At 38.0% G+C, this 60,948-nt stretch overlaps 2 protein-coding genes across 4 annotated transcripts; both read right to left on the bottom strand.

Annotated features, from left to right (window-relative positions):
* Positions 1-2,950: 2,950 nt before the first annotated feature.
* Positions 2,951-8,155, bottom strand: PDE194 (formyltransferase). Of its 2 annotated transcripts, XM_078583478.1 has the most exons (13): positions 7,956-8,155; positions 7,829-7,891; positions 7,577-7,642; positions 7,175-7,302; positions 6,769-6,871; positions 6,477-6,547; positions 6,268-6,372; positions 6,024-6,057; positions 5,417-5,517; positions 4,876-4,935; positions 4,620-4,817; positions 3,648-3,778; positions 2,951-3,548 (listed from the first exon to the last, which is right to left on the bottom strand). In XM_078583478.1, exons 3-12 carry the CDS (start codon positions 7,584-7,586, stop codon positions 3,683-3,685), a joined length of 906 nt encoding a protein of 301 aa, XP_078439604.1. In that variant the 5' UTR covers positions 7,587-7,642; positions 7,829-7,891; positions 7,956-8,155; the 3' UTR covers positions 2,951-3,548; positions 3,648-3,682. The 2 variants fall into 2 exon arrangements, with proteins under 2 accessions (XP_078439604.1, XP_078439603.1); XM_078583477.1 differs by lacking the exon at positions 7,577-7,642 and having other exon boundaries at positions 7,175-7,309.
* A 31,625-nt stretch (positions 8,156-39,780) lies between these two features.
* LOC144709793 (5'-3' exonuclease family protein) lies at positions 39,781-44,719 on the bottom strand. Of its 2 annotated transcripts, none has more exons than XM_078583440.1 (12): positions 44,432-44,719; positions 44,275-44,311; positions 44,016-44,190; positions 43,347-43,425; positions 42,866-42,910; positions 42,632-42,781; positions 42,435-42,549; positions 42,074-42,174; positions 41,785-41,882; positions 41,605-41,697; positions 40,417-40,619; positions 39,781-40,330 (listed from the first exon to the last, which is right to left on the bottom strand). In XM_078583440.1, exons 1-12 carry the CDS (start codon positions 44,507-44,509, stop codon positions 39,966-39,968), a joined length of 1,539 nt encoding a protein of 512 aa, XP_078439566.1. In that variant the 5' UTR covers positions 44,510-44,719; the 3' UTR covers positions 39,781-39,965. The 2 variants fall into 2 exon arrangements, with proteins under 2 accessions (XP_078439566.1, XP_078439565.1); XM_078583439.1 differs by having other exon boundaries at positions 39,781-40,339; positions 44,432-44,713.
* Positions 44,720-60,948: the final 16,229 nt, after the last annotated feature.

Here is a 60,948-nt window from a genome sequence, read left to right as displayed (position 1 = left end):
TTCGACTGAGGCTGGCTAGGGAGATCCTCCCTTCCTTCAAGAAGCCCATCAATCGATCCGGTGTGGTCGTACTATTTTCCTTTCATCTTTTCCTTTACAAATACTCTTGCAACTCCTAGATCGTTGTTACACTTGAGCTACATTTAGGGTTCTTGAATAAAGTTTATTCCAGAACTTACTCCGCTTTCTCTGGGAGTGTAACAGGTGCACAGTGGGTGCGACACATATGGGGTAAGGCATACAGGGAGGATGGTGATAAGTCCAAAATGATTCATGTAATTATACATATTTTAAAGGCATTTTGGGACCAATTCATATGTATTTCACCCTATTTTATAAAATATTGCATGTCATGCATTAAATAAAACAAATAGTAAAAATGATGCATTTTAATGTCATTTTATGCATGTTATACAATTTAAATATTTTTAGTTGAAATAGACATTTAATACCTATTTAATTTTCTCATGTTCTATTTAGTATCTTGTCTACGAAATTGCAGGGGTAAAAATTCTGTATTAAATTCGAAGAAAGAAAGAGGGAAGTATTAAGGAGAAAATAAAATAAAATAAATAAAGATAAAATGGATTTTTATGGGCCGGCTTATGAGCAACCCAAGGACAAGGCCTCAAGCCGGCAGCCAGGGCCAGCGAGCGCGGAGCACTTAGGCCGGCTCTGGCACACCGGTGAGACCATTTTGCAAAAGGAGCACAAGCGCAGCAGGCCCGAGTCGAACCCCATCATAGCCCCGAGGAAGTTGCATTGAGAGGCAGGGGTATTATGTAATTTCAGAAGTTAGAATCGGTAGACAACTATATAACGTTCCATTTTTTAGAAGTTTTCAATATGGGATATAAATCCCATGTTATTTTGTTCGCATCGGGCCGGCCCGCAGAGTAAAAACATGATCGTGGCCCGTTGGGCCACGATCATAAGGAAATAAGAAGAAAATTGAACTGGGCTTCAAGCCAAGCTGGCCTGAAGCCCGTGTCTTTTTGGGCTTATTTAAAGAGGCGGATATGATCTTAGGCGTCTAATTTTCTTGAAGAAGGTCAGACGGTGGAGATCTATCTTGCCCTTTTGACTATCTTATTTTTTGTTTAGGCTGACGCAGCAGCGGGACCTGTCGACGGACAAATCAGATGAAGACAAGGAGGGTGACAGGGCGTTGACGAGGCAGGTCCACGGCTGCGATTTAATCGCAGCCGTTGGACCTAGATGGAGACTATCCAACGGCCAGGGGCAATCGCGTCCACTCACGCCCCTGGCCGTCGACTTCGCCGGCCGGAGGCGATTCTCGGCTGGCGAGGGGGGACCAGCCGTGATCCGACGGCCCGAGAGGGCTACCAGGGCAGCTCCCCATCATCGGATGGCCTCGGGGTTCCTTCCTAGGCCGTTAAAAAGGGGCCGAGAGCCCCCAATTTTGGCATCTCCGGCTGCAAGAAAAGAGGGACGGCGGAGGGCTCTCGCAGGTGACCCAGTAGCCAGCGAGGTGCCGTGACACACCTCTTAAAGCTCAAAGGACTCTCAAGAAGATCTCGGAGGAGGAGGAGAGTCAGAAAATTGAGCTCGGCGGCGGCGACCGGCGCAACCACGACTGCTCTCTGAATCAAGGCGTTCAGTGAGGTTTGAGCTTCGTAGATTATCCCCATATATCCGTTTTGAGCTTAACGGGAAATTTTATTCAACATTTCATCATATAATGGCGTTTTCGATTCATTTTGATTCGCGGATTTCTTCTGGGCATTTCATCGAACACCTAGTGTGTTCGATCAACATTATTCGATTTAACTAAGTTGTATCTCACTCAACCTTATAAAAACATAAAAAAATATATCCCTCCTTCTTTTGAGCATTCTGTCGAACACCTCACGAACGTTCGACAGAATCAACTCTCTTATCTTCTCTTTATCACTATTCGGAGTCTATCGGGCATTCATTCGAACACCTCACGGGCATTCGACAGAAACACCCTCTCATCTTTATAAAATATTTATAAAACATATAAAAAACTTACTACTAAGTAAATACCATATAAATAGCTCCTCGTCTACCCCTCCTCAGGGGCATTTGGTCGAACACCTCTCAGGTGTTTGACTAAATCTACCTGTATTTCACTAAATCAATTATACGAAAACTATAAAAACTACATAAATCAGATAAAACCACTAAAACTACCTATATAATTCTGTGATAACGATCTTACTACTATAAGTAGTACTCTATAATTCTAATCTATTCTATAATTCTATAAATTCTTCTTACTACTATTATTATCCTTTCACTTCTTCCCAATATCTCCCCACACCTAAATTCTTACTTAACATATTATAGTTAGATAGTCACTTATTCTCTTCCTATCTATCTTATTAATATATAAATACTCTTTTATCCCCTCTGTTCTCTCTTAATATATATATACCCATCTATATAACTCTTCTTCTTTCTTCTATCCTCTTATTACTAATTACTCTATCTTTCTTATTCTTAAGTATTTTATATTTCTTCACTAGCTACCTAATATCTTAATTCTTTCTTATTCTTAGTAGCTATAAAAGATAGATCCATATATCTAATATTCCCCTTTCTGTACCAATCTTATTAAAGTAAGATCCCCTGTGCTTATTAATTAGTTATCTCTTCTTATTATCATTATCTTTAGTATTATCACTAACTCTTATTAACTAATAACTCAACTATTAATCTACACCTAAAGGCCAGTCCCTGTGGAGACAACCTTACTCTCAATTATACATCTTTGAGTAAGTTTCTACATACTATAAATTTATTTGACTGTAGGCAAATTAAAAATTACAACGACAATTAAAAATAACACCGCAATTTGCCTCCGTCAGATGGTTTCAGGGAAGGAGTTGCGGCAGTGCACCAAGAAATGCCTGGTGCTAAGTATATGATGGGGGAGCACAGAAAGGAGCCGCCAAACTGGTCGTCAAATGGGAAGGATCCCAAACTTTGAATTTATTCCTTATTGGTCGGCAGGGAAAATCAAAGACATTATGGGTTCAACAGTTTATTTTCCACAATTCTTCTAGAAAAAATTTAAAGTCGATGCTTTGCTGGAAACCTTTACTCGGTGTCAAGTAGCCGTTCAAAGTTAATGCTGAAAATTTAGGATTTTGACATGATTAGAAAAACTAACTAAAAATAAAATACGAATGATTTTAAAGAAAAAAGTGAAGAATGTCGGATGCTTGTTCTCAAAAAATTTCCTTAAGAGCTTGAGGGCTAAGCCCCCAGTCCACGAAATCCCAGAAAATGGTAAAATTATTCAATCTAAGAAATAAATGAAAAAGTTTATGCTGATTTAAAGAATATGGCACGGCATATTCTATCTGATGCAACATGATCAATCGTAATGCAGTGGACTCTGCAACATATCAACACTTTTTTAAAAAATAAAATGGAATTAACAGTTCGTTCAGGAAAATTGCAATGTGGAGACAGTCAATTAATCTGACAAAATTGTTTTCTTTTTAAAGGATTGTAGTCATCCCACATCATATCATATCTGATTGCTGTGAAGTTTCCTGCACAAAATAAACAAAAGAGCATGAACAGTATTCGACTTGTCTAGTGCACGACGGATGCCAAAGGAGGTTCAAGCACGAGGTGGGGTCCCAACATACCTTTTGAACAGTATTTTCTTTCATGTTTCCTCTTTCTAGATCGTCAATTTTTTCAATTTTTGACCCCTCATGCCATTCCAGAAGTCATTTGCACTCATAACCTTCTTCCCAGGCAGCTGGATCTCCAGAACCTGTTTATAGTAAAGATTAAGAAATGTTTTTGAAGAAATTTACTGTAATAGTGAAGAGATACAAAAATATTACAGAGATAGAGAGTGTCTGTGTGAGAGAGAGAGATAAAAAGCAAATGACAAATGGATCGAAGGGTGAATGGATCAACTTTTGGATGGATATGGATATGAATATGTATTTATGAACGTATTGCAACTGGATGTAAGTGTCAAAAGTACCAAAAACAGTAATGCACGGACACCTGCTCTACCAAATCCCTAAGAGCGAATTAGGGTTTAGAAAAAAACATGATCAAGATTACTTAAGGTTGGCCAATTTAAATACTGGCTATTTACACATTGAATGGGCCAAAGCCCAATCACAGTTGAGTCATTTATTCTCATGAGTCGCTATACAGAAATTGGAACGGAAACAGAACGGAAGAGTGAGCTCATTATATAACGTGGCTTATTTACAACAAAATACAATAAAAGAGACTACCAAGATTATCTAGAATTAGGATATGGATAGACATAATCTAAATGTCGATGGATGGTTTGATAGGTGAATGGATGAATTTCGATTTGTACTGATAAATGTGTGGATGTATGGGTTGGTTGGAGGATCGATTAGATGGATGGATATTTACTCACCAATATATATGTGGATCTATCCTTGCATGCATGTATGGAAGGATAGATGGATGGATGGTTGGAGAAGGGACGAAGAGACAAAGAGGGATGCATAGCACAATGAGAGAGAGAGAGAGAGAGAGAGAGAGAGAGAGAGAGAGAGAGAGAGAGAGAGAGAGAGAGAGAGAGAGAGAGAGAGAGAGAGAGAGAAAGAGATCTAATGCCGCACCTCGAGAACCGACTGTCCTTTGCATTGTACCATTAATGAACCCTTGTTAAATCGTATTTCATTTACGTCACCATCAATCTTGCAATAATCAATAAAGTTGGTCGTGATGATCTTGAGCTCTATGATTTTCTCCGAACCATTGGATCCAAGCACTTGAAGCTTAGCTCGAGTTCCCGGCCACCCTGAGAATGCCCTCACCTAAAGAAGTCTTATTCATGTCTTACAGAAAAATATTTTTGATAAATAAATGATTTACCTTATTATGTAGAGCACGGGCGTCGTCGTCAAAGAATAGCCACGCTTCCTCGGGTTTGAGCTACACACAGTTAGATTGATTATTAACGTACTTGCCGAAGGAACCCTAATTATATTTTAGAGTAGAAAAAGATTTTCAAAAGGACCATAAAAAATAACACAAAAGTTCTTTATTTGTTTGCGGATGGAATTTTTTATAAAACTTAAAGTATTCAACTCAATGTTAACCATAACAATGAAGTCCTACACTGAATAGATGAGCCCCAGATTAGCATATCCAAATTATAAATAACATATGGATGAATCTATTAGCTCCAAAATAACATATCTTATACCATAAAGTTGATTTTTTTTTTGAACGAAACCACAAAGTTGATTTTACACCAGGTAAACGAAAGGGAAAACATTACGGAGCGTATAATTTGAAATAATAGAAACTGAAATACCTTGCAAGGATTTTGACAAATTATTGAGATTCAAATAAATTTGCCCTATCAACATATTATACATAAGAAAAAAAAGAACAAGAAAAAGAACACAACCTTGGGGGCCAAAGTGGCCTTAGAATCTTCTTGTACATGAGCGCTGAGCTTTGCCGAGCCATCAGAAATGGCTGGAATCTCGCGTATCAACATTTCGGATCCTGGAATCGAAGAATGAGAGTTAAATCCCATGAGCGGACTTGAAATGAAATACTTCAAGGGAAAATTGAAAGAATGCGTAGGTTGGTTCTTAAGTTTAGCGCCACTATTAGTATTTTATAAGTTTCTAGGTTCGGAGAGTAAGTTTTGGAGAGTCAGATGGACAAGAACATAAATTATGGTGAGACTAAATTGAGACAAAATATACATATCAAATGGGAAAGACTTATATAAGAATGTTTTTCAACTAATTAAAGATTAAGGGAACATCTTAATTCATGACTTCAGTAATAATCCGGCAACCTGGAATGCTTGCTAAGTAATCCTGTTCAGGGTGAAAATTAAAAAAAATATAGACATTTGTGAAACTTCCAAGAGGCTTGTTATCACAGGTTTTTTTTTCTTAACTCAAGTTTTTTTTTCATGAAAAGACATAATGTTTCTCGATTCCTTTTGTACATTCCGATTCAATCTGCATCTAAACTTCAGATAAGAGAAACTATGGTACCTCTGTTGAAGAGAATTTCGAGTAACTCTGGTGCCTGAAAAATCAAATAATGAGAAGAAACGTGGGCAAGTGTCTTGTTTTGAGAAACAAACAAAGTTCGAGAGAGTTGCCAGAAAAGGGATAATTTTCTTTAGACTTGTATTTGAATATTATTTTTCTACTAAGAATTTTTCTTTACATTTAACCCAACCTATTAAATAAGTTTTTTTTTTTGAAATAACCTATTAAATAAGTTAACGCTAACCTTAATGTGATCATCAACTTCCAACTTCTCGTATGCAATGATTGGTCCAGCATCAAGGGCACGGACTGTATAGGCCAGCGAAACGCCAGTTTCCTTCACTCCGTCCTGATTGAGCAATTGAATACATTCATAATTAGTTAATAACGGCACATACTAACAATATTTACGAATCAACCAATCAATTAATTGATTAACGAAAGGCTATTGACCTGTAGTGCCCTTTGAACAGGTGCTGCGCCACGGTAGAGAGGCAACAAGCTGGGATGAATATTGACAACCCCTGGAAGTAATTTCTTCTCAATAATTCATCGCGCAGAAAAAAAAGAGGTTGTAGATTGTTAAATCATAGATAATGTCTCAGCATTCATCAATAATCTTCTAATAGCACTTCCAGTTTTAAAAGAAATAGTTTAAAATGTATATATTTCAAGAAATTTCATAAAATTACTGAGCAGCTCATGCCATGATGGGCTGCAAAAAATTAATCGCATGCTTACTAACCAGATTGAGGAATATCAAGAAACTTGGTAGGTAAAATATTTCCATAAGCGGCTGTGACACAAATTTCTGGTTTCAGACTTTTGAAATCTTCCAAAAAACGTTCCTGCACAATAATTACCATAGAGGACAGAAAAATAATCTAAGAAACTAGAAAATAAATCATATATGAAAAAATGAGGACAATAATGACATTGACATGGGTATGCTTGACGATTGACATAGACAGAGAAGATTAATCTGATTATGTTATTGGCTTCTTGCGCTTAGTCTGTGAGTGTTTGTGTGCGTGAGAGTGAGAGATCAATAAAAAAATAATCCCAAACTAAAACATTTGATTATGAAGGGTAACATTTTAATCTATTACTTCGTAAAAAACTGCTTACAGACATTTCTGCGCTCAACTTACATCTCCAGCTTTATCCGGCCAGAAAATGAGATCATCAGAGAATCCACGGTCCATAGCGTACTGCGCAACAGGTGATGGCAGAACCTTTCTTCCTCTATTCTTTTCAGAAGGCGGTTGGGTAACGATAGCTGCAAGCTAAATTTCGATTGCATTATTACAGAAGTATAATCACCGGGGACAGAAAGTTTTTTAAAATGTATATCATCATCCAAATCCAGTAGTTCTCTCTGATCAAGGTGGATTACATAACTGATATTAAAGTTTTGAATAAGTCAAGATATTCAATTTGGAATTTCATTGAATACACGAAGATCTTTCTTAAATTATCAAATAACCTTGCTTTATCCGGGATTCCCTATATAGATGATGGATAAAAACACTTTCTATAGAATTATTGACAACCTCGATTCATCAGGAATGCTCAAATTTTCTTCAAATGGCCAGAGCTGAGTATCACAGATGAAGAATCTGAGAGATAAACGAGAATCTAAGAGAGGTTATATGCGGAAAATGTCTGAAAATTACAGTAACAAGAGAATCACTGGGAATTTTCCACAACTGAACAATAATAAACGAGATAAACAAGAATCTAACGAATCAACAGAACCCTTCAAGAATTGGATCAATGGGAACGAGAAGAGGGAGAAAAAACACCTCAAAGTTGGATTCTGGCGCCTCTGACGCATTGAACAGCTTCTCGAGGACCAATGTGGACACCTATCAGCACACAAAAAAAGGGTTATTGCGGGTGAGAGACGGCGAGAAGGGACGTTGGACCGACATGAGGAGAACCCATGAAGACAAGGCGGGTCTTCTTCCTGGGCACTGCCGAAAACGCAGTCGCACTGCAGCAGCTGGTGCTGCTTCCGCAGCTGATGAAGCGCCGGAGCATGGCAGATGGGTTCATCTCTCTCTCTCTCTCTCTCTCTCTCTCTATCTCTCTCTCTCTCTCTCTCTCGTCCAGTTTATCTCTCTCCCTCTCCACTTAGCTAAAATCTTTGTTGGCATCCATGAAAATGCTATTATATTGATGATCTTAGTTTTGACTTTAGACGATGGATGACTGATGAAGGATAATGAATCAATAAAACCTAAACTTAGGCCTGAAGTTCGGTCCGATCTCGGTCTCGGTCTCCATCTTGTTCTGGTCTGGTCTCGGTCCAGTCTCGGTCTCGGTCTCGGTCCAGCCTTGGTCCGGTCTCAGTTTCGGTTTCCATCTCGTTCTGGTCTGGTCTCGGTCCAGTCTCGTTCTTGGTCTCCATCTCGCTCTGGTCTGGTCTCCATCCGGTCTCGGTCTCGGTCTTGGTCCAGTCCAGTCTCGGTCCAGTCCGGTCCAGTCTCGGTTCGGTCCGGTCCGGTCCGATCCGGTCTCGGTTGGGTCCTGTCTCGACCAATTCTGGTCTCGGTCCAGTAACGTTGATTCCTCAATGTCAAAGTCAATGTTAAAATTCAATCCAGTCCAATCCCGGTCCAGTCCGGTCCAGTCTCGGTCCGGTCCGGTCCGATCTCGGTTGGGTCCTGTCTCGGTCAATTCTGGTATCCGTCCAGTAAAGGGTGATTCCTCAACGCCAAAGTCAATGTTAAAATTCAATCCAGTCCAGTCTCGGTCCAGTTCGGTCCACTCTCGTTCGGGCACAGTTTCGGTCAGGTCCTGTCTTGGTCAGGTCTGGTATTGGTCCAGTAAGGTTGATTCCTCAACGTCAAGGTCAATGTTAAAATTCAATCCAGTCCAGTCTTGATCCAGTCCGGTTCATTCTCGGTTTGGTCTGGTTTTGGTTGGGTCCTGTCGTGGTCAGGTCTGGTATCGGTCCAGTCAGATTGATTCCTCAACGTCGAAATCAATGTTAAAATTCAATCCAGTCCAGTCCGGTCCAGTCTCGGTCTGGTCTGGTCTCGGTCAGGTCTGGTCTCCGTCCAGTCCGGTACAGTCTCGGTCCGGTCTGGTCTCGGTCCGGTCCTGTCTCGGTCAGGTCTGGTATTGGTCCAGTCAGATTGATGTCTCAACGTCAAAGTCAATGTTAAAATTCAATTTCAATTTCAGAAAATATTTTAAGTGAATATTAGAAAATTATTGTAAGTCAAAATTAGAAAGTATGACTTTCCCATTTACAGGGATTCCAGTGAAAGTTGACTCGAAGTGTAAATCATTTATCGTTGCCCTTCATAGTCATCCATATAGTGTAAGTCATTTATTCTAAGCAAGTTCTTTTTCTGAACCTGAATAAAACGAATAGTGAGAGGGAGATTGTGAAGAAGAAAGTTAGAAAAGGCATGAGAGGTGAGAGAGTGAGAAAATGATAGAATGAGGGAGGAAGAGAGGGAGAGAGTGAGAGAGTGAGAAAGAAAGTGTGTGTGTGTAAGAGAGAGAAAGATTGAGAGAGGGAGTGCGTGTGAGTGTGAGAGAGAGAAAGATTGAGAGAGGGAGGGCGTGTGAGTGTGAGAGAGAGAAAGATTGAGAGAGAGAGTGTGTGTGAGTGTGTGAGAGAGAAAGATTGAGAGAGGGAGTGCGTGTGTGTGAGAGAGAAAGATTGAGAGAGTGACTGACTGAGAATGTGAGAAGGAATTGGAGAATGAGAGAGTGAGAGATTGACTTTGGGAGAGTGAGAGAGTGAGAAAGATTGAGGGAGGCAGAGAGAGAGAGACAGATTTAGAATGTGAGAAGGAATTAGAGAATGAGAGAGCGAGAATGTGAGAAGGAATCAGGGAATGAGCGAGTGAAAGTGCGAGATAGTGAAAATGAAAGAGCAAGAGAGAAGGAATTAGAGTATGAGAGAGTGCGAGTGAAATAGAAACAACTAGATAGGGGCAGAGTGAGATGGAAAGACACAGATGGGAGAAGAAAGAGTTTGAAAAAGTTGAGATAGTGAGAGGGAGAGAGTGAGTGAACAAGGAATGAGATATTGAGAGAGATAGAGGGCGACAAAGCAAGAAAGGATGAGAGATTGAGAAAGGATGGCAGATTGAGACACAACGGATAATAGATTAGGAGGGTGAGCATGCTAGTAGGGCAAATGAGAGATTGAGAGAAATAGAGAGTGAGAGATTGAGAGATATAGAGTGGGAGAATGAGAGGTTGAAAGATTGAGAGAGATATAGAGTGGGAGGATGATAGATTGAGAAATTGAGATATTGAGTGATAAAATGAGATCTCGAGAGATTGAGAGAGACACAGAGTGAGAGAATAAGAGATTGAGATGTTGCGAGAGATAGAGAGTGAAAATAGGAGTGATAAGCCTAAAAATAGTGTATAAAATATGTCATTGTTTGGGCTTTTAGACTTATGCAATAAAATTTATAATAGCACTTAATCACTAAATACCATGTATAAATCAAGCAAGGGGTCGAACCACAGGGACGCACTTTGCAAGAATTTTTATTCCAATTCAAATGAATTAATTCAAGAATGAATTAATTTTGCATTTAATGGGCCTTAATTGTGTTTAATTTTGTTTTTTAATTAATCAAAATTAAACCAAAGATTAATAGTGATCTTAATATTTTCAGTCAAGACGCCTTAGATAGAATAATTTTGATTCTTGAATCAGATTAATTCAGATTATCAAGATTTAAATCAATCTGATTGGGAATTTAAAATTGGGCTTGAAGATGGACGAATCTTTGGATGAAATTTTGGATTTAGGTATTTTAGATATTGAATTGAGTTTTCCAACAATCAATTTTTATATCTAGAGAGAGAAAATAGGCGAGCTAACCTAGAGAGAGAAAGTAGAAGGAATTGGGAAAAAATGAGTTATAGATGAAATTTGACTCTAATCTAGGGATCTAATATGCAAATTGAGATGGAAATCAATGTAGAACTAAGAATTTAAAGTCCAATCTTGAATAAAATTAAAATTGCAATGCTAATCACCATTAAAATCATCTCCAAGGGCATGTACATTTCGCCTATGGCTTGGCGTTTTGAAATCGTTCAAGAAGAAGTTCTAATAGTGAAGAAGAAACTTACAACTTTGATGCTTGAACCAAGATCTGTCGATTTCAGAAGCAACACCTGTGTCCTTCTTGGCCAAATTCTTGGGGGAGAGCTTCCTTAATCATTTTACCCTTCTTCCCCACCTCTATTCAAAGATCCAACTGTATCGATCGTGGAGGATGGAAATACAAACCTACCCTCAAAATTTGGGCGCAATCGGACGGATAGATCTCAAGATATCGCTCTTTTACTGGCGATTAGTCCTATCCATTGGATCTTTTTATCTCTCCTCCACTCAAATAGAAAATGGCATTTTCTGATTCGTCGAGGCTATTTCCTTGTTTTCTCCGCCCTCGGATCGTGCGTTGGCACATCTTTGTGCACGGAACACAATGAAATCATTAGCGTTAAAGAAAGATAGAGATTATACCTTTTTTAGCGGTTGGGAAAGTGCCACGTCCCCGCGTCAGCTTTGTTTTGAATAAAAATATAAAGAAAGGTGAACTTATTGCTTTAATAAATATACGGGGAGTATCAAGTCTCCGCATGCATTTATTGCACGCGGTTATCGATTCTCCACGTGTATTAACTACACAAAATATTCAAAAAGTGAAAAAAGCCAATATTACCTTTTCGCCTCGCCTCCCGTGCCAGGTACAACAAACGACATAATGATTTGCTCATTATGGCATCGTGCATTGCGATGCCATAATGAGCCAATAAAGAGCTCATTGGATGCATCCAAACATTCGCCCGAGTTTTGGGCGAATGACGTGGATGCCACGTGATTTTAACTATAAAAAATATTTTCAAAATGTCAAATAAATTCTAAAATATATTATTTTAATTCTAAAAATTATTTCTTGGCTATATAATGGACAGAAAAATATAAAAAAAATATGGAAAAATTCCAGAAAAATTAGTAAAAGAATTAACAACCTCTAGCCAAGTGTTTTATGCCCTGCAAAAAATAGTTCTTCAACGTATTGAGGTTAAATGTCATGTAAAAAATACTAAAAAATTAAAAACAATCATAAAACTATAGTGCAAGCCATTTTGTCCAATTAATTATGATAACATGCAAAACATGTGTATGTAATGTAATATTCATCAATTTAACATTATAATTTGAAAGTTATCATACCCCCCACTTAAATCATTGCTAGTCCCTTAGCAATGTACCATTGTTACTTTAGATTACCTCTTCATCCACCAATCTTCATTCATCTGCATGAAGTGTTAGAGATATCAATAACATGCTCAAAAGGAACTCCCCTTGACAATTTGGATTCCACCTTGTCCAGAATGTGGGCGCCATCCCTCTTGGTTTGGGTAGAGCTAATGAAATGAGATAGAAAGATGTACTACTCTCCAGATTTGACACTATGATCTAAAGTTTCCTCACTACACTCTCTTCTGGGTAGCAGCTACCTGATGTTAAAATTCTCCCACTAACTTTCCTCCTACTTTTATGATAAAATCTAGACATTCTCCGCCTCCCACTTAGCACAGAATATCAAAATGTTGTACTGGGGAGATGTGTGTGATGAGGTATACTTCAGACAGGATGGCATGTGTAAGAGAATAAGAAAGAAAAGGAATGCCCAAAGGAAGGGAGATAGATTTGGACTGTATGGTTTCATAATGGTTATATCATTTCAGGTTTCCTTCTCCCAAGACTTAGACGAATGAGATGACATAGAATGAAGAGAATGACGGTGGGTGATGCCGTCACTAGATTCAATGAGAAATATCTTGTATGCAGATCGATGCACTAAAATGCCTACCATAAGACAACCCTTTTTTTAATCATGAATTTTTTTTACTCAGGATTTGCTTGAAGTTGAGGACCCTTTTTCTTACCCTATTTTCTTTTTTCTTAAGAGGTAAAGAACATACTAAAGAATTGTATATCATAAGAGGTTGATAATCAAATCTAGTGAGGGCATTATGCAACGTCATGGAAGAGAAGAGTGGGTATTAAGAAGTTGAAGAGAAAAATTAGACAGAAGTGGAGATAGAAGTGGGATATAAATGATCCCGTAGAAAGGGAGATAGAATGGCTTGGGAGATGGCTACCATCCATGAAAGGCTGTCAGTTAGAGAAAGGTTCATGAAAATGGAATGACAGGTGTAAGGCATATGGAATGACAAATGGGATAAGTGGGGTGTATGGAGAATCAAGGAAAGGGAAATTCTGTGCTTTAGGATTTGGAGAAATGCCTATCTTCCACCCTAAAGTAGGATTGACTCAATGAGAGAATAAAACGTTCAAGTAGGATTGGGTCAATGAAATGGTGGTGGAGTGGGGTTCCTCAAATCACAACTCTCTACATTTTTGAGTCATAGTGCTTCAATCCTTGGATTTCCTTATCCAAAATCACGGTTTTGGAAATTCACTCCCACATTTAGAAATTTTGAAATTGACTCCCACATTATCCAAAATCACGGTTTGTTTCATCTTTGCATGGTCATGATGCGCTATAAAGCCAAACTTACCTAAAATGTAATTCAGATTAATGGATGAAGAAGATCTCCTATAGGTGGGTTTCGGTTTGTAAATGGGATTTATGAGACAAACCCCCCCCAGTGCTTAGATTATGACATAATGATTCAAAAAAAATACTTGAAATTTTAAAAACATGAAATGTTCTCTCCCCCACTAAACCATGCAATGTCCATATTGCATATATATATGAAGATAATAAATTCAGAGGTTCAGAATTTCAAACCTGAGTAGGCGTGATCCTAGATTTTCGCAAAGCTTACTAATGTTGAGCCGACATCTCGTTGTTAGCTATGTAAGAATTGTGCTTCTTGTTTATTCCTTGAAATTAAAACTGAAAGAAAAACAAAAAAAGTGGCAAGCTAGGGAAACAGATTATTTCCCATTATGTACGAAGATAAAGTGCAATCAAAGAAAAGTACAATTAAAGAAATAAAAAAATGGCGAGCTAGATGAATGTGGCTATTTAGGGTCATACGGATGGATCTATAACGAACTTTGGAATCCAATATTCCTTATACGATATTGTTTTAAAGGGTCCTAAGATGGATTTGGTAATCCATAGTTTTCGCTCCTGATTTTGGGTTGAAATACCCTTTGTCCTCGTCGACATATATCGCATGGGAATAATTTTACTACTGCTCTTAGGTCTCACCCTTTGTCAGTGAGAATGAGAGATTGAGAGAGTGAGAAGATATATAATATAATTTTACTAGTACTCTTAGGTCTGGTTCAATGTGAGAACTGACACTTCCAGTCAGCCTTAAAATGCAGGCCCTATGTCCAGTTTAGTCCAGTCTGACAGAACTTAGGTCAGACCATGACCTTCCCTAGTAATGAATAATGCATGATGGATGATGGATGATGGGTGATGAATGACAGATGATGGATGGTTAATGACTTATGACTTATGGATATCAGATTGGGATATATGGAACATGATTGAATGGGCCTTCATTTAGTTATCAATAGCAGGACTTGCCATTTCATTCACTTTCTGCTCAGTTGTTTTGTCATCAGGGTGATGGTTGGTTTGGTTTGGTTCAAACATTTAGAAACACCATAAGAGTATCCAAACCAAACACCACACCACTGCTCAATGTGAGGTGTCCATGTGGCATTAGTTCGCCAAGATGGTGAATTTTTTCCAAAATATTTTTTGAAAAGGAGAAACGTAGGTGATATGGATGTAGGGGGAGAAGGTGAGATGGAGCATGGCTGAGATGAATGAATGATAGGTTATGAGATGGGACATGGTTGAGATGGATGAGATGTATGTAAAATTGATTTTTTTTTATTTTTCCATTTTTCATCCATCCAAAAACCTTTTTCAAAATTGATTTTTGGTCAAATCTGGCGACACAAATTTCTTAGCCTAAAAGATCTAGCCACAACCTGCATGCAAGTCCAACCCATTATTACGGATGCAAAAAAACTTTGAGTTTGTGATGTAGAATATGCTTGGTATTCAAGAGACATGATAAAAGAGCCTTAATCAGTATTGGATCAGATCAGGTCTGATTGATATGTCAATCCTGATCAGAGTTCAAAATCATATATCTGTAATAATAAAAATCAATGGACATATCCTAATCGGCCTTAAGGTTTCATCCAATCAATCCAGCTACATGATGATCACAATGTGATCAGATTGAACTGATGATCTTTCAAGGGCCAATGATGGGCTGCCACAGTGTAAAATGTACCATATATGATTATGTTTTGACCCAAGAGCTCTTTGACTCATCCATAGTAGACTCTCGTTTCTAAATTGTTGAAACGTGTATAGGTAAGGCGGGCCCCCTTAATCCATTTGACCAGTGAGGAATCTCAGATCATCCTTGGGATGTCATGTATACCGAAACTTTTGATCTAGATAACATTGAAAACAATTTAATTTTATTTCATATTTTGTAATCATGTTAGGCATTTTGATATGTCTTTAAAACTGTCATAATTTTCAATTAAGTTTCAAATGATGTGATATTAAAATTCTTAAAAACTCTTTGGCTGATATTTCATAGGGAAATTTTAATAATCTTATTGTTAAATTATAAAATATTGATAATTAGATACAACTTTTGAACTTCAGATACTACAAATATATATATGTATATATATATATTAATGAATTATATCAATTTATCAAGTAAAAATAAAATTAAATACCAATCATAATATGGCAGTATATAATGTTTTTTCAGAAGATTTCATGAAATATGAAGAAATATGAGGTATGATATTAGTTTGATAATTGAGCCAGTAAATATTGAAAAAAATTCGAGATAATTATGTTGAAATATTTGTGATTCTAATTTTTGAGATATGGGGGATAATTGTAAAATTGTAATCATAAAATAAGAAATAAATAAAATTACATGAAATATAAAGGGAAACTGAGTAAGCTTTTTGGGAAATTTATATAATCCATTATCTTAATGAATATTATTTTTTGAGTTACGTTGATAATGATATTAAATGAAGGAATAAAATAGTTAGATAGTCATTTTTGAAATAGGATTGAGAGATTTATGAAATATTGACTTGATAATGAAATAAAATATAAATTCTGATTTTAAAATTATTTCATATTAGAAAGAAAATAGGTTAATTTGCGATAGTTAGAGCAGTGGGAAAGATTTGTTAAATTAATTAAAGAGAATTTGGGATTGAGATGAAAGTTAACTAAAAATAGTGTGACTTAAATTGAAGCTCCTGAGGAAAATATCTTTAGTCATCAATTGAAAATAATATCTCTTGGACAAGACTTGACTTAGACCCAGTAAATGACTTCCAATAGCATCAGTAAAATTTTAGGAACTAGAGGGTTCATAATGGAGGAAATATTGATATTTAATTTTGAGATATCTCCACATTGATATGAAATAGATCGTTTTGTACACTTAAATCAAATAATCATCTATGTTATCATTTTAATTTATGTATTCTTATACCAATCATTAATGAACTGATATAAGCACGTTTCATGGCATTTAGGGTCAAATCTAGTGGAAGTACATACGGTAGATATTGGAATAACTTTTGGATTATTATATGATTTTATACTATTCATGATATTTTATATAATTTATCTATGCATGAGTATGAAGAAACTGGGAAAAAATTGAAGAAGAAAGATGTGATATTGAGTGGGTCTAACATTCTATTGCTAGTGGGTCACACGTGGGTTTTTGGGTTAATTGGCCAAGATAAAAAATCCAAAGGCAATTTGCACATCACATGAGAACATGGTAAGTAATGCATTATTATCATGAATTCAACATGTTTATTTGCATTAAAATTATAAAAATATGCTATCATAAATTAAAATGATTCATTCACTTTAAAGTGTTACCCTAAGTTTTATAAACTTTATGTATTTTTGAAGAATTTAATGACATCATTTTGGTGGATAAATTAATTTTAAAAATAAATTTATATTTTTATATTTTTTCAGATTTTGTAGAGTTCTAATGGGTTTTGTTGGGATTTAATGGATTTTATTGGGATTTAATGGCGTCTCACCACATATCACGTTCCCTTTCACCAAATTTTGGTTGATTGACTGTGTTAATTGGTAAAAAATACATAATTACGACATCACAATTTTTTTTGCCATAAAAAACCAATCATAGGACTTATAATCTTATTTTAAGTATACATGGACACATGGACACATGGACTCATGGACTCATGGAAAGATAATAAATCCTACGGAGTACTGGGAAAAATGAGATGGATGACGCATGGACACGTGGCAACATGAAAAATTCTGGGATTTCAATTCATTAAATCTTATTTTAAGACCAAAAATGCCCACACCTATTGGGTTCTGTTGCTTTGATAGAATTTCTAAATCAGTTGGTGCATCAGAAATAAATGAAATAATATCAGATGGAACTATAAAACTTAAGATGATGACATGACCTTGTGTGGAATTGATTCCATTCTTACTTTTTTTTCCTAAAAGAGTTTCTCCAATCTTTTCAAGTGTCCAGCTCTAGACATATCCACATAATCATTGAAACAATGGATCTCTGGTTGAACTTCTTGCAACATCCTTGAAGATCTAGTTGATCTGGTCACCATTCTGTGTCACTAAAAATGGGAGAAATCTGAGCAGGGGAGAGGGGGGGTGTCCCTGATTTGGCTGGTGTTGGCACCAAAAATTGGTGACTCTTTTATAGATACTTAATTTGGAAGATTTCAAAAATTTTCTTATAAATTAATTATATCCACCAACATACATATATCTTGTGTGTCTGACCCTGTAGGCCCATTTATCAGTCTAGTTAATGACTTTAATGGTATATTAGCATTTATTGGCCAATTTTTTTAATCAACCATGTCAACATATTTATTTATTAATCACACATTGATTTAGCCCAATCAATATTTTAAGTTTCTCGCCCATGTGATGCCAACCTAAAACCTCATGATCCAAAAGGTATAGAGAAGAAATGAAATATCTCATGTATAATACTTCATGCATGTAATAATTCCAAATGACTTAGGGAATGATTAATCAATATAACCTAATCCATCATTCCAATTAATACTAATGTCAACATATTTATTTATTAATCACACATTGATTTATCCCAATCAATATTTTAAGTTTCTCGCACATGTGATGCCAACCTAAAACCTCATGATCCAAAAGGTATAGAGAAGAAATGAAATATCTCATGTATGATACTTCATGCACGTAATAATTCCAAATGACTTAGGGAATGATTAATCAATATAACCTAATCCATCATTCCAATTAATACTAATGCGTAAAGAAGATCATTTCATTAATCTTGCAAGACAATTTAATGCCTCTTCTTCCTTGAGTCCATATTTTCATAAAACAAGGAGAAAAACCACATCTTGACCACTCAATCACCTTTTTTAATCTTTTTTATATCTGAGCTAACACTAATTTGGATTTGGTGAGTTGAGACTAGTGAGCATGTTAAAAAATGTAGTCATCCCTCCATCATTTGACTTTTTTGGCTCAAGCCTAATGACTAATTATAAAAAAAGAGGAGAATAAACATGTTTGACATTTCTGTAGAATACCATTCAGGGATTCAATTAGATCAATTCAGTAAAATCTCTCTCTAAAGAGCACCCACCAAATATCCTTGGTGTCTTCACAATAATGACCACACAATCAGCCATACTTATCTTCTAAGTATAATCGCACAATTCTATTTGACAGAAATATGTTGACGGCAAGCCAATCCCATATTCCATATATTGTTCAATGTTCATTTATGAAGTTTATTCATTATAGCGGATATGTTATGCTTGTAATGAATTCCATGAATACATAATGATGGGACTTGGTTACTTATGATGACATCATAATATGAAGATCAATAGTCCTTAATCATGTTTTCTAAATATTCCTATTTGAAGGAAACTCGAGGAGGATATCATATCGTCATGATAAAATAATACTATATATTCCCAATCATTATGATGAGTATGGCCAATCCTGTAGCCATTTATGCGGATACAACACAGATAGATAACATGTTCTCTTTATGAGAAAGAGTTCATTGAATTGATTCATATGAGCATCAAAACTGTCAATCAGGTTGATTCACATCACTATTATATAACTGGTCCTTTAACCTAAGACACTAAAGATGTCTTGTGGACAAACAGTTGTACTTTGACTACGAACTACAATTTCCTATTCGTGGGATTCCACATGAATTCAATGAATATGAGTCAATTCAAGGAATTCCACATAGTTATAGGTCAAGTGCCACAACAATTCAATGAAGATGATTGAGTCATAAATATAGAATTATTTTCCCTTGTTATAAGAGAAGAAAATTTAAGGAAGGTGATGTGATAATGTCCTTGCCCAAGGTAGTCTAATATCAAATAAGAGTTCTTTGATGGTTTTTGATGCATTAGTACTAGCTTGGATGATCAATTAGGATTTTGAGAGTTGTACATACTCTAAATCATCTAAGGATCATCAAACAAATGAGGGACTATACATACATGACAAGTGAGGACAAAAATATTTTTTTGAGTGAGCCAATCTACTCTTTTTTTATGTTATAGAGAATGAAGTGTAGCTTGACACCTGGGGTTGGAAACTTGACCTATCTATTGGGATAAATCAAACAATAATTAACGTATAAGTATTATGACATAAATAATTAATTTGGAAGGGCAATAAAGGTTAATCAGCCACTTGACTCGTTATCTAGAATGATACATGTGCATTGAGGATCACATAAAATGGTCTTTTAGAGGTTAGAAGAGATACTTAATTTTAGGGGTTTCGATAAAAGAATTGCACTTAGTATTAATAAGGGAAGTCCTTGAATGAAATTCACCCAAACCATGATTTTTATTGCGTCTCACCCTTCTTCTCCCTTCTCCTCGTGTCTCCTCTCCAGTCCTGATGTGACTGGAGTGGCATAACGATGATACATGAGCAATAACATGGCTCATAAAGATGGAAATTCAATGTGCCAGGGATCGTGTGGATACGTCTAGTGTTTGGACACATGAACAACTCAACCCTTCTCATATCTAATCTGTGCATAAATGATTTGATAATATTTTTTTTAGAATGTTGTTATGAGTCTATTCACAGTCTTCTACTACATGAATCATTTAGGTTTCATCTAAATGAAGACCGTGTAACCCAAAACTATTCATTTTGGATAGTTAGAGGACTGCATGGAGTATCCTTCAAATATTAATATTTAGAATGCAACTTTAACGACTAGCTGTCATTGTTCTATGATCACATCATAGTTCACTAAGTCATTCCATATATTCAAGGAATTATTATAAATATCACATGAGAATGAATAAATATTTACCTCAATGAACTCAAACATGATATACAAGTGTATTTAGATTGGCATCCACGTATTCCCTATTACACACATAAGGTGGATCACGATTTATAAAAGGATTACCATGCACTACATGGTAGGCTACAACTCGTAGGCTACATCGAGCATGAAAAAATTAACTAAATAGTTGATTATTCTTTTATTTGGATGGACACATTAATGGATGTGACTGATATTTGACAAAATGAATTGGAATTATGTGCCAATAAATGGCCGGAGTAGACATTTTGAGGAGATGAAGCCCTAAAAGTGGAATGGACAGAGTCATTGAGGAAAGTGATGGAAATATATGTTGCCGGCAAGCCAATCACTAATTCCACATCTCGTTCCATTTTCATTAATAGAACATATTCATTATAGTGCACATGTGATGCTTATAATGAAGTCCATGAATACATGATCGAAATTAGTGAATTATGATGAGATCGTAATACGGAGATCACTAGTGTTTAAGCATGTATTCTAGATATTCCTATTCAAAGGATACACGAGAAGGACATCAAAGTACCCGGATAGAAGAACACTATCTAGTCTCACTAATATGATGAGTATGTCTGTTCCCATAGCCATTAGTGTGGAGACATTAAGGATAGATAGAGGGTGCTCTTTAGTGTAAAGCATTCACTGAATTGATCCGTACAAATTCCTGAATTGTATTATACCAAACTGTCAATCAGGTTGATTCACATCACGGTTGTGTAAGTGGTCCTTAGACCTGAGACACCAAAGATGTCTTGTGGATGGACAGCTGTACTTTGACTATGACCTACATGTGCCTAATCATGGGATTCCAAATAGTTTTAGTTTGGGTGCATCGAGAAGTTCACGAAGATGATTTGATGGAGGACCATCTTGTTGAGCACGCCCGACTCGTCATCAATCATGTTGCAGAGCCCGAGCCGATGTGAAGAATCCAAGCTTCCACTGCCAGGTTTAAGATCGCATCCGCGTCAGGCTGTTTTAGTTCGTATTCGTGGAGTTTTACAGTTTTGGTGGTCTTTCATTGTTTTACGATGGTTCCTCTTCGCATCTCCAGCTTTACTTCGTCATCCATGAACTGTAGGGAGGCCCCTTCTGCATGTGTACGGGCCTCAACAATGAGATTGCAATATTTTGTGACTTTTGTTACCCTTTGGGAGGGAGGGAAACAATGCTTGGGTTCCTTCCTCCCTAAATAGCCTTTAGGGGGGGAAGCCTACTAAGCCCCCCCCCCCCCCCCCCCCCCCTAAAGGAGCCCATTAGGGCACTTTATACTCCCCCCCCCCTCTTCTCTCTTCTTTCACTAAAAAAGGGAAGGGGAGGTCGTCGTTTGGAGATAGACTGTTCCTGAGAAAAGAAACCGACGGAGTTATTTTTGTTCTTCTTAGGGTTTTTTTTTTCTGTTCGACTCCTGTCTCCTCCCTTATCCTCTGACTTCCCCCTCCCATTCGTCAGCCGGTGTGTGGACATCTCATGAGCCCCGTTTGATCATACTCCCTCCCATGCAACGACTTTCCGGATCCAACACTGTTTGACGCCCGTGGAGTCCACTGTGAAATCAGGTGGAGGATCGTTCGACCATCTTGGAAGAGTGCTCCCGATGACGGTGCACGTGCTTCGACCTCCGATCTGCTCATTGGTGTTGTCGACGACTCATTTCGCTGCAGTACGGCTACATCGCAAGGATGGCTTTTCCACCCTGATGATCTCCGGTCTGCCTAGACGTCCACACGATCGATCGGTTCCTACTGAGAGTTCTTACGCAGTTACACTATGTGGCCGTGTGAACGCATCACTTTGGCAATTCTTTACACCCCGACAGTCTTCGAGGAGGCCATGTAGTTGACCATACATGGTATTTTCTTCCTCCTTTGGACTGGGGTTTCTTGAGTTGGGTGTTGACTCCCTTGATGGAAGCGGACTGAAGCCCACGGCAAACAGGACATCGGGGCTGTTTCTGGTGGCACCCCCCCCTCCATTCTCTATTGCAAAAGATCATTTGTCATGAATCCCGATCTCTCTCCCTCCTAAGCCGCCAGCTTGATGGGGGTTTGATCATGTTAGCTGGTCTCATTTATGGTCTTCCTTGACACCGCTGCCTTGAGCCTCTTCTCTATTATGGGCTGCTTCAAGCCGGTCTAGATCGGGTGGTAGGATTGGTCAATTACCCACCCGTGAATCTTGGTTGCCCTAGGGTTTCTCCATTTGCTTCTTTGGCATCCGTTGTGCCTGCCGCCAGACCCGACATCTCTGCCGTTGGCATTACACTCTACAGCAAGTGCACTCCGCTATGGGCTCGGCGTCCTGGACAAAGCTTGACATTCCCGGTGTCGTCTCCTGCCCGTCGTTTTGTGTTGGTGGTCGCTGCGTTCTCTTGTTCAATTTTCCCTTTGAATTTGCTTGCTAATACAGTTCATATCATTCCGCTCATCGTATCAGCCCCTAAGAGTGCAATGCGACGTCCCGACACGTCATGTTACATCATGATTGAGTGGTCTAGATGGGATCGGTCACCCTCGATATAAGAGGTGACAGCTCAATGAAGATGGTGCAATGAAGTCCTTGGCCAAGGCAATGCAATATCGTAGAAGAGTTCTCCAATGATTTCCAAACGCATTAGTACTAACTGGGATGACTGGTTAGGGTTTAATATTGACAATACCCTAAGTCGTCCGAGGAGCATCAAGTGGATGAAGGACTATACATACATGATAATCGATGATGAAGAGGTTCCATGAGTGAGTCGATACACACTCCTTTGTGTCTTCTAGAACACGAGGTGTAGCTTGGCACCCCACATGTTGGAGACTCAACCTATCGATTGGGTTAAATCGATCTGACATTAGTTAATCTATATGTCAATATAGTTAATTAATTTTGAAGGCCAGTAAATGTTATTGGGCCACTTGAGTTGTTAACTTGACTGATACATGGGCCTAGAGGGTCACACGCAAATGGTCTTTTGGATGTTGAAAGATATACTTAAGTTTTGGATGTTAAAAGTTTTGGATGTTGAAAAATACCCACTTAGTATAAATAGGGGAAGGCCCTGAATGAAATTCACCTAGGGAAAAATTGTTCAGGGCCTTCCCCTTCTTCTCCCTTCTCCCCACACCCCTTCTCCATGCCTGGTGCGATCAGGACGGCGTAACAACGATGATGGAGGTACAGCGGGGCTCGTCAATGAGAAGGAGGAGATTTGACGTGCCGAGGACCGCATGGATATGTCTAGAGGCTGCACACTTGAACTACTTGACTCGTCTCACTCCCGGATCCAAGAAATCATAGGTACTTCATTTCAATGATTTTAGCGACGTCATTCGATCTTGCAAAAGTCTTCCACTACGAATCGTTCTGAAATTTTGATCCAGATGTAGGCCTCTAGAACCCAACAGAAATAAGATAATAAATCAATAACCTAGATTACCTAGATTCAGGATACGATATCCAATAATCCAGATGTAAGATAAAGCTGAAATTTGGAGGGATGCTTCATTCTTTTCACCTCTTCCTATTCATGTTAGAAGCTTGATTCAGGGAGTCTCGAAAACACCCAAAAACTATATTTTGGAGTTTGCACTCAACATTGGATGGCTATCATGAAATAAGCATCTAGAGATCATTATATAGTGCAAAATACTTTTTGTGAGTTTTTCCCTTCTTAATTTTATTCTTCTTGTTTGACTCAAAAATGAGTTTCATGGGAAAAATATATAGGCTCTGGAAATAATGGATTTCTCAGGAGCATTACTTCGTTTATTTTGATCTTAGTGTCATACAAATCCATACAAATTGGATTAAGAGTTTTTCTTAGATCTGACAGTTGGTGCATTCATTTTCAACATCATAACTTTAAACAACTTCTCAGATCTAGAATACCTTCAAAAAGGATAAGGATCTTATATATCAACTCACTAGATTCATTCCATTAGTAGCAGCTATTTGACTCTTACTTAAATAAAAATTGTTCTCTCTCGTGAAAACTAAAATCCTCATTAATGGATCCTCCTCTTTGTGGTTCGACAAGTTATTTATTCAATTCATTCTATTTCATGAGTAAGGTGATTTGATAAATTTTAGTACATAGGTCAAAGTCCTAAAAACAACCTCAACTAATTATAAAATTGGACCTTTTACACAATATAAAGACTGAATCAGAATTTTAAAACCAAAACCAAAATACAAGACAATTGTACCACCTTGCATGGAATCAAATTTCCTAAAACTTGGCTCCCTTCTTGAGGTATTATGATCTGCATAGATGTCTGGAATCTATTTGTCCTACTAGATAAGTACTAACATTGATCAGACAAGGAATTTATTGAGTTGTCCCTAACACCTTTTTGTCCGTCTCATCTCAAATCTGGTTGCTTATTATTCTTTACTTTAATTCCTAAATTTGAGATAATTTAATTATCAAGATACTTAAAGATCCGCTATCCATTTTAGTCTCACTGAGAAGGGGGACACCCAACGATAGAGAGAAGAGGGGTGTGCCTGAGATTTATATCCTTTTATAATCACTGTATGTTTTCATAGAACCCCTATAACTTATAAATATACTCTCTGATGTCCAATAAACCTTAATTTCTGTGACCCTCTAGGCCCATATCTAGGTAACAACTTCATAAACTCAATAACTCATTATTGGGTAACCTAAAAATTAACTTTATCCAAAACATATTAGTTCTAGGCCCATGTACCAGTATAGTTAATAACTTTATAAATTCAATAACTCTTTACTGGGTAACATTAAAAATATTTATCCAACATATGCTAAATTGACAGCTTGAGCGACCAACACGTGAGGTGCCAAGTTTTACTACATGCTAAAGAAGGTAGAAAGGAGTCAAAGTGTTTCATGAAACTATTCTGTCATTAGTTACTGTCAAATTCAACATATCTCAGAGAATGAGTACCTGTAGATTTGACCTCACTCACCACTAGACATCCCAAGTGACATCAGTAATATAATTTTATTTAATCAAATTAAATTAAAATCATGACAACACCAAAATTACACAACTTAATTTTATTTAGCAGAAAAATCAATGAAGATGATACCATGATGGCCTTTGTCATGGCACTACGAATATCAGAAAATGATGTTTCTAATGTTTTCTTAAATACATCAAAGGTTCATATATGACACATTAGGCTTTTGCACTTGACCATACCTTAGACTTTTTTAGGAGTGTTAGGTAGAGGATGGATGAGAATTCTTACAAAAATATCAGATAAATGCCTCCAATAATCATTTTGAAAACTATAAAATCAGCATGATTGCATGCATGAAGAGAATTTGGTCATTGTCTCCTCTTATACTTAGGCCCTCAGTCCCATCTTGACAACATAATACTTTTGGGAACTTGTTGATGCATATGAAATTGGACTCTTTGGAATCCAGTGATCAATATTCAAAGGTCATTGTCAAAAGACACATGTTGATCAACAATATGCCTTTTGTTCTCAGAGCTGACAACTTAAACAACCATGACATGAGTCAAACTAGTTGAGAATTAGGTATAGAACCATCCATGGATTCTCAGATATTATTTCCATGGAGTCTTATCCAAAAATGCACTCTTTATCTATCCCAATTGTCTCCATACAAATGGGTTATGGGATCAACAATCCTCGTCATCTGAGCATGAGTAGATAATGCTATTCTTTCTAAATTTTTTGTTCTAATTATCAAATATCCTATGAATAATAATGTTTAGAATATATCTTTTAAGATAACTCATCATTGTACCTTTTGAGTTTTGAAGTTGTGATTGGTGTGAAATTGTAAGTATTCATGCAGAACAAGACATATGAAAATTCTTCATTCCTCAAGTAAGATGTGTTCAGCTGTTCATGTGTCCAGCCTCTAGACGTATCCCCATAATCCTTGGCATGTCAAATATTTTCCTTTATCTGGATGATCCTAGCTATTAATCCAGCATTTTTATTTCACTATTCTAATATCGGAGGAGAGGGAAACCAAAGAGAGAAGTGAGAACAGAGATGGATACCTGAAGAATCATTCTTGGGAAAATCTTTTTTTGGGCTTTTTGGGATTCATGCATGATGGGAATTTTCTATAAAACCACTAAAATTGAAGTGTATCTTCTGGCGTCTAAAATACCATCTGTGTGGGATCTTCTAGGTCAATGTATCCGCCTAGTTAATGAATCCAATGGACTAGTGGTCCAATAAAATTTATCAACTAACATTATTTATCATTTCTACCTCGTAGGGTGACAAAATACAACACCTCATGTTGTAGAAGATACACCAAAATATATTGACTCTCTCGTGGAACCTTACTCCCATTGGTTACCTGTGTCCCATAGTCACTCAAATGCTAGATGCTAACATGATGGCTTAGGGTATGGTCAGGTGAACCCTAACCGGTCATCTTAGTTAGTACTAGCACATTAAAAAACTTCATCACATCATCTTGATTGAGCTATATCCTCTTATTAAAAGGGATGATGATCCCATCTTGGCTGGTCTCTTCGTGAACTTCTTGTTGTAAAATGATCTAATATGGTTTGGAATTTCATGAATAGAAAATGAAGGTTGTATCAAAGCATAATCATCCATTGATAATACATCTTTGGTATCTCATGTCTAATTACCACTTAGAAACGGTGACGTGATTCAACCTAATTGACAATTGGGATTAGGGTTACATCATTTGTCATGGTGACAAATCTACGATGGATGACATGACGGTTAAGAATGATGATTTTTATTTCTCTGAAGGTGATGGATGACATGACAAAAAACCTGTGATGGGAGATGTGATGGTGATGGAGGGCCCCATATGTGTGATGTGACGGGACAACCAGCACAAATGAAATGTTGGTGGAATTTGAATGCATGAAAAAGGGGGATACAATATTTTTCTGTTTAGAATAAAAGGAGAAATTTTGAGGGCAAAATTAAAATTTCAAATATTTAACATAAATTATATTAAAAAATATAGGGAATAATAATAATAATAATGCAGAGTTATTTTATTCCATATTTAAAAATAATACTATTGGTCATATTCATATTAAGTATAAGATGAAGACACAATATATATAAAGTATTTAAGTATAAAAGTCTAAGAAATATTGAATTTATACTATGGAAAAAGGAAATTAAATGAAAAATAAAATTTATTTACCTTTAAAATAGAAAGGAGAGATATGATGGTTGAAATTAATTTTTTTAAATTATTAAAATATTTTCGAATACATAATCATGTGTATGAATAATGAGAGAGAGAGTGGGAGACAGAGATAGGAACACAGGAAGACTAAGAGAGAGAGAGTGGGAGAGGGAGACAGAGATAAGATCACAGGAAGACTGAGAAAGAGAGAGTGGGAGAGGGAGACGGAGATAGGAACACAGGAATACTGAGAGAGAGAGAGAGAGAGAGAGAGAGAGAGAGAGAGAGAGAGAGAGAGAGAGAGAGAGAGAGAGAGAGAGAGAGGAGAGTGGGAGAATGAGAGAGGGATATGAAGATCGAGAAGAGAGAGAGGGGAAAGAGAGTGGGAGAATGAGAGAGGGATATGAAGATCGAGAGAGAGAGAGAGGGAAGGATAGTGGGAGAATGAGAGAGGGATATGAAGATCAAGAGAGAGAGAGAGGGAAGGACAGTGGGAGAATGAGAGAAGGATATGCAGATCAAGAGAGAGAGAGAGGGAAGGAAAGCGGGAGAATGAGAGAGGGATATGGAGAGCGAGAGAGAGAGAGAGGGAAGGAGAGGGGGAGAATGAGAGAGGGAGATGGAGAGAAAGAGAGAGAGAGGGGGAAGGACAGTGGGAGAATGGGAAAAGGATATGAAGATCGAGAGAGAGAGAGAGAGAGAGAGAGAGAGAGAGAGAGAGAGAGAGAGAGAGAGAGAGAGAGAGAGAGAGAGAGAGAGAGAGAGAGAGAGAGAGAGAGGGAGAGAGAGAGAGAGAGAGAGAGAGAGAGAGAGAGAGAGAGAGAGAGAGAGAGAGAGAGAGAGAGAGAGAGAGAGAGAGAGAGAGAGAGAGAGAGAGAGAGAGAGAGAGAGAGAGAGAGAGAGAGAGAGAGAGAGAGAGAGAGAGAGAGAGAGAGAGAGAGAGAGAGAGAGAGAGACAGAGAGACAGAGAGACAGAGAGACAGAGAGACAGAGACAGAGACAGAGAGACAGAGACAAAGACAGAGAGAGAGAGAGACAGAGACAGAGACAGAGAGACAGAGACAAAGACAGAGAGAGAGAGAGACAGAGAGAGAGAGAGGGAAGGACAGTGGGTGAATGGGAAAAGGATATGAAGATCGAGAGAGGGAGGGAGAGAGGGAGTCTTGAGAGAGAGGAAGATTGAGAGAGGGAGGGAGAGAAGAGAGAGAGGAAGATTGAGAGAGGGAGGGAGAGAAGAGAGAGAGGAAGATTGAGAGAGAGAGAGGACAATAGAGGGAGGGAGGGAGAGTGGAAGAATGAGAGAGAAAGGGAGGGAGAGTGGAAGAATGAGAGATAAAGGGAGGGAGAGTGGGAGAATGAGAGAGAGAGGAAGGGAGAGTGGGAGGACAAGATAGAGAGAGGGAGGTGTTGGGTTCTGTGCCTTGGTTCAATCATGGAAAACATGATACCATGAAGCAAAGCATGTTAATCGATTCAAAATGAATATTTAAAATTAATACATCAATAGTACCTTTTGAGGAACTTTTCCCACCCTTGACTTGCTCTCCTTGAGATCATTCTAAAGCCGTTCACGTGCCCGGCCCCTAGAAGTGTCCACACAATCACTCGGCAATTGGATCTCCATTTCTTCAACTCTCCTTGAAAATCTTGAAGATCTTCTCACTATGAAGACACTCTCCTTGGTTGAGTGGAGAAGAGAACAGAGCGGAGAAAGGTGGGCTCTCAAATCTGGTTGGCTTGGGTGGTTGAAATGAGTGTCCCTTCCTTATTTATATTTTACTTAAATATTTTCTCAAAAACCCATAAAATAAAATATACTCACCAATGCCCTTATGATCTTATGCATGTGACCCTCTAGGCCCATGTATCATTCTAGTTAATAACTTTAGTGGCCCAATAACAATTATTGGCCAACCTTATTAATTAACAAGATCAACATATATATTAATTAACTAATGATCGATTTAACCCACTTGATAGGTTAAGTTTCCACCCCATGGGTGCCAAGCTAAACCTCGTGCTCTAGAAGATACCGAGTAGTGTTTGAACTCTCTCATGGAACCTTTACCATCATTGGTTCCCATATTTGTATAATCCATCATCTGCGCAAGACTCTCGAACGACTTAGGGTATGGTATATCATCAAACCCTTATCCATCATTCGATTAGTACTGATGTGTAATGGGGATCATTGGAGAACTCCTCCAATACCCTCACTACCCTGGCCAGAGATTTTCTGCATCATCGTCCTTGAGTCATTATCATCTTTAACCGAGGGCGGATGATCCCATCTTGACCAGTCAATCATCTCCGTGAGCTTCTTACTACATTCGAGCTATGACTTGTTTGAACCCCATGATTAGAGGCTCGTAAGTCATAGTCAAAGTGTAGTCGTCCATCCACGAGATGTCCTTAGTGTCTCAGGTCAATGGATCACTTATACAACCGTGACATGAACCAACTTGATTGATGTTTAGGTATAATACTGATTGGTTCAGACTAGGGGTTCTAAATTGGTGATAAGAGTATCACTAACTAGGTCATTTGTAAGGTCAGTATGAACCTAATCAATAAATTTGTAACCTTACTAGTAGCAATTAGTAAGGGTCGATCCCACAGAGAGCTAGATAGTGAATTAAGATGAGTCTCAATAAGTATTTCAAGTTTCAGAATTTTATAAGTCTCTTTCATAAGGTTTTTATTTCTTAAGAGGGTTTATTTTCAAAGAAAAGAGATGTTTACTATTTTGACTAGGTACAAAAAAATTCAGTTAAGAGCCTAGACTAAGAATAATTTTTTTGAGAATGTTTTTGGGATTTTTTATCCACTCCAAAGATAAATATAAAATTCCCGATTAATTCGAATAGGGTTTTAATGGACTAGTCCGGTTTAAAGTTGTTTGAACCGGACTAGATCCACACTTAAGTGAGCTGATGTGGATGAAAGAGAAATGTCGGGAATTGTTACCAAACTGAGTTAACATGGTTCATGAATGATTCCCAATAGCTGGGTGGAGGGGAGAGAGACGTGCGGGGCTTCGATGCTCCGCCGCTAGTTGCACCGGTGGAGCTGCTCTCACATGTTGTGGACCAAAACGACCATATCTGGAGCTCCAGATGCCATTTTGACACGTGTGAGTAGGTGTTGGAAAGCTTAGGACGTTGGCTATTTGCTTAAGTGATAAGAAGTTTAGGAAAATACTAAGAAGAGGTATAATAAGATGAATATGTCAAACCTTTTTGTCACATCCAATGGGCCCAAGGGGCTCCCTTCAGCTCCCTACCAGCTGGCTTCAAGATCCAGAGCACCCCCAGAACACTCCTCCCACCTCCAGGATGAAGGTGGACCCAGGAAAAAAGCTCAACTTATGGAGAAAATGGAATAAAGCAATACTCAATTTTATAGAGTTACATGTGTTTCTTCCAGTCATTCCTGGTGGTTGGATCATGGATGAACGTCCATGATTGAGTTCTTGAGGTCTTAATCAAGGTGATTAGACCCCAACCAATCATAGTCTTTCCTTCCAGGTTGAATTTGGAGGGGAAAGACCAAGTCGATTAGAGTTAGTTACAAATCATCCCTAGCCCTTGGATTTGAGCTAGAATGGATGGATGGATGGGTTCCACCTCATGAATCCAGGGCTGGATCACAACCCTGGGCTCTCCTCTAAACAAGACCTGATAGCTGGAGTCATCCTCAGGTGTCTTGACCATCCTCAAAGCCTTCAAAGACCTTCTAGAAGGTTTTATTCAAGCTCCTTCACATCAGTCCTATTAGTTGAGTCAGCTCCACTGATTATCATGTAATTTTTTCATCAAAGATTTTTTTGATCTAAAAATTTGTCCCAGGCCTCAAGACTCATGTCCTGACTTCCTCATAAAATTTTGTAATTTTATGACCACCCTAAATCAACATTTGATCTGAAAAGTCAACGTACTAGGGGAATTGTTAGATTCATGTCCCACTTGACTCATAAAGTCTAGTGGGGTTTCAAAATATTCATGAAAGACACTAAAAAAAATCCCAAACTATGAAAATTTTCAAATATATATCAGAGCATTGATGGAAACCTTAAGTTAGTAAGAAAAAATCATCTTTTTACTCATTGAATAAATTTTAAGGCCTGAACTGATTATTATGTAAAATGTGAGCTTTTAGTAGTTTTGAACTAAATTTCAGGAGAATTAAGATGAAGAATGCATGAAAATGATTATCCTTATTGGGCTTATCAAATATCATTCTTGGATTCATACGGATCAATTCAGTGAACTTTTTATACAAAGAGCACACACTAACTGTCCTTAGTGTCGCCACACTAATAGCCACAAGATCAGCTATAATCATCGTATAAGTAGTTTCAATCAGTGCTATTCTATCTATATAGTTCGATGTCCATCTCGACTATCCATCAAATAGGAATATTTAGAATACATGTTTAAAGACTGGTGATCACTGTACAATGATTTCATCATAATTCGTTAGGTCATTGCACATATTCATGGACTGCATTATAATCATCACACTGGAATAATAATGAAAATAATTTTTTATTCCATGAACTTAAATAAACATGGTGGTGTGATTGACTTGACGACCACATAATATCCATCAGGAGGGAGATATGGAATCTTGAGAAAGAGAGAGAGGAAGATCGAGATAGGGAGTCTTGAGAGTGAGAGAGGAAGATCAAGAGAGGGAAGGAGAGAGTAAATCTTGAGAGAGAGAGGAAGATCGAGAGAGGGAGGGAGAGAGGGAGTCTTGAGAGAGAGAGAGAGGAATATTGAGAGAGAGAGAGAGGGAGAGAGGGAATCATGAGAGAGAGATGAAGATCAAGAGAGGGAGAGAGGGAATCATGAGAGAGAGATGAAGATCAAGAGAGGGAGGGAGAATGGGAGAATGAGAGAGAGAGATCGAGAGATGAAGTCAGAGTGGGAGAATGAAAAAGTGAGAGGGAGATTGAGAGAGGGGGGAAGAGTGGGAGAATGAGAGAGAGAGGAAGATTGAGAGAGTGAAGGAGAGTGGGAGAACTTGAGAGAGAGAGAGGAAAATCAAGAGAGGGAGGGAGGGTGAGAGAGAGAGAGAGAGAGAGAGAGAGAGAGATGAAGATTGGGAGAGGAGATGTCCTTTTGTCCTCTGTGACGGGGATGCCGTCTGATGACAGTACGGGAACAGGATGATGGATCTGGTTACGGGTAACAAATATGTGATAGATTTTTGGACGTATGATGAGACGGGAGATGTGACAAACTTCCCATCACACTTCCCTCCATCACCATTCATCATTTGTCCTGTCACGTCTGTGAGGTGCAGTTCCCTAATTGAAAGTAAGGTATAATAATACCATTTAGGGATTTATACAAAAAAATTAGTGAACTCCTTTATCCAAAAAGAACTATCGATATGTCCTTGGTGTCTCCCTAGTAATGACTAGGGTATCAACCGTAATCATCATATGAGTAGACATATATAGTTATTCTATCAAAATAGATGGACGGACTTATCCAGTATCCTTTGAATAGAAATCCTAGGAACACATGAATAAAAATAGTGGTATCCGTGTCACCATCTAATCACAATTCACTCAGTTGTGTGACACATTCATGTACTTCATTACACAAAACATTATAACGAATCTATTGTATTAATGAACTTCAAATGATTTATGAGATGTGTAATTTTCTTGACAGGTACATATGTTTCCATGGGTATTATGATCACTTCAAAATTCATATATCATTTGTACATATCCTTGGACTTCATATTAAGCATGACACAAGCATAATAATGAATATTATTTTACTTAATGATTTCTGAGGGAGATATAGAATGTGGAAATTGCTTGCATGCTATATTTGACTCTATCATGAACTCGACCAGCACAAAACTAATCTACCAAAATAAATGATTTTACAATCCCAAAAAAGCCAAATAGTTGAACTTAGTGGTACATGTTGCACATGTCTTTATCTAATAATAGCTGCATTTTCATATTGTAGACTGATAAAATTCATAAATATCAAGAACTAATAATATATCTTTTTTTTGCAAATGACAGGCTGAAAACAATTCATGCTATCATACATGTTTCTATTATTTATGCACAGTAATAGAATAAATGTTTTTATGTCATTCTAAAATAAACAGAAAAATATTATTTTGAATGAAATTGAGCAGAAAACTAGTATGGAAAGTTCACCAAATTATTGTAAATTTCTAGATATTAAATATTTTTCCAAAATTTATGATGTTTCACAGATAAATTCAAGTTATTGTTATGAGAAAGGGGTTATAAAAGGAATTTTTATGATTCATCAATGGCTCTCTATAATTTACCAATACTCACCGCTCGTCATTGCCGTATTGATTATATTTTGACCAGTCACTTAATCTCACAGTTTTAATGGATAATTATCATGATAGTGCAATGATTAAATAACTAATCTGACATGTTTTAAGCATCCAGGGAGACACAAGGTGACAAAATAAATCAATGATTAAATTGGGATAACAGCGTGAAACATTTAATATTATGAGGGCCACATGACTTGCATAAATAGAGTATAGGAAAATAGAAACTATGGAACTAAATTATGGCGCTATAATTTCCAATATTTAACTACTTTTTTGCGCAGCAACGTATCTTATGGGAAACAAAATTAGCGTTTCTGCTCAGAGTAAATTTGCTGTCAATGAATAAAAGGTGATGTTAGATCGTTCGAAGTTTAACAGACACAGATGATGTGATAAGTATAATCTATCAAAAATTTGAAGCTCTGAGGCACATAAATCCAACATGGTGAATTTCTCAAACTGTCAAGCCTTATTTCTGAAATTTCAGAAAGAGTTTTTGGCCCACATATTTAGGGCATGATTATTTTTCTCCCTGGATCTACCCATTTCCTCTGACCAATGAATGAAACCTCCCAAAAAATAAAAAAAACTGAGCATATTTAGCTTGAAAATTATCCACAGAGTGAAAGCAAAATTGTTTTATATGAACACAATGATTTAAAGAAAAAAAGGTCACAAATTTTGAATAACTAGAGTATGTCATGTGGAAAATGAGAAATGGACAGAGAGGGATTGATAAACTCAATTTTAGTAGTGATTAATTCCTGGTAATCCCCATTCAATTTAATTAAAAATATATTATTGACTTAGGTCTATAAAAAGGACTAGATAGGATTATTATTAATAGGTTAATAGTTTTTTAAATAGGGATAAGGATATGGTAATACATATTTCATAAGGTAATAGAGAATTGAGATTATAGAGAATGTGAGAAGTGGGAAAAGGGGGAGATAAGAGTATGACTATGTATATTAAATTTGGGAAGATATATAGATATGGATATAGAGATGTAAGTGTTATAACGATGAAGGGATACAAATGTGAAAATATTGAGATGTATCGATACCTGCATATAAAATGGAATTGTAGATAGGGCTCGGTAGAATAATGGTTGATGCTCTGATGGAATGGTCTATGTCATGGATGATGTTTTTCAAATGGTTTTTGATACGAGAATAGGGTGGTCTCATTAAAGGTGTATTCTGAAGATAATGACGACATAGAAGAAAAAAACTCACCTTGGATCCTTGTCTAGTGTCAGGACCAGATAATTTACTCCTTCAGAATGAAATCCTCTACCTCTCTTTTGCCTTCAGCGTTGAATCAGTGATGGAACTCCAAGGGCCCTTGATGGGTACTGAAAAAACCTATTTTTCTCAACCTAAAATTTTAGGGAAAAACTGAGAATTGTTTTACTCAGATACGTGGGGGGAGGGGGTATATCTACCTTCAAATTTTAGAGAGAGACATATCTACCCCCAAATTTCCAGCCCAAATTGTTTTTGGGATCATCATATATTGTGTTTTGAGATTGGATGATTCTAAGACATTGGATTATTCCTCTCTCTTTCCTCATCCATAGCATGAAGTTCCAGCGACGCAATGTCAGACTCATTCATCAGAATTTCAGAAGATTCCACAAATGTGTTTCTATGCATAAAAACCATATTTTATTTCAGGAATCGAGATATGACACATGTCCATGCCTGATGCATTCCATCACTTCTATTGAAATTTTAATCCATGTATTTTATTTTCTGGCCACAAGTCTGTCATTTCTTGTAGTGTCTTTTGAAATTTTAGTATTTGAATTTTCTCATATTTTATTGTCTGGCCACCAGTTTTATGTCTGGGAATAAATAGATCAAATTCCATGATTGTTATTACGAATCATGATGCCATAAGGACACTTTTCTACAATCATTGGCAACAGATGGAAACTGAGATTAAATCATGATAATGCATATTTAAATACATAAATCCCAAAAAATATATTCCCATTTGAAAGTTTATTTTTTTGACGAATATTATTTCAGAAAACACTTAATATCTATTAAGATTGTATTATTATTACATAAAATTCATAAATTTCATTAAAATCAGTATATCACTCTTAAAATAGTTTAAGTCATTCTAAGCCTGATGACATGCATTTATAAAGATTTGAATGAAAATTAAGGTGCAAATTTATGATACTAATGGAAGAAATAGCTTTTATAGCCCACTATTCTCGAATTAAATTATCATATTTACATTGGATGACTATGTTTTAGTGATATACTGATTTTAATGAAATTTTGAAGCCTGGTAACATACATGTAGTCTTTTTAATGCAAAATAAAAATGTAACTATATGATGTCAATGGAAGAAATAACATTTCAAGACTAACATTCCTTAAATAAAGAAAATTAAAAGTTATATAGTCTGAAGGAAATGCTGATAAATGCTGAAGATTTCTTTCAAAAACAAATACAAATAGAAACATATAATATCTTACAGAAAATTTTAGAATAACATTAGGATTCATCTTTTGGGTTTTGGTAAAAGAAGATGTAGTGTTTACATACATTGAAGGGTGCTTACCTAACGGATGTGACACCTTAGTAGATTGGGAGATTGGGCCTTAAAGGATGGTTTGCATCCCTCGAATGCTAAAATGAGCTTCATTATGTCAAAAGTAATAGGAATGAGGGAGTGGCACAATCTCTATACATTGTGATAAATATTTTGGTGTATGGATTATTTGACTTAAGCTTCAAAATAGGCGAACAAATAGGTTGAGAAGTATTGAAGTTTAAAACATCATTTGATGAGGTTGAGTGATCGTTTATACCTGCAAGGTGTTCCTAAATTTCCTATGGAGTGCCTGAACCTTAAAATCCATGAACTCCAGAACTTTCCCACACATAACATACAAATAAGGTTTCTGTCCATATTAGATCTTAAAGAAATATACAATATTCCATCAGATGCAACTGACTTTTTGAAAAAAAGACATGAAATTTGATAAAAGTGTGTGCTGACCCTTGACTTGATCAATATACTTCCCCTAATTCATGAAAAGATAGTGTACGTAAGTTCAAACTCAGTAACTGATTACTTTCACGCAATTTGGGAATACTCCCGGAAAATCATATTTCTTCAATTTACCACCACAATACTACATAATTATGTTTTGGATGTTGAAAGATGATATTCTTAACAAATTTTAGATATAAAAAATTAAAATCCAGTTCGGGGCATAGAAAAAAATGATGAAAATAAACTCATATTAAATTGGTGTAAGTTTGGGGAAATCAAATCTGAGTCAAATTACAATAAAAATCCGTGCCATTTTCTACAAGTGATTTGATTAAAAGAATAAATAAATTCATTGTATGTCATTCACTATTCATGAAAATTTTCTGACATGGGAATTGAATCTGTGTATTCAAGTTATTAAAGCAGGGAAATCAGTACGAGCACATATCAGAGGAATCCAGAAAGTGCAGGCATTGATGAAACCGCACTTGTAGGTGGGTGGTGAAGCGGAGCGGGTGTAGAGATCATGGATAACATTTTACTGTCTAACATGTAAGGATTGCGTGGTGGATGCTGGTTGTTTGATCATCATCGAAAGATCAGGCCTCTATATATTTATTTTTAGTGTTCTTTAATTTTCTTGATAATAGAATCATATATAGTGACACATCTATGAAGAGTCAAGGTGTAATCTCAGTCTTCTTGAACACCAAGGCCCACCAAATGGTGGCTAATAAAAGGAGGAAGAGATAATTGAATCAAGGGCTCAATCATACTGGATGCTTGGCATTATATCATGATATGACAAAGATTCAGAAAATTTTACTGTAACAAATATAGATTTTTTCCCTTCTGTTTCCTGGATCAAGGTGATCAAAATCAAAGTCAATATTTCCTGGATTGCTTCAGGGGAAACAAATAATAGATATGCCAGTAATTAGATGGAAGATCCGCCAAACAAATTTTCTTTGCATATCATCTGTTACAGAACTATCAAAGGGAGGTAGCAATCCAAACTGTATTGAAGATGGTCCTAAGACACAGCATATGTCTTACTTGTGTCTCTAATAACCCAAAATTTTAGAAACTGAATTTAATCTTATAACTTGAGCATAAAATAAATATTATTTGGTTGAGTCTTATTTAGGAACTTTGAATGAAATATAACAGTTTGACAATATTCAAAAAAATTCTCCAGCTTTTTGTGTCTCAACCAATTTTTGATCGTTTGATAAGGAGTGATTATGGATTTGTTCATAGTTTTATCTTTTCAGTAATTTCATAAATAAATTGTACAGAAAAATTGGGGAATTATATTTTGAGAAATATATGTATATACATATAAATATTTATTTATCTAATCTTTAACTAAAAAATCTAGTATTTTCTTGATCTAAATATCAAACTGAATCAAAACAATATAAAAATCTCAAAATAAGATATTTGTATCCCCTGTTACTTTGGATAATAGTATCTAGTGTCATCTTACTATCTACATTATCTACCCTCTATGATGTACTGTTGAAGCTTATTATGTACATTTATGAATCATTGCCTCTATATAAATATTACCATATTGTGGATGGCGTAAGGAGCCTAATGGGTCCATAGGAACCTATCTGTTGCTATCTCTCGATATCTCTAGGTATTCTTTACCCAAATGGGATATTTCTATGCCATGTCTGCCTTAGCCTAATATATGGGTTTGTGATATCTTCTTTCTAAATCAATATCATATCTTATTTTGCTCTCACATCCCATGTGGCTTCTATTCCCATGGAACCTATCACTAAAGTAACCATAGAAGGAGATAAGGCTAAGCTGATTGATTTCCACAAGATGGGGAATGGAAACTATTAGTACCACACACGGTTTGTGAATAGGTGATTGTCTGCTAATGAACAAGGAATAATGAGATATTTCCAATTTGTGCAACAAAAAACGGATGCCTTGGACAAAAGAAACAAAATGATGTAGACAAAAAGAGAAGTGCTTTGGACTAAAGGAATTGTCTCCCATTGCCCTACCTTTGGTTCTATTCTTCCTCCACTTGTGCATCGGCTTGGTTCCTCACACAATCATATCATCTAAAAATTCTCAAACTATTATTGTATGTGTCTATTAACCATATTTTACTTATTATTTTTCTCTCTTTATTTCAAATAATCAAATCAGAATTTTTAATTTTTTTTTAAAATAATCTCATCTGATCATACTCTCCATCCCAGTGGCCAAATGATATGATTCGGCGTCAGGTATATGAGCGTAAGAAACCACGACAGAAGCAAGACCTATGCACAATGGCCCGACCCATCACCAGCCCTACTTAAGCCCTGCCTTGGGAGTAGCTAGGGTTGGAAATCAATTCAATAGAGTTGCCTCCTGTGTGAGACATGACTTCTTCGTTGACAATCCTTTGTTCTTCTACCACTCCTGCTCTTCCCTCTGCCCCTGGTAACCTCTCCTCTCTTCCCTCCCTCTTACTCTCTCTTGCCGTTCGTCATCAGTGGAAAAGTTTATAAAATTGTTCTTTTTTACCTTACGAATTTACAAGGACTTGACATGGTCCAGTATCTTATCACCAACGCATATTGTCGCTGAGCTTGTTAGATAAAACAATCAGTAAGGTGTATAAGACATAAGATAATCGTATGAAACTATGATCATAGACAGACGGAATAACATATTATTTAACTGAAAAAGAAGAACGAAAATGGCAGAGTTCCACCAATTGTTGACAGTTCCAACTAAATTTCGATAAGGTGAGAGGGGCATAGCCATCTGACTTACAAACCAAAACAAATTTTACAACAATTTTGGATCACCTAAAACTTTGTAATGGCAAAAGTGTAAATCTATTATGGTAAAAAATCCAATTGCACACATTTCCCAACCAAATAATTTTTCATTTTGACCATTATTTCCAGGAAATATTGAAAATTTCCAATTAACAATAAACTAAATCAATGAATTATCCCAGCCAGGAAAAAAATCGCAGAATCCCATTTTTCTTGCTGCCCAGAGCTTGACACCTGGTTTTATCCTTCAATTTCTCACTGTCAGCTGCTATTACTACTGGAGTTTCAGCTTCAGTCTCTCCAACAGAAGAGCAACTGGCAACAGCATCAGTAAGGTCAGGGCCAAGTACGACGGCGGCTTGTTCAATTTCCACTGACTCCATTGGGTTGACTTTTTTCTTCTTAAATGGATTATTCCTGGGTATATCTGCATGCTCAATTTCATTCTCTGATTTGCTGTGATAGAGCGCCATTGGTTTTGAAAGCTTTCTAAGCGCAAAAGCCTCATGCTGATACTTGCTGCTATTAAAAAGCACATCTACTTTCTCTGCACAAATCGTAAATTTTTTAACACCTCGAATAGAAGTGAAAACAATTCAAAAGGAAACCGTTAAAGAATCTTGCCTGTAGTTATATTTTCTTTCACCTCTACCCTTGCCGAAAATAAGGTGAAACAACTTTCTTTCTTGGGTATTATATCCAAGATAATTGGGTACTCGGCAAAATCTGCAGCAGGCTGAGAGCTTTGCTTGCTGTCAAAAGCTTCCATTGTGATTGGGTTTAAGAGTCCTTCAGCAATGGCTGCACCAATTTCTGGGGAAAGCTCTCTAACTCAGCAGTTAAGATAACATATTTTCAGTTCAATATCTCTCGACAAAGAGGCTGGGAGTTAAACAAACTAAATATAATTAAATTCCTATAATGTAATGATAACAACATTTTTCCTCTGATAATGACACGAATAACAGTGGAAGATAGACATATTCAGGTCACTAAGCAACAGACAACTCCGTTCTTAAAATTAGATGTAACCACGACACGTGATTAAGTCTACTTTTGCGCTGAGAATAAAACATCATAGCAATAACATCATCTACGCCAAACATGTTACGTTGTAATGATACTACCTTGAATAATAATGAAACTACCATCAATGAAACTGCAACATGTTTAAGTCATTAAAATACCATCAATGTGGTTTTTAAGATGAAATCTAATTTTAGTCCTTAATTAGATCTAGTTGGGACCTGAGAAAAAACATATTAAAAATATCATTTTTGTCAAGCATGTTTCAAACAAATTAGAGCATAAGCGAATAATGTAAGTTAAACACGTTTATCACAACAATAGCATCATATAAGTCAAACATGTTTTGCTCTTATAGTAGTACCCCGAAATAATGGAAGTTTAATAAGTTTAAGTCATTAAAACTTGATCTACCAATAGTAATTAATTCGATCTAGCTTTTCTCTGATAATAGCTTCACAATAATAGCATCATTTAAATCAAACACGTTTTAGTCAGACAACATTATCACGAATAACGATGGAAGTTAGATATATTTAAAACATTAAAACACAGTCAATTTTGTTCTTAAAAGTAGATCTAATCAGAGTAATGGATTAGATATGGTTTTTCTCTAATGATAACATCGTAAGAATAACATTATTAAAGTCAAACTTGTTTCCTGGAAATCTAGCCAACTTAGTTCCTAAAACTGAATCTCATCAAGATAACTGATGCAAAACTAGGGTAACTGAGCTTCGGTAATGTAATCTGCAGAGTAAAGAAAGAAAGATAATTGAAGGATACGGTCCTAGAAAGTCAAGATCGTCATTTAAAGCTTGCAGAATTTCGTCTGGCAGAGGCCTCATGGATTTGACCTGTTTACTTTTGAAGTCATAACTGGAAATTTGACGCCACAAGTTAAAATATGCAAAAAATTAAACAGTTGATGAAATACCAAGAAGAGCATCAATCCAAATTACTTACATTCGAGCATGACTAAAGATCGCAATGGCTTTCTTGAAAGAACAGCAGTAATCTTCAGGCATCAGAGAGCCTTTTTCAGTGCTCAACGCAGACAAAGCCTACATTTGGGCCAGGAGGTCAGGATCTCAATTACATACGCTTACTTTGATATCGTTTAAAAGGCTATAATGTGAATATATTTTTTTTGAAGAAAAAATATTATGAATATTTTAAAACCTAAAAATACTTCTAGAAACTAGGACACAAGAAAAAACTTTTTTTTATACGTAGCACCTGGATATTAGCTTACCAGATCAATATTTCTATGTTTGGAAACAAGGGAATAAGCCCGTTTAATGCCAATCCCAGGAACGGATGGGAGAAAATCACACCCAGCCAGTACGCACATTCCTGAACAAAAAAAAAGCGGGGAAACAATTATTCATAATTAATGACGAAAAAATGGCACCAGAGTGCAAAGTTAATGTGTCATTTGGACGGAATTTCTTGCAGAGCGAATGGTGTTTATGTATGCATTTCCTAAATGGATGGTTTCCATTTCCGGAAAATAGCACAGACACCTTGACTTTTTCTAAACGGCTATGTAAAGAAATGGTAAAAATGCAGATAGTATTCCAGAAACTCAAATAGGAAAAGGAATAGTTTATTACCCGTAAATAACTCCTGATCGAAGTGTTGGAAGGAAAGACCATTTCTTGTAGAACTCAGGACCTTATCCAAAATAATCTCATCGCCATGCCCATGTCGGTCCATCTTAAATATGATCTATACGAAAGCACACATTGAGATAATAGTTATGACACTGATGGACTTAACTTAGAATTTTTATGTTTTTAAAATATCTTACAGCAGGGCAACCGTAAGCCATTAAGTCGCTATCTTCTGTGATCACAGCAGCTACTCCTCCCTCTTGAGCTTCAATGTTGGCCAAGTATGCGAGCTGTGCATCCGCTTCATATGGAGCCACTACGAATTCTACATTCTCCTTCCTCAAAATCTTTAGAGGAAAATCAATGAAAGTGTATATTCTTAAAATGAATAATGATTTGGGCGAAAATTCATTTCAGAGTGATTTTATTACCTGAATCAACTGGTGAGCCATGTCTGGAGAGATCCAAACAGCTTTCTGAAATTAGAAAATAAATGAAAAAATTCTACACATAAATTTTAGACCAGCGACGTCAGAAACACGAGAATGTAAAATCATTGATTAAATTAAGTGTCCAGTATTATTAATAGTTCCTGAAATAGAAGGTATAAAAAGTAATAAACGAGAATGTATTGTTTTAATCAATTCAAGCATCATAGGAGTGTCGTCAATTCAACAGCTGACCGGATGCTAATTGGATTAATTGACAGGTAACTTGGCGCCCATCACGACAGTTTCCAATCCACTTTTTAAGTAGAAACGAGGAAACGTTCGAATTACATTGGTCTTATTAACACTAGTAAACGGTAAAAAACTGTTTCAGCATTCCTTTAAATTTCACTGACTTGTCCTGTAAGATATGTACGATGAGTGGAATTGATACTGACGAGAGAAGTTGATCAACATTAATTACCCGAAAATAATCAACGGCGGCCATGACATTCCCTTCTCTGAGTTTTTCTTCTGCAAGAACCAAATTCTCTTGCCTCTTCCTGATTAGACATTACAAACCCATCGTGACGAAATAAAGTAAATGGAGAAAGAATTTCCCTCAGAAAAACACAGAATTATAGCAGAGAGAGGAAGAAAAGAAAGGTGGGCTGAAGCCCTCTAGCATAGGCCAATAAAATTAGAATTTACTAGAACAGTATTAAAGTTAGAAATCTCTCTGAATAGTGTACTTCAACATATTAATGCTAATCGGACAAAATTAGACAAAAAATCATGCAATATCGTTAATCGACTGTACTATGTTGAAATAACATAAACTATTTTACGTATATCTGTGAAAAAATCCACACGTCAAAGAAAACATAGTTAAACATGAAAGTAATTTCCAAATCATTCATCATAAATATGATAAACTTCCTCACGCAATCTTTTATTGGTCATTCCAAATACAAAATTATGAGCGTAAATTAGCAATGTACTTAAAGTCTTTAGATATTCTCCTGATGAAAACTCTGATCAGAAATCTCTCTGACTTGGGCCCTTCAAAAAAAGGGCTAAGATCCTGCTCCTAGTATAATAAAAATATATAAAATGACAATGAAGATGCAAGGTGAAGGGTACTAAAACTTACTTGGTGCGAGCATCATCTGTGGAGGACTTTGAAGGAATGTTGCAGCCATCAAAGACGACGACTGGAGTAATATTGTGGTGTTTAAGAAGGTTGATATGATGCATAAAATACCGAAGATATCTCCTCGCCGCCTCTCCTTGCTTGTTGAGACATAGCTCCATGCTGCAGGAGTAAGCTGCCAAAATTACAGGAAAAAATGAAATTTTCACCGTCAGCCCAGATAAAAGACATTTGGTTCATAGAAAAATTTCAAACTCACCGCCTTTGTGGAGCCAGGAGTAAGCATCAATGCCCACCTGATCATCATCCGACAAGCCAAAATCACAATTTTTTCCAACCGTCGATGACGAGAGGACGAGAAAAGATGAAAAAAAGCGCAGAAAATGAATCAAATACGATTGAGAATCGTCCATTACGCGTTTGCCGGAGTACTTCTTGATGTGGACTGGCTCGACGTAAGGCTTCAGGAGTCGGAGAAGATTGGGGATACCCATCTTCAAATTTCGCAAGAGAAGGTAATGTATTATACCATTGATGCGAATCAAAGGAACCCAACTCCTCTTCCGAGTTTTTTCACAAAAAAAACTCCTCTTCGGAGGCAAAGAGAGCTGAGGAGGAAGAACAAGATGAACCCGGTACGCTTTATTCCACTGCTCAATTTTTCCCGCGACAAGTCCAAATTTTGGCCGTCCAATCGGCTCGTCTTTTACCCATTTGTGAGTTTTCCCTCGATTCTCTCAAGACTTCTGCTCATTCCTTTGTTTTCCACCGTTTTTTTTTTCATTTAACCACGGTATAAATTCACTCAGTCATCATTCTATTGACCAATTTCATATTTCCCCACCAAATCATCACTAATGAGATCATTAATAAAATTTAAAATGTGGTGTAGCACATCCAAATCCCACCATCAGACTGCAACATCTATATTTCTGAAGGATATGAGCTGGGTCATCACATGGCATCATTGTCGACCGTGGATTGGGGATTTGAATTTTATTTATTGTTAGGATTTAATTTCTAAGTTATAAGCTATTTTCTCTCTCCTCCGAGGCCTATATATAGGCCAATGTTGTAATTATAGTTCTGGATCGTCCGGGACGTGGACTATGGATGGGACGGGACGAAGTTCGTCTTGTCCTACGTCCTGATTTTTTGAGTTTCACTTAAATCGTCCCATCCACGGTTCGTCCCATCCCATTTTTTTCGTCCACGTCCCGTTCCGTCCAAGAAATTCTCATCCCGAGTAACATCCCGAGACGAAACAAGGTGTGCGTCAACATTAGACCACTCAGAAATTGACATGTGGCGCAACTAGTGCATTCGACAGCTGGACCTGTCAAGGGCATACTATACTCCCACAAGACGAAATAACTGTCCCATCCCCTGTCCGAGGCCCCAAATGAGACGGTTATTTCGTCCATGGACGAAGCAATCATCCCGTCCGGGGACGGGCGGACAATTCTTCGTCCAGTCAATCTTTCAAAGTCCTGGACGGGACGTTTTTTTTGTCCACGGACAAAATTACTGTTCCATCCGCGTCCCTACACTATAGTTGTAATGGATCATTTGGCGACTTTTGGAATTGAGTTATCATCTCAAGAATTATCGTAGCTTCCTCTTTGCTACCCCTGCCATCTTGATGAGAGGGGCCTTCAATCTCATGTACCTCTGCCATCACATGTCGCACTGTCCAGATCTCGCCACATAGTCAGCCTGATGTAACACGATGTACGCCGGAATCAAACGACTTGTGTTACACCATAGGGAGGGTGATGACAATCATGTAATGTAGTGAAATGTAATGTGAGGGATGATGATGCAACATTGAAATCACTGATAAGTATAAATTTGGCGTCGACATGCACCAACATCCACTAGGCTACGGCAAGCAAGACCTGGGAATGCCACTAGGCTACGGCAAGCAAGACCTGGGAATGCCACTAGGCTCCCGATGATCCGGATATCGGGTTGACGGCTAACAGTGCGAGCCTGGCTACTGCCGCTTTTGCACACACCCTTGACGGTCCAAACCAAAAAACGTACTGATTGAAATCCTAATCCTCGAAACGTGAATCCTATCTATCACTAATCTAACCCCCGGCGGTGGAGACACGCTCGGGATGCACTGAAAGAAATAATTAAACGCTTAAGAGGGGTGAAGTGTGAGCATACCCGATTCGTCACGGCTGGGCTGACATATCTTTTGAGCGATAAAGAGGCCGCTAGGCGACGCCTAGAGAGCGGTTAGGCAATGACGAGCAATGGAGAGGCACTGACTAACGACGACAACGATGGGAACAACAAGGGAGTGACGTGCGTGATAGTAGTGTTGATGAGCATGATGGAGGCGAAGACAGTGCGACAACAGAGTGGCGCGCAAGTTGCAAGGCAGAAAGATGCGGCGACGGCTGGGCGCGGCGCCGTTGGTAGGGCACGACGGTGGTAGCAGGGCGCGGTGACGGCAAGCGGTTGGTGGTCGCGATAGTGGCGGATGATGGTGACTGCGGTTGTGGCGGCAGCAGTGGTGGCTAGCGGCCCTGGCAACGACTGGCGGCCTGGCGGTGGCTGGCAGTCGCAGCGGCGGTTGGCAGCCAAAGCTGCGGTTGCGGCCGCGACTGCAGTTCAGGCCACGGTTGTGGTTGCGGCCACAGCGGCACTTCATGCCGTCGCTGTGGCTACGGCTACGACCGCGGATGCGTTCGGCGGCGGCTATGACCGCGGTTGCGGCCGCTGCTGCCGCGGGTGGCGCGGGCGGCCGCGAGTGCGCGAGCCGCTGCGGGCGGCTTGCGGCCGCTGCGGCGGCTTACTGGGCGGGCTGCGCGGCCGCGGGATGGTCAGGCGGCGGGCGCAGGCGCAGGCTGCCGTGGGCAGCCGCGAGCGGCCCTGGGTGTCCGCGGGTGGCCTAAGGCGTTCACGGCAGGCCTTGGCGGCCTTGGGTTGCTTGGGCAGCCGCAGGCTGCCCGGGCTTTGCCGGCGGCCGCTGGTGGCACTAGGCGGCCTCAGGAGCAGCTGACGGAACTTCGGCGAAGGCGGCGGCGGCGGCGGTTTCAGCAAGGACGGCGGTGGTTTTCGGCGAACTCTAGGGTTTCCTTTCTCTCTCCTAACTTTTCAGTGGCATTTCCGTAAATATGATGAAAACTATAAAAACACTAAAAATTCATGAAAAATCACTAAAAAAAATATTTTTTTTCAATCTTTCTTCTCGTCTCTTCCTATGGGCGGGCCCCACCTTTTATAGGGGAAAACATGGGCCTTCCCCCCTTAGAAATAAAGGAGAAAAAGGCCCAATTAAAAGTTATTAGGGCCCCCTAATAGGAGAGAGAGAGGCACACGAATACGCCCACACATGCGCTAACACACGCGCAACGTATAGGTTTGTAAAGTGGTCCAGACACATGCGAATAAAAAAAAACAAACAAATAAGTGGCCGACATACATGGCCTACTAAACAAGGAAATGCAAGGAAAGATTACGCCAAACCTTTATGGGCCGTTGACGAGGCCAGGTACTCCGAAGGATGGGTATCGTGCGTGTGCCTTCGTGTGACGAACCAGGTTGACAAGGTCTTCGAAGTTAGATGGTCCCCCATCACAGGCCCTCACCACATCATTGAATAGACGATGTGCCATTAGCCCCATGTTACGCCATCAACCGTGTGTTGCACTTTCACCCTCGTGGTGCAAGGTCAACCCTGCATGGTGCTGCCCATCATGTGTTGTGTCATCCCACGCTGCCCTACCACGTCGTCCCATCCCGCCCAGCCCCTCATCACTCTAGCATTTCTGACAGTTTTTACTGTTTAGGTTTCAGGCCAATGTCGTAAAACCTGCGAGGGAATAACTTTTACATAAGGCTGCCATATAGACCCATCTACCTGTTGTAATTCCAACATGAATAAGTCTGAATCTCCAAATTTCAATTTATCTTATATAGCCTTTGGCACTATATTTTCAGTAGTCCCTGAGCCTAAAGGGAATTTACTGAAGGTAATGTCACGTTATTGGGCTACAGTTTGGTGCTTGGAAACCAATTCCATGCAGAATAAGTTAAAGATCAATTCGAAATTGATCTCTAAAATTAAGTAAACTTTGTATACCTTGTAGGCAACTTGTTCCACCTTTGACTTGCTCCCTAGGATACTGTTCTCAAGTTGTTCACATGTCCGTCCTCTATAGCTTTCCACACGATCAAGGGGCTTGTGGATCTCCACTTATTCTCCAACTCTTTTTGAAGACCTTTTTTTATCTTCTCACGGTCAAGACTAACTTTTTGGTTGAGGGAGAAAAGGGAATGAAGAAAGGGGTACAGATTGCTCTGGCTGGCCCATGTGCCTAAAATGATGACCCCTCCCCTATTTATAATTTAATTAAAGCTTTTCTCCAAATTTCCTTAAAAAAATTTCCTTAACACAATCTTATGCGTGTGACCCTCTATGCTCTTGTATCATTATAGTTGGTAATTTTAATGGCCCAATAAATAGCTTGGCAAACCACATACCACATGATGGAAATTTAACTTATTGGTTGTGTTAAATTGATCCTTCATTAATTAATAAATATATTATTAGCCAAAATTATTCACTAATTATATCAATATATCAATTAATTAAATAAGGATAAATTTAACACAATCGATAGTTTAATTTTTTCGCATGTGCATTGCCAAGGTACACATCACGCTCTAGAAGATGTAGAGTATCTTTCTCTAAAGAGCGCCAATTGTCTATCGTTCGTGTCTCCACACTAACATCCACAAGATCCACCATACTTCTCATATAAGTAGGATCAGATAATGATATTTAATCTGGTTAATTTGATTTCCATCTCAAGTATCTCTCAAATAGGAATAGCGCTCACTCTATTATAATCTCATCATAATTCACTTAGTCATTGTACATAATCATGGATATTTATTTTAATGAAATTAAAACAAATTATGGAAGTATTATTGGATTGATGTCAACATAATATCCATCATTAATGAAGTTTCAAGATATATTCCTTTCTAGGAATATCTTTCAATACAATTGAACTGATGTTATGAGAAATCTGGACTCTCTTTTATTTACTAGATGGTGTGAATAGGTCTTTTAAGAGTTTTAATGATGAGTATTCTGTGAGATAAACCAAAAGACTAGTAATATTGCTTCATACTATACTTCTAGTAGGTGATTATTTTGTGACTTTATTTCAATGGATTCAAAGGGGGAAATGAGTATGTGATCTAATATATTTTGGATTTGGATGGACAACTTTTGGATTACTTTTCTCATTTTGGCCATCCTCATTTTTAGTATTATTTACTATTTCTTAATCCGAGTTTCGATCGAATCATGTATTTATCCACACTAATTTTGAAATGGATCAATAAAATGTTTTCACATTGTTAAGCTTAGATATTGAATTTAAATCATTTTGACTTAATTTAATGTCATCATCAAATTTAAAATTATTTAAAGTGCAGCTAATTACACTATTGTATGAAGAAAAAATATTAGTGTCACTATCATGATGATAATTTTGCTTTTGTTTAAAGAATGAATGTCATGGCGGCTCTACACTACTGCATACATAAAACAGATTCTTATGATTAACAAGGAGTTGAGTAGGAATTTGGCATTCATTTTATCCATTTAGACGTATCTAATCCATTGAAACTTACACTCTATTGGATGCATTATTTTTATGAAGAGCGTATGCTCCTTGTCACATCTTGAATATTATAAGTTTCCTCCTTTTCTCTTTGAGGATCTGCATCAATATCTTCACATGATTACATGTATGAGTTTTGATATCGTTGAGCATGATGTCGTAACCCTTTACAGGTTTTTGAGCTCTTTGTTATGGACGAAGTTTTTTGCATGTGATAAGAGATGTGAAATGACACACCACATTGATCCACACAAATATCCACATCATGGATAATGTCAACTAAATAGTAGTTAAAACTAAAAATATAATAGTCACAGAGATTTCCCTTCTTACAAGGTAATAGAGTTATACAACCAGGGTTTTTTAGGTTATCGGATATTTTTAAAATTCATTCGTCAAAAAATACTCATTTGAATGATGATAGACTACAAATTCAGCATAGAGTATCATCTAATATTTCTTATTCATTCAATAATATATATTTTTGAACTTTCATGGAGTGAGTTGGATTAAATCCAGATATATCTCATACTAAAAAATTAAAAATTTCAGTTGGTATATATTTTTTGGGATTATATATTCTAAAATATTATTTATAATTTAGTGCAAGAAAATTGGTGAAAATAATTTCATGCTATTTAACCCAATTTATCTAAATTTAACAGACATTAGGGAATTTGAGTGAATTTTGAAGATGCAAATACACATTTATTCTAGTTAATATACCTTAATGAACACTTCCTTAGAACTACGTAATATTGGGAGTGACAAAATCAGAGTGGAATTTTGAAAATATTGATGGAAATATATGTGGTCGGCAAGCCAATCACACATTCCATATCTCGCTATAATGAGTATAATGTATTCAAAGGATACTTGAAAAGGAGATCAAAGTATTCGAATAGAGTATCACTATCTAGCTTCACTCATATGATGAGTATGGCTGGCCACGTAGCCTTTACTATGTTGACACTAAGCAAAAAGAGATCATTGAATTGATCCATACAAATCCTTGAATGGTATTATACCAAACTTTCTATAAGCTTGATTCACTTTTGTGTTGTGTAAGTAGCCCTTAAACCCGAAACACCAAAGACATCTTGTAGATAGATGGGTATACTTTGACTACGCTTGACGAGTTCCTAATCATGAAATTCTAAACAACCTTAGTTCGGGTGCTCCAGAAAGCTCACGAAGATGATTGAGTGGTAAATATTGCATCATCCACCCCCAGTAGAAGATGATGATGGCGCATGCCATCTGGAACCACCGAAGAAATCATCTGGGCCGTCGTCTCCGTCGTTGACTGCCCGCCGTCGCGTCCAGCCGACCAGCATGCCACTCTGCCAACGAAGACACCCGGCGCCGACACCCGGGGTGAAATATGCTCATCTATCGTATTTTGATTTCCCGCCTTATTTGTTAGTTTCGTTTTGTGTTTTTTCCAGAATCGTCGAGTCGCCTGCATCGCATCGCAATACGTTCGTCGTTTTGTCCATGCTAGTGTGTCTTGTCTTGTGTAGGGAGGGGTTCTTAGCCATTTGGACCCCCTCCCGCTCCCCCTTCGTTTTTTTATATTGTTTTTTTTCCTTTATTTTGTAATGGGGGGCCCATTATATAAGGGCCCCCTAATGGCCCCCCCCCCCCCCCCCCCCCCCTTAAGGACCACCCATTAGGGGCCCATTAATTCCCCTACTTAAGGGAAGAATGGGTGCTCTAATGAACTTGGACCTATTTTTTTTCTAAGTACTGAGGTTTGTTTAAGAAGAAGCATGTCCCTCCTCTCCTAGAAGAAGAGGAGGAGGAGGCTGAGAGACAGACAGGGACGTTCTAGATCCGGAGCGCCTGAGTCGAACTTCTCCATTGTGAGAGGTCAGTGGCAGGGAAATTGATTCTCTTTACCCCTCTAGGAGTCAACCCGACGCGGTCCGAGATCCCCTCGATCAGCCATTAGGCTTATTGAGCGAGGACGACGCTTGTATTGGTGCGAGCACTGGTTGACGACCTTGTCGGAACAACCGGTGGTGCTGGACTTGTCCCCCCCCCTTTGGGGACTCTGCTATGCTGCCCCCGGTGATGGAGTTTTGCTGCCTGCTTCACAGAATCCGCCGCCGCCCTCTCGGATGAGATCGCGTTGTGTTGCCGTCGATTGGCGCTTGCACCGCTTGCGACCATCCACAACGGATTCCAGCCTGTACACGGTTTGACTGGACGGTAGCGTGACCCCCAGAAAGGTCTCGCCTATCCCCTCCTAAGGGAAGGCTTGAGTGTGCCCAAGGACATCGGCCTGCCCCTACCTGTACCACCGTACCCACTCTTGTGATGGTGCCTGATTGTCGTCCAACGGTAGCTGCACCCGGCCCTCGCCGGTGATCCAACATACCACGAACAGGGCTTAGCCTCAAGGGCATCACGCCGTGCCTCCGGTCTGGATGATTCCGACGGGATCTCCCGGCCGTGAAACATCCGTGGGTGTTGCCTAGCCGGTTGTATCACTCGGTGATCCACTGAGTCTGCTCCTGCTGCCAGGCGACTACACCTATTGGAACCGCCTCGTCTTGAGTGTCCCTGCTTGATCTCGCCTCCAACTCCACCCGCTCGTGCGCCACGATGCCAGTTGAGCCGCCATTGCTCTCCAACTCCTCTCCACTACACCCGCTACGGCCATTGCGACCGACAAAGATTTTGCACATGAGCCATGTGCTGATGATGTACGTCATCCTCGCCCGCTCGCTATATTAGTCCTTGCAAATTACTTTTGTCTTGACTCCACCACGCTCGGGCTAGGTAGGTCAGTGAGGAAAGAATTGAGAGGAAAGCTACGAACACAAGTGAGCGTCTTACCAGTATGGACGAGTCTCTCCGTTATGTGCGAGCCCTACGGATTGATTCAGTTCGGCTGTAAACGCCTTTGATGTCGGACGTCGTCAGAGACGTCATCCGGGCTGACACCAAATAAGATGGTTCGGTGCGAGATGGATGATAATGGTATCGGACAACGACAATGGTGTCGTCCGACCGGTAATTCTAAACAAAAGATATACTACGATGCAATGCAAGATGCGAGGTATTTGGTTCGTGCAAGTGTCAACTAGCTAGGAAGGGTAGACCTCTCCAGTCTTGTCTGATGGATGAGGCTGACTACGGCGCCGAACGGAGTAACTTTGCCGGAGGTTTCCCACATGTGGTGGGTGGACCTAACTTGTACCAAGAATAGATGCTCAAACAAGACGTAGTTCACGCTCAACCTGTCCCTCTCACCTGTATCTGACCCAAGCGCGGAGGAGGCAATTCAAAATGCACTACAGAAAATAAGAGACGGGCGGGCAGGGAAATGACGTACCTCGTCGGTGTCTGTGAGCTGGTATCCTTATGCTTCGTGCGTCCAGGCCAAGCGTGGGCAGCGTCGGGACGAGGGATGCCGAGGAAGGGGAGCTGGTGAGGTCTGGCAGCCGTAGGGCTTGAGCGGATGATCGGGAGGAATGGAGGAGGCGGCGGTAGGCAGCACACCATCACCCATGCAATACTCCCGTCGAGGGGCCCGACAGTTAGACACTTGTCTGAGATAGGGGCTTGGTCAAGGCGACCTGATTTTCCCCCATTGGCCATCACGTGATCTGGTAATTTCCCGATCAGAGCGAGGGATCTACCAGCCAGGCTCCAACTGAGTAGGCTTGGTCGAGGGAGGTTGCTCCCGTCGATCGGGTTGGCTGAGGGTGGGTCAATGCTCAGCCGGTCGGCTGGGAGAGGCACCACGCAAGGCATCCACACCAACTTGGTCGTCCGATTAGGGGTAAGTAAATGGAGAGTCCCGACCAAGCGAGCGTCAACCCAACGACTTGGGACTAAAGTGGGTACTAATCGGAGCAACCACGCCATCGGTTGCTTGGCCGTGGACAGTCAGTACTGTCCGTGGGCACAATGCAGAATCCTCACATGGGATCATGGAATCGTAGGTTACCTCAATGCTAGCGTCACCGTGAGGCGACAAGGACAGCACAAACAAGCGGCACCCAAGTTGCACCCGGCGCCGCTATGGGGGGAAGCTCGTGCGGGGAGGATGACGACGCGATGGCGATCTTATCGAGCGGTGTCTCTCTTGTTTCCCCTCTAGATCTTCCCCCGCTGTATCTTCTTCGTCCAATCTTCTCTTCTCCCTTTAGCGAAGATGGGACCTGTTCGACTTCTCAACACAAATTCTTCAAACAACAAGTCCAACTCTGTTAGGGTGCCCATCCTTCCCTTTTATAGGGAAGGACATGAATGGGCCCTAACAACCCAAAAGAGAGAGAAACAAGGGGGTCAAGGCCCATTAGAGGGGAGGAGAAAGTCCTTATAGAATGGACTTCCTCTCACTGCAACGCAAAAGGAAAGGGGAAAAGAAATAAAAGACAAGAGAAGGGGAACGGAATGGAGGAACAAGAGGGGGACGAGGGAGACCCGGTCAAACCAAGGCTTCTCATCCCATCACTGACGAACGTTGATGGCAGAAAATGCAGGAAAACACGGATAAAAACTCAGATGAAAACAACGAAAAAACAAAGATGATATGCCCCTTACCCTAGATATTTGAATCTGGGTGTTCGTGTCGTCGCCTTGGCTTGCCAGGCAGGCTGAACGCGAGTCGACGGTGGTGTCGTTGCCGACGGCGGCATCTCCGAAGACATTCTTTGGGACTCGGGCTGTGTTGCGCCATTCGTCTTCATCCTTCTGATGAGATTTGAGAGGCCATTATCGCCATCACTCGGCGAACCCATCCAAGCTCAGAGCTCAGCGCCTCGCTCGAGTTGGAGCCTACACGTACGACACGTAGGATGCATTCATCATACATCTTAGTTACATCAACCCGTTAGGGTTTTATCATCCATCAGACGATGACATCATCGACGTCTGACACCCCTATCTAGGTACTGAGCCATCATCCTCGGTACAGACTAGACAACGTTCTCGACGGCGTCTGGCATCAGAGGAGAGAGCTCAAGGAAGATGATGCTTTGAAGTCCTTGGTCAAGAGAGTGAAAAAAAGAAGACGAGTTCTCCAATGATTTTGGAATACATTAGTACTAACTCAGATGACTGATTAAGGTTTGACGATCCACCAGTCCTAAGTCATCCTTGGAGTGTCAAGAAAATGATAGACTATACACACACTTTTGAATGATAGAAAGGTTCCATGAGTGAGTTGATACACACACTTTTGAATCTTCTAAATCTTGAAGTGTAGCTTGGCACCCGAAGAGATTTCGCTTGTCGATTGAGTTAAATTGATCTGACACTATAAATATATTTAATTAACTTTGAAGGCTAATCAAGGTACTTGGACAACTAGAATTGTTAACTAGACTGATATATAGGCTTGGAGGTCATACGCAAGTGGTCTTTTGGATGTTAGAAGATATAATTAAGCTTTGGAGGTTTTTATAAAATATAACCACTTAGTATAAGAGGGGTGATGGAAATATAAGTGACTGACAGGCCAGTCAGATATTCCACATCTCGTTCTATTTTCAATAATAGAACATATTCATTATAGTGCACATGTGATGATTATAATGAAGTCCATGTATACATGATCGAAATTAGTGACTGATGATGATATCGTAATACGGAGATCACTAGTCTGTAAGCATGTGTTTAAATATTCCTATTCAAAGAATACACGAGAAGGACATCAAATTATCTGAATAGAATAACACTATCTAGCCTCACTCATATGATGAGTATGGCTATTAGTGTGGAGACACTAAGGATAGATAGTGGGTGCTCTTTAGTGAAAGAGTCCACTGAATTGAACCGTACGAATCCCTGAATGTTATTATACAAAATTCTCAATCAGGTTGATTCACATCATGGTTGTGTAAGTGGTCCTTAGAGTTGAGACACTAAAAACGTCTTGTGGATGGACATTTGTACTTTGACTATGACCTACATGTGTCTAGTCATGGGATTCCAAACGGTTTTAGTTCGGGTGCATCGAGAAGTTCACGAAGACGATTGAGTGGTCAAGATGGGATTGACCACCCTCAGTATAAGAGGTGACATCTCAATGAAGATGATGCGATGAATTCCTTGGCCAAGGCAATGCAATATCGTAGAAGAGTTCTCCGATGCTTTCCGAACAAATTAGTACTAGCTCGGATGACTAGTTAGGGTTTGACAGTTGACCATACCCTAAGTCTTCCTAGGAGCATCAAGTGGATGAAGGACTATACATAAATGATGACCGATGATGAACAGGTTCCATGAGTGAGTCGATACACACTCCTTTGTATCTTCTAGAACACGAGGTGTAGCTTCGCACCCCACGTGTTGGAGACTTGACCTATCAATTGGGTTGAATCAATTCGACATTAATTAATCTATATGATGATCTAGTTAATTAATTTGGAAGTCCAATAAAGGTTATTGGCCCACTAGAGTCATTAACTAGATTGACACATGGGCCCAAAGGGTCACACGCAAATGGCCTTTGGACGACGGAAGATGTATTTAGTTTTGGGGGTTTTTATGAAAAATACCCACTTAGTATAAAGAGGGGATGGCCCTGAATAAAATTCATCGATGCCAGAAGTGTTCGGGGCCTTCCCTATCTTTTCCTTTCTTCCCACGCTTCCTCTCTACTCCCGATGTGATCGGGACAGCGTAGCGACGACGATAGAGGTTGAGTGGGACTCGTCAATGAGAAGGAGGAGATCTGACGTGCAGAGGACTGCATGGATACGTTTAGAGTCTGCACACTTGAGCAACTTGACTCGTCTCACTCTGGGATCTAAGAAATCAGGGATGCGATCTGTGCACTGGTTCTTCGATTCAATATTTTTAATGATGTCGTTCAATTCCACTATGGGTCTTCCACTACATGGAATCCTCGTCTTTATTCAGGCTCCTTTTCAACCCAAATGCAATTAGAATGTTATAACGATGATGACGGAGCATAAACAATGCTCATGAAGGTGAAGGAGAAGATTTGACATGCCAAATATTGTGTGGATTCATCTTGATGTTGCACGCATGAGCAGCTTGACACGTCTCACTTGTGGATCCGAGAAATCAAAAATGTGATTTTTTGCCCAAATGATATGGTTTCTAGTCCTACACTACAAATTTTTCTAAGTTTTGATCCATATGGGTCCCTAAGAGCCCTAAGTTTTTAATGGGGCACAAATGGTGGTTGATATGTGCTGACAATCACCAATACAGTAAGTGATGCTGACATATGCGTCTGGTTTCAAAAATATGAATGGCAAATACACACCAGTTAATGGAGTTGATGGCCAAATTTAAAATTAAGAATGTAGGATACTCTCTGGAAATATAACCTAAGAAAAAATCTCAAAGAAACTATGGTGAAAAAAAAGATGATTGCTTTCTCTTCACAACTCCTAATCTGATTGAGTGCTCTTTGAATATTTTACTCTTGAAAAAGAATGGACGCAAAAGATATTTTTAATGAGAAAACCACTTTTTAAAACTTAAGTAGGATAAACATCCAACGGTGACCTTTTTTAAATTGATGGAAAAAATAAAAAAATAATGTAATAAAAAATTTTCATTGATAGAGAAGAGAAAGAGCAAACTACCCTCAAAATGTTGGGCCAATTTTTTTTCCAAATCATTATTTTTATCATGTTTTAAAGTTCTATGATTCAGAATTGAGAACGTGTGATGCTGGGTCGGGGTTTGGTGAACCAACTGGTCGCTCCTCTAGTTGAAGTTTCAGGCCCGTCTTTCATTGCCTAGATTACACATTCGGAATATCCCAGATGGGGATTTTTCTGTATTAATAACTATCTTCCATCCATATCTTGGATTAGACAAGTGTTAGTGAAATCCTTAGATTATACAAGTATTACATGTTGAAATATAAACATAAAATGGGCTTTAATCTGCTGTTGACACGTCCTTTTAATTGTTAAAAAAGTTTCAATCACACAAGAAAAGTTATTCACTTGTAATCCGCTGCTGACAAATGTCCCCAAAATAGTAAAAATCACAAATGGAAGGCGTCAAAAGACCTGGTTAGACCTTGGGTTTAATCCCCTTTCACAAACTGTGTCTGAAAAAGATGAAGTAAATGATAGTTTTGGTTCATTTACTACATTTCCCCCTTTGTCAGATATGTTTTTCCAAGTGTAAGAGAACATTTCAAAATCTTCGATTTATTTGGATTCAATTGAAAAATTATTCAACTGGCTCATGCCTTGCATGTCAGATCCCGTTTAGTGTGATTTAAATCACTTATATTTTTACTGTTTGCATAATTTTATAGCCAAATTTATGGCTAATTTATTTGGCATGACTAAACACTGAGAAAGTCGAACCATTGGTAACAATCTAAATGAATCATATTGTAGCCAATGTTGGAACAGATTTGAACATGATAAGGTACATTTATAGCCTAAACCCTAAAACCTAATAAACCCTAATATCACCATTTATAGTGAGATAATTATATTCCCTAAACTCTAAACCCTAATATGACCATATTTTATTACAAATGATGTTTTGAAATTTTTTGGATTTATGGGTATTTTTGGGGATTTAAATGAAACTATATTTGGAGAGAAATATTTTTTGTAGTCATAATGTAATTCAATTTAGTTTTATTAGACATTATATGACTTCTAATTCATAAAGATATGATTTTCTAAGTCAAAAAACATTTTGATATTTTTCTATCTTATACTTGATTTTTCATGAATTTATTAAAGATTAAAATTATTTAAAACATGTTTAGAAAAATTTCAGATTTTTATCATATTTTCACTGAAATTTATGACATTAAAATAATAATCTGAATATGTTTACAATTTTGAAAATAAATATTTAGAGGCATCTAATATTTTTATGTGTTTTTTATATGTTAAAATGAAATTATTATTTTTGGAGCGTTTGATTGTTTATAGACTTTTGTGACAATAAATTTGTGGAGAAAATATTTTTATGAGTCATAAAATTTATATATCTATATTTATTTAAATATAGGGTTTTAAAATTTTCTGGATTATAATTATGATTTTCTTAATTTTCTGGTCTTTTTGAGAAATGGTTATGACTTTAAACTCATAAAAAGGGTTTTATGGATCATAAATACAAATTTGAATTTATTTAAATATTTAAGGAGTTTTTTTACTCTTTTGGGTCTTGCTAAAATTTCATTCCATGCTGGCAATACACGGTCTTGATAAAGGAGGAGAAATAATACTGGTGGACGGAGAAATGGGATGGCTTTGATTGCTCCAACTTTAAATGAAAAAACCTTATGACCATGAAACTTCCCCATTCTATCCATCCACTATTCTGGATCTATAAAAGACATACCATCTTTTAAAAAGGGAACCTCATGTTCTCATATTTTGAGGGGGAAGGGTTGACAGCACATGAAGATCTGATCATTACACCTAAAAAACACCTAACTACACTTCGGGCATGTGATGACGAGGTTATTATGATCTTCATCTTATTTTCAAAAACTCATATTCATCGTTTTCCCAACATTCTCCTCATCAATCACCAAAGTTTTCACCATTGTGCATGCCACCTCCAGCTCTACTACTCGTCAATGTGTATCTGCCTCCATCTATATCACCATTGGCGATGGTAAACTCTACATCACTCGCCTCACTCCACCACTTGGTTTTCGTATACGCAGCTATCTCAATTGATGTTGGTGATGGCCAAACTCGTCTATTTACTCCATCCACTCCATCACCATCAAGTTGTGAATTGAGCCCAATCAAATCACCAACTAAGGTATTTATTTACAATTAATCAGTAATTTTTACTATTTAGCCCCATGAAAGTTCATAACTTTATTTTCAAAATTTTGAATAAATAAAGTTAGCTAGGAAAAACATTTTTCAAAAATTTGGAGTTATTTAAAATAAATTTTTACTTAGATTTCATTATTTAAAATTTATGAAAAAGAATAAAGATAGAAATTAAATTTAAATTTATTAATTCATTAGTTGCTCCATGTTGATTCAACCCTTAGTCGTTTTATGTTTGCGAGGAAACTATTAGTATTTCTCTAAATCTTCAATTAACTCAGATTTTTTATCAACTATAAATATTGTTGCGCATAATACTTCTTAATTAGCTTTGAACATTTGACAAATATACTAGTAGAAGGGTTAGTCCAAGAGGATGAGGATGTATAATTTTAAATGTATTTTTTTTGTTAAGATAAATTTAGATGGAATAGATAGTGAACTAGATAATAAATTAGGAGATATTAGGTTCAAAAGTGAATGTGAAAATCTTCTGCTGAAGATTTAGGACATAGATTAGGGAATATAAAATTTGGCACTTTCCCGTTTGTGATATATTTGTGAATATTAAAAAATTGAAATATAAATTTTACTTCATATTTCAATGTAATAAATTTTCATAATTCAATGTAATAAATACATATATATATATTATGTATTAGCCCTTTGAATTTGCCCATACATATATTTTTATTTATGAAAAATAAATATTTTAAATATGTACAAGGTTAACTAGCGGAGGTTATAAAATCTTTCGAGGGGATAAAACAAAAACAATATTTGTTATAGCTGGTTAATAATATTTTTTTTACTACAATAAATAACTTACGTTTATATTTATTTGGGTTAATTTATATGGTAATATATGTGAAATTAACTTACTGGTAATAGTAAGTGAATAATAATGAATTACTGAACTTTTTCAGGCATTTGGTTAACTTTGTGTGGAGCAAAATTATCCAATATGAAATTGTTGGGTAAACTTATATATGTTTCATTTGGGGATGCATTGGAGTCGTTTTGAATGATGAATTTAGCCACAATGCACAATAAATGTAGTTGTATACTCCTCAGGGATATATTGTTACATATGTTCGTCCAATGAAAAAAGGATCACTCGTGTATGACCTGCATCATAACGGCCATAAGCCATCCATTTATTCTCTCTCCTCTTTGGCACTAATGCTTCCTACTAATTTTAAGATAGTAAGTTTTTGCTCATGTGTACTGTTTGAAAGATAGTGAGTTTTTGAGATTCATCAAGTGTGTTCTTGGTGTTGTGGGTATGGGAAGAAGCAACATAGAAGAGGGAGAGCTTACCTGCACTCACAAATTGTCGTGATCCTAGAGGAACATAAGGATCTATAATGAGCATCTTCACCTTACATTACTCTTTCTTGAAATCGCAGATAGCTTAGATTGATTTCCCTACAACATCTTTCCATAACATGAACTTCATAAATTCTCCAAATCACCTCTTATAACATTCACATCATCATTTTATTTTCA

This window comes from Wolffia australiana, chromosome 11, assembly GCF_029677425.1.
Source record: "Wolffia australiana isolate 7733 chromosome 11, ASM2967742v1".
NCBI classification, from domain to species: Eukaryota; Viridiplantae; Streptophyta; class Magnoliopsida; order Alismatales; family Araceae; genus Wolffia; species Wolffia australiana.
The sequence above is the reverse complement of the archived record's forward strand: the minus strand, read 5'-3'. Positions and strand labels throughout refer to the sequence as shown.

Coding starts and splice junctions, on each gene's coding strand:
- PDE194 (XM_078583477.1), bottom strand. CDS start 8,081: ATGAACCCATCTGCCATGCTCCGGCGCTTCATCAGCTGCGGAAGCAGC. Junction 7,892..7,955: donor TCTTCATGGGTTCTCCTCAT/GTCGGTCCAACG, acceptor GTGTGCTGATAG/GTGTCCACATTGGTCCTCGA. Junction 6,058..6,267: donor AAGTTGATGATCACATTAAG/GTTAGCGTTAAC, acceptor TTGATTTTTCAG/GCACCAGAGTTACTCGAAAT.
- LOC144709793 (XM_078583439.1), bottom strand. CDS start 44,509: ATGGGTATCCCCAATCTTCTCCGACTCCTGAAGCCTTACGTCGAGCCA. Junction 41,698..41,784: donor ATCTTTAGTCATGCTCGAAT/GTAAGTAATTTG, acceptor TCAAATTTCCAG/TTATGACTTCAAAAGTAAAC. Junction 40,340..40,416: donor GAAAGAAAATATAACTACAG/GCAAGATTCTTT, acceptor CGATTTGTGCAG/AGAAAGTAGATGTGCTTTTT.